Source organism: Convolutriloba macropyga, unplaced genomic scaffold (assembly GCF_964194025.1).
Source record: "Convolutriloba macropyga unplaced genomic scaffold, txConMacr16.3 SCAFFOLD_488, whole genome shotgun sequence".
NCBI lineage: Eukaryota > Metazoa > Xenacoelomorpha > Acoela > Convolutidae > Convolutriloba > Convolutriloba macropyga.
Genome location: NW_027452579.1, coordinates 1 through 57,438, shown reverse-complemented (window position 1 = coordinate 57,438; position 57,438 = coordinate 1). Strand labels below are relative to the sequence as shown.

Sequence of the window (57,438 nt, the reverse complement as noted above, 5' to 3'; positions counted from 1 at the left end):
GATCCCCTTGGGGAGGTCCCTCATTTTAATAAAGCGTAATTGTGCAAAAAGTACTTGTTTGGAACGCTTATTTTTGGTATTTAAGTTTGTTCAAAGCCATACTAGTGTGTGCTCTTCCAACTTGCATTGCTCTTTTGTGGCCACGTATAGCAAATTAGGTTCGAAGTCAGCGATTTTCATAAAACCCATGCAAAGGTTTTTTGTGAAAAATACAATAATCAAGAACACAAATATTGAAATTTTCAAAAACCTCAAGAAACTTTTATGAAAACACATTTCTGAGCTCTAAAGACATCAGCTAAAATATAGACTAAAGCAAAAATTTCGTCTGGAATAAAAAGGAAGTTGATGAACCCTGTCAAAAATGAGACTAAGATATTTGTGGACGACACAGAAAACAAAAACTGGCAAATTCAAAAATATTTTTTTTAATAAGGAAACTAATTGGAGATCATTGAAACTGTTAGCTATCATCTGAGTCATCTATTAGTATCGATTTCTGTCCGATAGTATTATGATATATACATATATACGGAAAACGGGGGATCCATCGAGATTAATTCAATTGAATGATATTCGAGATGCCCTTGGGGAGAACCTTCATTTTAAGAAAGCGTTATTGTGCAAAATGTACTTGTTTGGAATGCTTATTATTGGTATAAAAGCATATTTAAAGCCTTACTAGTGTGTGTTCTTCCAACTTGCCTTGCTTTTTCTTGGCAACACAAAGCAAAGTAGATTAGAATTCAGCGATTTTCATGAAACATTTGTAAAGGGATTTGGTAAAAAAATCCGACAAAAAGAAACACGAATATCGACAAGTTCGGAAACCTCAAGACATTCTCATGAAAACACATTTCTAAAGTCTAAACACATCAGCAAAATGCAGACAAAAGCAAAAATTTTCTTTGGAGCAAAAGAAAGTTGATGTAACCAGTTAATATTGAGGCTAAACTATTTGTGGACGAAAAAGAAAACAAAAACTGGCAAGTTCAAGAAAACTTTTTTATATAAACAAATCATTGGAGACCATTAAAATTGTTAGCTATGAACTGAGTCATCTGATAGTTTCGATTTTTGTCCGAGAGTATTATGATATATATGCGGGAAGACGGGGGATCTATGGAGATCATTTCGGTTGAGTGAGAACCCTGATCCATTTGGGGAGATTCATCATTTTAAGAAAGCGTAATTGTGCAACATGTATTTGTTTGGAACGCTTATTGTTGGTAAATATATAATTATATTTAAAGACATACTAGTGCGTGTTCTTCCAAATTGTCTGGCTTTTTGTGGCATCACATAGCAAAGTAGATTCCAGGACTGCGATTTTCATAAAACACTTGTATATACAACAAATGGAAACACAAATATTGACAAGTTTGAATTCTCAAGATACTCTCATGAAACCCATTTCTAAATTCTAAAGACATCAGCAAAAATATCGACAAAAGCAAAAATTTTGCTTGAATTAAAAGGAAGCTGATTATTCCTGTCAATAATGAGGCTAAATTATTTGTAGACGACAAAGGAAACTAAAACGGGCAAGTTCAAAGGTGTCTTTATTCAAATAAAGAAATTTGAGGGAGATCTTTAAAACTAAGCTATGAACTAAGTCAATATTTAGTTTCAATTTCTGTCAGATAGTATTATGATATATATCGGGGAAGTCGGGGAGATCCCACGAAATCATTTCGGTTGAGTGAGATCCCTGATTACGCTGAGGAGATTCTTCATTTTAAGAAAGCGTAATTTTGCAACATATATTTGTTTGGAACGCTTATTGTTGGTATATATGAACTTGGAAAGCCATTCTAGTTTGTTTTCTTCCAACTTTTCTTGCTTTTTTGTAGCAGCACAGAGCAAAGTAGATTTGAAATAAAGCTGAGCTTTTACGTTACAACATATAGAGTAGAATTGCTAGAGATAGGAAAATTGAACACGTAAAATAGCGTCAAAATGAATAGAAATAAGTGCTTTGTTTTGCTAACTAAGAGTTTTGTTGCTAGCTATCTCATCAAAATCAATTTATGGTTTACATATTGGGCATTCTTCTTGTTTATTATTTCCATCCACAATTCTGTCAGATTAATCGTCAGATTCTCTAATTACTTCGATTGTTAAGAGTTCAGGTCCAGGAACATCATTGTTTATATTGTTCATTACAACTGTGGTTTCCATTTCCCTTGAGTTTTCAATTTTGTACAACTCTCGCGACAACCAGGAACTCACAGTTTAATTATCGAAATTGTCGTCTTTGTTGTCGTCGTCGTTCTTGTCTTTGTTTGCGGACAATTGTTATGTGGCCGAACGGCAGCGTATTGGTCACCTTGTCAATAATGTATCATTTATTGTCAAAGTCCTTCAGTGACACTGATTAATCGTTACTGTATGGAATTCCTGGCTGCTAGAAGCTATTGTATGGTTTGTCCTGTTGAACAGACAAGCAGAGGAGAGTGTTTCGTTGAGTTTGTCTCGCGTCAGTTGTCAATGCTTTACTTATGTGCAAAATTTTGTGCAAAACTGTCTGGCATAAATCTGTTCGAATCTGTTCGGCAATAATTTGAATATGACAGTCGAATTTAAAGAATATATTATTGTGCGCAAAACAAATACTGTAGTACAAATTCTCAAACAAATTTTTTTGAAAGGTTTCTTCGTATAAAACTACAAAATATAGCTACTTTGATTAACTTGAAATCAGCTAGCAGGGGTTATGAAGACACTGTTTGTATTGCAACAAACTACTTAATAATTAAAACATTAGATCTTATCAGAAAAGCTACAGAGAACTTCTATTCAAAGGCCGTCCTATTGAAAAAAAATTGTGACGGCCAAAAAGTGAAGAAAATTAAAAAACCAACAAAAAACGTTTTACAAAATTGTAAAGGTTGAACTTCTTTTGAATAGATTGAAGCCCTTTATAAAAAGCAATTTGGTTTTCAAAAAGACGACAACAATTCAGTTCAAGGTGGGCTCTTATTCTTTGAATCGCTATGAACTCTAACAATTTGGACTGCAGTGAAGCTCGTTTTTGATAAGAAAGTCAGCACGAACTGCAAAAATGAAATCTTTGTTTCTATTGAAGAATGCCAAAAATAACTTAATATGTAGAGTGTCGGCCTAAAATCTCACCTAAACCTCACTCGTATATTCTTAATCGAAGAAAACTAAATCAAAACGAAATCTAATTTTTGCGCCATGGTTTATGATGGTATTCCTAATTCAGACTAAATATGGTTCATCTATTAAAAAATTCCGACATCAGTTCTAATTTCGGAGGCATCCCTACTATAAAAGTGACTAATAGGAGAAGCGGAAATTCGACATTTGATAACTTGCAGCTATTGGAAATTGTCTAAGCCGAACAGCTTTAACAGTGTTTTGATCTTCTCAGATAAATTCTCAATCTCCTTTTCTAACATCACAACTTGGACTTGAGTTGATTGCGTAGAGTCTGCTTTAAGGCAAATGGGTTGGATTGCTGCCACGTTTCTACGTTTCGAACCCTTAATGATTATTTAGGGTTGTCAGCTGCCATCTTGTGAATAGTAACGTTGTGAATTGGAAATGTCTAATCTTTTGTCTTTTCCCAAATGAATTTCAGTTTTATCTCGATATGTTTGCTCAACTCGTACATGGCCAGTTATCATTTATAACTAGATAAAATCATGGCTAACTTTCCCAATTTATATTGAGACCTTCTATTGGAAGACAAATTTTGGTAGAAATTGTTACAGGGATCGTGCTTTTTGAACGGCTGCCACTAGGCCCTGTTCCTATCCTCCTGAAAAAGTTAGAGAGACAACGGCCTGCATCTGAACACACCAGATGAACGCTGCACCAAATCCTTTGAGCTTGAATTAATTGCCCATCTTTGATCGCCAGTCGTTACATCTCTAGACAAATTGACGTCACTTGTCATCACTGATTTATAACTAGCTATTTTAGCAGAGGCGCCAGTCTTGTTGCATTTCTGTGGTTTGTTCTTACATCAGGAAAAAACTGTAATAAGAAACTGATATATGATCTCGTCTGTTTTTCTAGATGAAAATAGATCTCACCAGGATTCTGTGGATTCTCTGCTCCCTTGCTTTGTCCCCGCTTTGTGCTGACTGGAGTGTTAAAATCAAATTGGCTGGAGTTCTTGAGAGTTTGCTTTCATTCATTTGCAACGGGTCAAGCATTGCGTATATATAGCGCTCCTGGTCTGTTTTGTGATTTTTTGCATTCTAGCTATATATATTGAAATTAAGGCTGGTCGTGGGACAGGTATTTGTGAGATAATTTTCTGTCTCTACGTTGGATAATTCCCGCAATCCAAACCTATTGTGGTCACTTTTCAGTATGAGTATTCACAGTACAGTTTTAGCTACATTGCGTAAGTTCTTACTCTGCAAAATCTTAACATAGCCAATTACCAAATTATGATGAGAAGAGCAGTTTTTTGTTGTATTTGAGAATACATCCAAATTTTTCGAACCAAACTGGCTGCAATTTGATATGAAACACCGCGGTTTTTGCTATTTAGGTTATGATAGTTGTCTTTTTTGCCAGACCGAAAAACTACCGGCAATCATTTCAAAAAACAATTGCGCTTTTTTAGTCTCTCCCTGGTGTTTCTCTTATTTTCTCCAAAGTTGCTATCTGTGTTTTTCTATTACACTTGTCGTTTAAAATTGGCCTATTTCCCTAAAATTTAAACGACAGTGGCACTTGATCTTACAGGAAGTTAGGGCGCTTGTGTAAACTTTTTTCAAAGCCTATGTTTTCGAAAATGAGTTCCCGGAGACGATACAAAGTATCTTCCAGGTGTCTTCTAACAAGGTTGTTGACTTTTTAGTAGAGTTCTGCCTCATCCTTGAAAATGACTTCATTGCTAAGTTGATACGATGACACTTGATCTCTTTGTTGATAATTTAATTTCCTTTTCATCAGTCGTTCAAGTGATGCTTTCAACTAAAACGTGATCTTCTGGTTTAATTTTTTTTTGCTCTGGGCGGGTTGGTCTTATGCTTTTTTGTCTTTATATGATGTCATGGGTATAGTTTTTGGAGCTTATGATTTTAGGACACCGTTTTTGGGTAACTGAACTATATCTTAAAAAATTTTAAATGTGACGCCGCAACTTTATTAACTTTTCATTAAATCTAATTTTAGAATATTTGGATCTATCTTGCCCCCCCCCCCACTAAGCGTTGTGGGTATACATCTTCCACGCCCAATCCCCCATTCGCGCGTGCAAATTTTTGACATAAAAACATGCTAAACAACAAAATAAAAATTGTTATTGTGGCTTAAAAACACCGGGGATGGGCCGAAACGGAAAAGATCCGAATATTTAATTTTTTGTTTGCCATGCCAAAATATATTTGCTGTGCTGTGAATTTTGTGAATCTGCACCCTGGTGTTTGACAATTGGAACCCCGATGAGTTGTGACTAGGGAGAACCTCGTCATATCCGGCGAAAGGGGCTCGGAATCTGTACTAATCTCACACTAAATAAAGTTAAGCTAATTTAACCTTAATAACATTCTAACTCACCTTAAATGTTTAAAAAGTGTTCAAAGGGCTCCTATTAGACACATAGTGTTAGCTCCAGCCAATTAAGTAATTCTCTCGATTATTTTTGAGGTTATTTTAAAAGACGGTTCTTGATGCGATTAATTTATGTTTATAATTCATTTTTGTTTAAAATTCAGTTCATATTATGAGGGTTTTCATGAAATTTTTGTCAATTGTATTAAGCGTTTCTGAAAAAAACAGGTAGGTTGTTAAAGATACTCAAACATAAGTGAAAACTAATTGCTGCTATTTTTCACCAGAAATATCCTTAAATTTACCTTTCAATTTCCGAAGATATAATGACAGTGTGCAAAAATATAAAATTTGTAAGAAAGAAAAAGAGTACTCCAAAAAGAATAACCTCAGCCTATTGGTGATAGAAGGTAACTGTGCTTAGGGCACTTTTAAATAGAGGGGGTAAGAGTGCGTGGAGGACACCCCTCTAAAAGCCAATAGACGGTCCCAAGCCCGGATAAAGAGGGAGGGTTGCCCTACTTGGTCTAGCAAGCCACCTTGGCGAGACACCAAAGCTAAAAATGGATCAAAGAAAGATCAGACTGCGAAAAAGAGCTACTCGAGGACCTTAACCAGTTCTCACGGCCATGGTGACTATCGAAAGAGGATAGTAGGGCCTTCATCACTCGACATTATGAAAATAGGTCAGTGGAATTGCTAGTCATTTTGCAATGAGAGAGTCATCTCCGTGCTCACTGAAACTATGAAAAAGCGACGAAATAGACTGTTCGCGCTAAATGAAGAACACCTTTAAGGTTGTGATGAAAGCACATATGGTGACTACACACTGAACAACAGTGGTGTAACATATGATGCAAAAAGAACATCAGCTGGTGTCGGTGTGATCTACGACACAAAACTAGTCAAGATAATTAAATTCATACCAGTTTCTGAAATAAATGCGAAAGCATTCATTGAAACAGCGGGTGCAAGATTGAAGTTGATTGTTACCTATGCCCCGACTGAAAATGCTAATGAAAGTGATTATGCAACATACTTAAAGGAATTGGCGGAATGCACTCGGAGTTCAGACTAGACCTATTATGAAAAGATGCCTTAAAAGAGACCTTAATGCAGCAATTGGCCTAGACCTGAATGACCATTTGTCAAGGCAGATCGGGAAGGCAGCAGCTAGTGATGAGAGTAGCCGGAATGGTTTGCTCCTTGCCGAATTTGTCACTGAACAAAAGTTGAGAGTTGAAAAAACTTTTTCTTGAAGTCTGATGTGCGGAAGTGCACATGGAGACTTCCGAGAACCAAGGAGCTGTCTCTGAAAGATTATGCACTGACGACGTTGTCGGCAGCAAAACATCATAGAGTAAGAGACGGTAGAAGCTCTTGTGAAGATAGTCTGGACTCCGATCATGCAATGCTGATAGTATGCATTGAAAAGTGGCCAAAAATGAATCCAAGGAAATCTGCGAAAGCGCAAAAGCTGCTGAATGATGTGCGTAGAAAATGCTACTCTATCCTTCGAACAATGTAACTGATGTGTTAACAGAAGTAATCAACAATCATGAGCTCGCAGAAGAGCCTCTGTTGATAAAAACTGACTGCTGGGCTGCTTAGCCAACGCTGAGCGAAAAGGAAACACTTCAAAAGAGAAAGGCAGCGCATAAGCTGTACCTTTCTGAGATATCAGAGAGCAGAAAGATCGAACGAGATCAATTGAACAGAGAAGTGAAAAGAATCACCTATGAAAGCAAAAAAAGAGCAGTCGAGACAAACCTTAAAAGGTTCGAAAAACAGCTTGATGATAATGAAACTAGAATGGCCTATAAAATCTTAAAAGAGACGTTACGAACTTACAGGGTAACCTGGTTTGAGCGTAACAAGAAAATGAGCGGCCCCAGCAAAAGTCAGTTTCAGGAACATTATCAGAAGCTGTTCAAGCAACGACTGACCCAAAATGCCACGATGCTAGAAACCCTCTCGAAAGAACCGAATAGTTCTGAAGACTTCTGTAAAGAGCGCAATGAGGTCGAGGTTAGAACATCCTTAAGAACCCTAAAATCTGGGAAAGCACCTGGAAAGAGTGGGATTGTTCCAGAAATGCTGAAAGCGCTTGAGAAGGAGTTGAGTCCTCTTCTCACAGAAGTGTTTCAAAGCATCTGGACAGAAAGAAGGAAATTATCCCAGGAACTTAAGGACGCTTATATTTGATATTGTCTGCAAAAAGAGTCTAGCCCAAAAAGATCATCTTGCGTATGCAGATGACTTAGTGATACCAGCAAAAAGTGAGCAGCAAGCGCAGATTAATTTGAATAAACTCAGCCTGGAGGTGGAGAAAGCCGGCATGGAATTTTCATTTCCAAAGACAGAAGTAATGACAATAAACATGGAAAAAGCATGTAATGTCACCCTTCAGGGCAAACGACTGAAAGAAGTCACTGAGTTTAAGTATCTGGGTTCAATACTAAATGGCCAATCTGATATTGAGGCCGCTGTGAAGAGTAACTGCACTAAAGTTAGAATAGCTATCGTAAAAAATGAGACCTGCGCTAGTCAGCTCTACTCTCACAATGAGAATTAAATGTCGGCTAATTGAAATGTGTGTCAAGCCAGTACTGCTGTATGGGCTTAAAACAGCCATAACGCGAGACAAGGACATCGACAATGGGTGCTGTTCTCAAGAAAGCCCGTCGAATGGTCCTTAAGACATGCAGCAACAAAACTTACACATCTGAAGTCCTTGCACTGAAAGTCCCTCTGAGAGACATCAAGATAGATATCGCAGTAAGAAGAGCAAAACTTTGGCTGAGTATCAAGAAGCTGCAAGATGGTAAGTTCATAACGCGAAGGAGGAAGACGTACTCCAAAGATTGGATGCGTGCACTCAAACTTGATCTAGAGAGATTCTGTGTAAGAGATATTGAAGAATGGATAAGAAATCCATCGAAAGTAGAGTATTCGTCAAACTTAAAAACTCAAGTAAAATCAGTGGGCACGAGAGAACAAACTGTTGCTTCTGAGATTGGAAACTGTGCGAGGCACTTTGCAAAAATAAAAGAGATGCGTAGACAACTGAGAAACGACCACTCTGAAAGTGGCGAACGTTTGGATATGACTCCTTTCCAAGCAAATAAACCCACAAATGCGCCAATGGTATGTCCAGCTACGGGTTGCAAAATGACATACAAGCAAATCAGATGGTGGCTTGGCCACATGGAAAAAGCGCACCCTCAGTGTACAGTAGTTGAAAGTGATAATGCCACTGAGGAATTAACAGCAGAACCACTGAGCACTGAGCTGAGTGCAAACACACTGAGACAACAAGAAGATGAGGCGAAACTGCAGTGCCCGCTATGTCCCAGGACATATACGCTCATCAAAAGTGTTCAGAACCACTGCTCAACCAAACACATAAGGTCGTACACCAAAACTGCCCGATTGGTGAAAAAGGGACTAGAGGCCCTATGGCCCGAAGTACCTCTAACCCGTATGGAGGGGGCCCACACTGCGGCTCCTCCAATGCCCCCTAGCAGGAGTCATCCTTCTTGATCTATGCCAACCTCGAAGGTCTGGAGACTAATGACCGGCGGTTTTGTGTTGCTTGCGCACTTAACCAATGGGAGGGGGCACCCCAAGGAGGTAACTCTTCCTTAGAGTCTGGTTTCTCGTGCTCCTGCCAATTGCAATTATTTGGCCACCGTGGCAGCGCTTTCGGAATGAACAGCGACAGTTGCATCAATTAGATGTCGTAGGGAATCTGGAATTGCATTTCTCCCCATATTAAGGCAGACCCGATATGGGCTCTCTTTATTTCATTAAGGTCTACACAAATGCAGCAACTTGTTTCTTCGCGCGATTTAGATTTATCTATTTCTAGCCGACTAACCGTCTACAGTTGACAATGAAAGAAAACTTCAATTATAACTGCGAATTATACGAATATTCCAGGAATTAAAAAAATGCACATTGTGTTCAAAATCTTTGAGACTAAATAAAAAAATTGAAGTATTTGCTATATAAAAGATTATGATTTCTTTTCTGTCTGTGATTGCTATAGAATTTCCATAATGCATATCTATCTGCTTATTCAATCAGGGTGAAAAGATTTTACTCGAGATGATAAAAGCAGCTGAAATTTGTTGAGTTCATTGTGAATTCTTTTGATTAATTTGAAAAGTTGACTCGTGATGCTAGTAAGCAGCCCAGAGCGGTTCATCATTCAATTTGACAGTAAACATAAAGTGTAACAGTCCGAGCTAGTTGTTTTTCACTGTCAGGTAATAGTGAAAGATTCCGCATCAACTGGAGAGAGCTGTGTCACACATGAGTCGGCTAGTTTCTTAACTGCTAATTTCCTACCTGTATTTTTCAGAAACGCTAAATACAATTGTCCGAAATTTCATAAAAACCCTCATAATATGAACTGCATTATAAACAAAATGAACTAAATTAATTGCTTTAAGAAGCCGCTTTAAAAATAACCTCAAAAACAACCGAGAGAATTACCTAATTGGCTGGAGCTAACAATACGTGTCTAATAGGGGCCTTTTGAACACATTTTAAACCTTTAAGGTGAGTTTTTAAGGTTAAATTACCTTAACTTTATTTAGTGTGAGATTAGTACATCCTCCGTGCCCCTTTCGCCGGATATGATGACGTTCTAACTGGTCACATCTCATCGGGGTTCCAATTATCAACCACCAGGGTGCAGATTCACAAATTCACAACACAACAAACATATTTTGGCATGGCAAACACAACATTAAATATATGGATATATTCTGTTTCGCCCCCTCCCCGGTGTTTTTATTCCCCAACAACAATTTATATTTTATTGTATAGCATGTTACTATGTAAAAACTTAGCACGTGCGACTGGGGTATTGGGCGTGAAAGATGTATACCAACAAAGGTGGGAGCGGGGGGGGGCAGGATAGATCTAAATATTCCAAAATTAAGTCTAATGAAAATTCAAATGAGTTGCAGTTTCACCTTTAAATTTTTTAAAGATACCGTTCAAATACCCAAAATGGTGTCATAACATCGTAAACTCCGAAAACTATACGCATTACATCATATAAAGACAAAAAACCATAACGCGACCCAGCTCACAGCCAGAAAAAATAAACAAGATAGTGCCGTTTTATTTAAAAGCATCACTTGATCGACTGATGATTAGGAAATTAAAATTATCAACAGAAAGATCAAGTGCCATCGTATCAACTTAGCAATAAATCCATTTCCAATGTTGAGGCAGAACTCTATTAAAAAGTCAACAAGGTTATTGGAAGACCTTAGGCAGATATTTTTTATCGTTCCGGGGAACTCAGTTTCGAAGACATAGGCTTTGAAAAAACTTTGCACAATCGCTATAACTTCCTGAAAGATAAAGTGCCACCGTCTTTTCAATTTTAGGGAAATAGACCAACTTCAAACGAAAAGTGTAAGAAACACAGATACTGTTATAGAGCAAAATTGGAGTTTTTGGTACCATGGTCAACTTGGGAGAAAATAAGAGAAACACCAGAGAGAGACTATGAAAGCGCAATAAGTTTTTGAATTAATTGCCGGTAGCGTTTAGGTCTGGCAAAAAAACAACTATCATAACCCTAAAGAAAAAAGAATTGCTGCGTCCCAAATCAATTTGCAGTCAGTTGGGCTCCTACAATCAACTGCACAATTTGTACTTATTCTCAGTACAACAGAACACAGCTCTTCTCATCATAATTAGGCAATTGGCTATGTTAAGTTTTTGCCGAGTAACGACTTACGCAATGTAGCTAAAACTATACCGTGAATACTCAAACTGAAAAGTGACACAATGGGTTTGAGCTTCGAAAATTATTGAACGTACAGACGAAAAAATACATTTCTCACAAATATCTGTCCCACAAGACGAGCCTTAAATTAAATATATATGGTTAGAGGGCAAAAAAGCAAAAAAAAAACAGACCAGGAGCGCTATATATACAGAATGCTTGAGCCGTTTCAAATGAATGAAAGCAAACTCTCAAGAACTCCCGTCGATTTGAATTTAAAACAGCACAAAGTGGAGACAAAGAAGAGGGTCAGATAATCCACAGAAACCTGGTGAGACCTTTTTTTGAGCTGGAAAACAAACGCGATCACATTAATTTCACATAAAAGTTTTTTCAGAAAAAACAAGGCACCCAAAAATCAAAATTGGGGCCTCTGCTAGAGTAGCTGGATAGAAATCAGTGGCGCCAAATGACGTCAACTTGCCTGGAGCTGTATCGACTGGGAAAAACACGATCCCGGAAAAAATTTCAGCGAATTTTGGAGTTTAACTAAGAAGATCAAAACATTACATTGTTACTGCTCTTTGGCTAAGATAATTTCCAATAGCCGTAAGTTAACTAATTTTGAATTTCCGCTTCTCCTTTTAGTTGCTTATGTAGTAAGGATGCCTCCAAAATTAGACATGATGTTCGGATTTTCTAATAGACTAACCATCTTTAGCGGAAATTAGGATTACCACTATAAACCATGGTGCAATAATTAGATCTCGTTTTGATTTAGTTTTCTTTGATTATGGATATATATGTATATATATATATATATATATATATATATATATATATATGTAAAACTGAGGTTTAAGTGAGATTTTAGGCCGGCACTCATATCAAGTTAATTTTGGCGCTCTTCATAATGAACCCGGTTAACTTGCAAAAACGTGCATTTGGATAAAAACCTTTGAGAAAGGTAAACTGATCTTCGTTTTTCAAATAAAATTGTTCAAGACATTGGTAACGTTTTAGAACCTTAATTTATTGCCACGAGTACAATTAGCTTTCTGAATATCAGATTCTCGGTTCCTTTTTTAATACACAGATGTAACCCAAAGATTGTCTGCATTAAGTTATGATGTTTTTTTGGCTGTTTCTTATTTTTCTTCTTTTCCAACGTAAGCACTAGCACTGTCCATTTTGTTATCAGATATAGCAATTCCGTGCTTCAAGAGTAAAAAGTATAGTAGTCCGTGAAATGATTTACATATAGCTTAAAAACACGGGCAGGCATCAAAAACTTGGGATCTCATTGACAGGATTGGCTGAAAAAGAACAAATAGATAGCCGACTCATGATAGTGGAAACAACTTTGCTGGTGTTGTTACCGATTTGCATAGACTAAACGAAGCAATTTTTCTGCTTACAATTGCCCTAGACCAAGCAACCTTTTTTTTGGTTTTCTAAAATCATATTAGTTTACATTGAGCCACATATTAATTAGAAGTTCTATAATTTTAACAAATTTTTGGAAAATTTTATTTTGATTTGACTCAAAAACAGCCGTGTTTGTTCCGTTTAATGGCAGGGAAAAGTACATTACGTAGCAGTAATATTTATTACATTACGGGAGAACCAATTTAATTATTTGTTTTGTGTTTTTGTAACAATATTCAATCGGTAAAAAATAAAATTTAGAAAAAAATGTCAAGTTCACATTCTGATATAATTAAAAGATAGTTAACTGAAAATAGAAGCAAAGATTTCATTTCTGCTGGTCCTGTTGATATTCTTTTCAAATACGAGATTCACTGCTGCCCAAATTGCTATAGCTCATAGTTATTTGGGGCATAACAGCCGATCTTAAACTGAACTGCTGACGTGTTTTTCATTCTTTGAAAACCAAATTGATTTTATAAAGGGCTACTACCTATTCAATAGAAGTTCAACCTCTACATTTTTGTAAGAATTCGCATTTTTATTCAAGTTTTACAAATCACTTTTTTTATTGTGACGACCTATTGAGTAAAAGTTTTGTGTATTTTTACCGATAAGATCTAAGGTTTTATTTATTACGTAGTCTGTTGAAATTCAAACAGTGTCCTCAATTCTCATACAAAGTTTGGCTTAGAAGATAGATTAAAAGCTCATAAGATTTGTATAAATTTCAATGGATGCAAAAATTATTCAGAAAACTCCTGCTAATTGATTTCAAACTTTTTCAGAGTAGCTATATTTTGTAGTTTAATACACAGCAGTTTTTTGACGAAAGCTGTTTCAAAATTTGCACAGCAGTATTTAATTTGAGCAAAATATTTTATCATTTTGCATTCAATTGTCATTTTCAAATTAATGGCGTTGAGTTTGGCCAAATTCACGCCAGACAGTTTTGCACAAAATTCATATACAAATTAAAACAACGACAGCTGACGCAAGATAAACTCAAAGAAACGCTCTCCTCTGGTTGTTTGACAATTCACATAACAATTGTCAACGAACGAAGACGACAACGAAGACTATATCGAAGACGACAATTTCGATAACTTTTCAGTGTGTTTCAGGTTGTCGGGAGAGTTGTACGAAATTCAAAACCCAAGGGAAAGGGAATTCACAGTTGTAATGAATAATGCAAATGCTGATATTCCTGAACCCAGTTTAGTAAGAATTGACGCAATTAGAGGTTCTGACATTTACTATGATAAAAGTGCCGACAAAAATGATATAGAAGAAGAGCGCCCAAAATATAAGCCGTTTAAAGATTATGATGGGATAAAATCACATTTTCCAATGCAAAACAAAGCGTTAATTTCGGTTCAATTTGATGCTTTTGTACGTGTTCAGTTTTCTTATGCGTAACAATTCTACCCCATATATTGTAACGTATAAGTTCAGCTTTATTTCAAATTTACTTTGCTAGGTGTTGCCACAAATAAGCAGGGTGAGATGAAGGAACATAAACTAGAATGTCTTTCCGAGAGCGCGAATATATATATATATATATATATATATATATATATATATATAGGTATATATACATATATATATATATATATATATATATATATATATATATATATATATATATATATACACCAAAAATCAGCATTCCAAACAAATAGATGTAGCACTATTACACCTTCTTAAAATGGAAGAACTCCCCAACGGGATCAGGGATCTCACTCAACCGAAATGATCATGAGGGATCCCCATATAATCCCGCATATTTATCATACTACTATCGAACGGAACTCGAAACTACTAGATGACTCAAATCATAGCCCAAAGTTTTAATGATCTTCAATCAATTTCACTATTTAAAGAAAACTTTTTTGATCTTGCCAATATTTGTTTTCTTGGTCGTTCACAAACAATTTAGCCTCAATATTTCATCAACTTCGTGTTGCTCCAAACAATTTATTTTTGTGTTGTCTATGTTTTCGCTCATGTCTTTAGAGCTTAGAAATGTGTTTCCAAAAGAATTTCTTGAGGTATCCGAACTGGTCAAATTCTTTGTGTTTTTTTTTGTTGTCCTTTTCACACAAACCCTTTACAAAGAAGACCCATCTAAAATTAATGGATAAAAAATATCACCTTTCCGTCCAATTTAGCATTTTTAAAGTCTTTTAGTTTTAATGGCTTCAGCACTGTGGTTTTGATAATTTATTTCAAATGACACTATGTGACACTACTAAATACCCAATTACACTTTGCATCTAGATTATCATCTCAGGGTATGAAAACATTGCGAAAAAAAACATGCTCGATTGATGTTGTTCTCTGACTTAAAACAGAATTAGAATTGGAACAGAAGAGGCAATAGTAAATCTTGTCAGTTTATAAATATATACAAAATTATGACAAAGGAGGATAAAATTTTCTAATAGAAGATATTTGAAAAAAAAACACTCGGGTTAGTACTTTTGTACAGTGATTTATTACAAATTTATGCTGCTCATAAGTCACTCGTCAGGTTGCGCTATAAACAAGTACGATTCAAATTCTCCTGATGTGTTTCTGATTCCAGGTAGCAGTTTCAGTTTGAACCCATTTGGTGCTTCAATATGGGTGAAAAATGATTCCCTGTCCCATTTGTATTTCACAGGGATTGTGAGTTTTCCAGAACTCTCCATACAAATGAAAACAGACTCATCATTACAGAACCAGAATAAATACAATTGTATAAATACAGTCGTACAGCTGATTTCACCACAACTGTTTCCAAATGACACTTTGCACTTAAATCTATTAAGAGCATCTGCAGTAATCGCAGTATCATTAGTTGTTACAAAAATCAACGATTGGCTGCTAAATGAGTCATTTCTTCTTATTTGTGGAAGTGAGTCACACTCAACCGTGAACCAATTGTCGTGAGTGAACTTTATCAGATTCACCTCTTCATCCCAATAACACCAATAAATTTTAAGTTTGCCATCAGCAGAAGGCGCGTAGAAATATGGATACAAAAGATGGTTGTAAGGTGGGAGGGTAATTTCACTCAGTTGAATTTCCTCGCTGTCAAATTTATATGCGATGTTGTTTTCAGTAAACAAAACAACAATTATTTTGCCCCCGGTTCTCAAACCAAAACAACGATCAACCTTTGAATCGAAAGTGACCCTTCTTGTATGAGCAGAAACTATTCCCGAATTCGTGGACACAAATTTTTGAACAAGGAGTTGGCCGTTCTCATTTGTAATTTTTAAGCAGAGTGGACCCCTCCAGTCACAGTTGTGGATGAGAAACTTTTGTGAATGCATGTCTCCAAAATGATAGCGAAACTTCGCTTCAGCTATCTGTAAAGGCCATGAGGCATTGTCTATCGAAATGGTCGATTTAATATCGTTCATCAAGCCTTCCGTAAAACTTTCAAATTTTGTGTTGATTAGATCTCTAGCGCAATTATTGAAAATGAAGCCTTCGTTTTTCATGAGAATTTCTCTCACAGTCTGATTCAACTCAAATTCTTTAACTGTTGACTCAAATTCATTCAACAATTGAGCGTTTGAGGAAGTCAATAGGCTTTGAAGCTTTTGCTGTAAATCGACAGTTCCTGTTGAATTCTCAGAAAAATGATCCAAATATGTGTTTAGCTTTTCACAATGCTCATCAAGAGCTGCCAAACAAACTGATTCTACGCTTTGAATCATATACATTAAATATTGCCGCATCGAAGACTGCCAATTTTTAAGAGCTTGAGACAAAAACTCTTTCTTTTCACGAATTGGTTTTTCACCAAGTTCGAGCACAGTTAGACTCTCGGATGCCTTTCTTCTCTCTTCGAATACCTTTTTCTCAAGCGTATCAAATTGGTGTCCGCTGTGTTTGTTCATACATTTCCAACAAAATGCAATATCACACGTTCTGCAGTATTCTTGCTGCAACATTTTGTGTTCAGGACAGACTAAAGGGTCATGACCTTTCCTGTCCGTTATCGAATGACCTCGTTGCAAATGAGAACCAATGCAAATGTCACACAAAATTTCTTTTTCGGGCTGGTTAGCATCTCGATCACGGCTGCACGTTTCACAGTGGAAGAACTCCGTTATTGAATTGTTGCAGTGCTCGCATTCGTTAATATGGTCACGATCGATCATTCTTGGAAAGAAAGAAAGTAATAAAAAGATTCAATTGTAGCTGTTTTTTAAACACAGAGGTGAGTTTCAGCGCTCAACTGTTTGTAAATTTTGTGAATCTATTGAGCTTCAGGCCTCCAGATTACTGGTTTTATATATATATATATATATATATATATATATATATATATATATATATATATATATTACACCTCCAAATTCACACACTAGTTTTCAGCTAGTGTCGTCCTGTATTGCAGCACGTTTTTTGTACAGGGAGACGGGAGACAGAATAGATGTAATTTTTCTATCGTGAATGTAAAACTGTTTCAGTTTCAATTTAAAAGAACACGTGAGAAAAATTGTAATTTTGCTGTAAAAAAAGTAAGCTGTTTTTTATTTGGTAATCCGCTTGTTGATTTAATTTATAGTTATGTATCGTCAAAGGTATGCAAAAACTGTTCAACTTTTATTGCTTCAACTTAATAATAATAGCACGTGAAAAAATCGAAGACCTCTTTGTAGACTAAAATGGGCTATTATGCAAAACAAAATTTTATGAAATTGATTACGAGCAAAAAAAATATTTGTTTTTGAAATTCGAAATAAAAAGAAAATTGTTCTGATTTGGTTTATAATAGAATGGACGACTTTTAGAAACATTTGTCCAAATTGAATATACAGATCTTTTCCGTTTGTGCCCCACCCCCCCCCCCCCACAGTACGTTATGCGCACCCCAGTTACAGAGCACGTGTCATTACTTAGTAAATTGTCATGTAAAAATATTGCACGTGCGTCTGGGGGGTGCAAATAATATGCAGCCACTAAGATGGGGGGCACAAACGGAAAATATCGAATTTACTTTGCGGAAGTTTTTCAAAAATGCAGCCTTTTAGTCAGAATATTAATGATTATAAGAAGAAGTTTTTTAGTGCTTTAGTCAAAGCGTTAAACTTAGTGATCTTAGTCAACAATCAGAGCACATCACAATAAAAGCAACACAGCACACTTCATGAGACACCACATTTGGGATGCCCAAAAAAGAACAACTTAGTATTAACGCAATCTTATATGTTGCTAAAATGTACTTACGAGTCAACCCTTAAAAAGAGAATTTTTGTCTCACGAAATGAAGGAAACAAACGTGAATGGCGTTGTTCCAAAGTAATAAAGATCAAGTGATAACATTTTGAAGGATTCACTTTTCATAAGCTTTCCGGGATTTTTTAATGCTTTCCAGAGTATTATGCGTAATCATTTTTGGGAAAATAAAAAAAAATAGTTTTTTTTGCCTTTGGCTGATAGACTAATTGCGCAAAAACGTATTTGTCAGAAAAATATCTTTTTTATTGAAAAGATATCTTTGTAGTCACAATTCAAAAAAGAAACTGACTGACAAGCCGACCTTGTGACATTTTCGCAGCTCAATATATAACTTTGGGGGATCTTGGAATTAAATCTTTCTTCTGTCAGGCAAAATGCAAAATGGTAACGGGAAACAAAATAATAAGCTGACCAAAAAAGACAAAAACTGGCCTATGCTTAAATTGACTTATGTGAAATCTTTAAATTAAACCAAATTGCAAAAGTTTTTCAAGTAATGTTGCACCAAATAATAGAGAGGTCTTAAAAGCAAAATCAATAACCAAAAGAATCCATTTCTACAATGTTTCAAAGAACAAATTTGAAAACAAGCTATGAAAAAAATTAAGCCCAACTACAAACCTAACGCAAAAATATGGTACCGGTAGAGGTTTTCAAAATTGCATTTGGTCTTGGATGTTTTCTAAGCAATCTTTAATTACAAAATGACAATACATGCCAGCATTTTTTGCCATTATATTGGAGACAGAGAAATTGCCATTATGCTAAAGGAATTTGAATGCGCTTGAGTTGATATTATGCGTTTAAGATAAGAATTCCAAAATTGCAGGCTATTAGTTAAAAGTAGAAAACACGTTAAAACGAACAAATCTAACATAGAGGACAAAATCTTTTTCTATAGCAGGGAAAACAGTGCATTTCTCAGAAAAAAAATAGCGATCGCATTCAGTCCGCAGACAACGAGAATTCTGAGAAATTTTTTGTTTTTCTTAGAAAAATTTCTTTCAAAATTTTTCTTTAAATTTTGCAATGAAGGCAATAATTTGCAGAAAAAGAACTGTTGCACAATTTATTGTTTGTTTGATAGACACAAAATCCTCCAAAATTTACTCCAAGACTCAATTTCAATCAACACTATTGCAATTTTCGGATTACCGCTAATTTTCATTCACATGCTTAACGTGTCTTTATCTTGAGCTCTTTTCAGAAAAAAGTCCAAATTTTTAGAAAAAAATTTGACAGAAATTTTCAGCCTAACGAGTGCATCAGAATGTTTAGTAAAAGGAGTTTATCTAATTGAACTTCTCTGCTTACCAAATTCTCTGCTTTCTACACATCTTTGTTTTAATTTTGCGGTGACGCCATTATTCCAAAAAATTCTCGGTTGAGATCTAATCCAAGAAGCTCTCAATTTTCTTCATTTTGTTTCGAGTTTCCAGTTCGACAGCTCAATGATATGTTTTCATCGCTCATTGTCAATTTTGCGTCCAATTGTTGTACAATATGGTAACGCTTATTGCAACAAAAGGTCGCAAAAAAATTACGCTGAATAAAAACTTACCAAAACCAACTATTACGATCTTGTTGTAAATAAGGGAAATAATTTTATGTATTTAAATCCAACTAGCTGAAACAATTAGAGTGTTTACACCTATCTTGAAATACAGCTCATCTGTCATCAAGCAGGTGCATCAGCTAAAATAAACAAAAAGGAAAAAATGATAGTTTAATAAATTTATAAACGTAAGTAGTAATCATATAGCGCACTAAGAAAAGTAGTTATCTTGCCATGGGGATAATAGGATAATAGGGTCTAAATCCCATGCATCATAATAGGGAATAGGTTTGTAGGGGATAATATGGAATGATACGTAACCGTGGGATAATAGGGCATACAAGCGGATAATATTGGCCTAAATTTATTTACATGGGATAAAATGGTTTGGATTATTGCAATTTGGCAAAAGTGTGTATATTCACGAGTAGATCCTACGACGATGCTCAGGGGAAGAGCGAGGATATAAAAACAAACAAAGCGTGAAGAAAAAAAATTGGGGAGGCATGTAAATGAGTGAAAAAATTTCATAACAAAAAAATTTGGCGAAGGGAAGGGCATCACTGATTTTGAACGTATGCAAAAAAGTTTTCACAAAAAATGTACTTTTTGAAAGACAATTTTCATGATTTTAGAGAAAGATTTGTGGACTTTTTAGCAACTTGTTTGCAATTGGATCCCAATTTTGATCACGACATTGCTGTTGAACTGCGTCCCTATGGGGGAATAATTGGTATTGAAAGTTCGTCGCTGGACAATTATTTCAATTTTTTCGTAATTTTGATTTTGCATGATCTTCTTCATGAGGCTGCCAGTTTCGTTCATGAGTTTAGGGAAAATAAACCGGGTTACTCCTACATTAAACTTCGTCCTGTCACAAACAAGTATCCTGGTCATGTGACCGAACTTGCATTTTGTCTTCATTGGAAAACTTTAAAAGGACGGTTGTTCGGTTTGTTGGAATGCTGAAACCACGAGCAATTGTTAACGACTTTGAAGGTTTTCTGAATAAACCTAGCTTCATAGTTCAAGAACTCGCTATTGCTACCGAGAACTTTATCGACATAATTTCCTTCCTACCTCCTAAATCATACAGAACGCTCTCTTCAAGTGATCAAAAGACTTACAAGTGGGTTTCTAAGTTCTTACACGGTCTTCTGAGGGAAACAGAAGAATAACTTTACTGCTATTGCTACAAATCATAGACAGCATCACTCCTATGTTTCCATTAGCGGTTTTTTACTCCAAAAGCAGTGAGAAAACAAATACTCTCGAGGAACTACTTCCGAAAAACGTAATAAACTTGGAGACGTTGTCTTGTGCAAAAAATGCACTTTTGATATTATATTGAGAAACTTCTATTTGCAAAATACGTGCAATCAGTTGTCCTAGAAGACAGAGGAGCAGGCATTGCGCGAGGAAGAAATCCCTGCTTTTCTATCACTGGTTGATGAGCAAATCAACGTCCAGAGAAAACAAATCCATCACTGCTTCAAGAGAATTTATCTCCTAGTTTGACAGTCTAGAGTTGCATAGCGCCCGAAACCAATTGATTGTAACTCTAGTCAAGGAGTAAACATTTGATTCTCGTGAACAAACAATTCTGAGAAAACAGCAAGAACTTCGTGGTTACGCCGAATAAAAACTTACCAAAACCAACTATTACGATTTTGTTGTGAATTAGGGAAAAAAACTTTATGTATTTAACTCCAACTAGCTGCATCAATTAGAGTGTTCACACTTGTTTTAAAATATCGCTCATCTGTCCAGCAGGTGCATCAGCTTAGATAAAATAAAAGGAAAAAATGATAGTTTAACAAATATATAAAAGTAATTAGTAATCATATAGAGCACTAAGAAAGGTAGTTAATTTGCCATGGGGATAATAGAATAATAGCGGATAAATCCCATGCATCATAATAGGGTATAGATATGTACGGGGATAATATGGAATGATACGTAACCGTGGGATAATAGGGCATACAAGCGGATAGTAGTGGCTTAAATTTAGTTACATGGGATAAAAGGATTTAGATTATTGCAAGCTGACAAAAGTGTATATATTCACACGTAGATCCTACGGCGATGCTGAGGCGAAGAGCGGGGATATAAAAACAAACAAAGCGTGACGAAGGAAATTGGGGAGGCATGTAAATGAATGAAATATATTTCACAAAAAAAATTTGGCGAAGGGAACGGCATCAACGAGTGTGACGGTATACAAAAAAGTTTTCACAAAAATTATATTTTATGAAAGACAGTCTTCCTGATTACGGAGAAAGTTTTGTGGACTTTTTAGCAACTTGTTTGCATTTGGATTCCAACATTGATATCGACATTGCTCTTGAACTTTGTCCCTATGGGTGAATAATTCGTATTGATAATTCGTCGCTGGACAAATACTTCAAATTTTGCATAATTTTGATGTTGCATGCTCTTTTTCATGAGGCTGCCAGTTTCGTACATGAGTTTAGCGAAAGTTAACCAGGTTTCTTCTACGTTTTACTTCGTCCTGTCAGAAACGAGTATCTTGGTCATGTGACCGGCCTTGCATTTGTCTTTATGTGGAAACTTTAAAAGGACGGTTGTTCAGTTTGTTGGAAGGCTGAAAACACAAGCAATTGTTCACGACTTTGATGGTTTTCTGATTAAACCTAGCTTCATTGTTAAGTAACTTGTTATTGCAACCGAGGACTTTATAATTTTTGAAAATAATTTCCTTCCTAATTCCCAAATCATACAGAACGCTCTCTTCAAGTGATCGAAAGTCTTACAAGTGGGCTTCTAAGGCTTACAGGGTCTTCTGAAGGAAACGGAAGAACATCTTTACCGCTATTTGCAACAAATCATTGACCGCATTACTCTTCTATTTCCATTAGCGGTATATTACGCCAAGAGCAGTGAGAAAACAATTAATCTCGAGGAACTACTTACGAAAAACGTAATAAGCTTTGACACAATGTCTTGTCCGAAAAATGCATATTTGAAGTTATATTGAGAAACTTCTATTCGCAGCATACGTGCACTCAGTTGTCCAAAACAACAGAGGGGCAGGCATTGCGCGAGGAAGAAATCCCTGCTGTTCTATCACTGGTTGATGAGTATATCAGCGTCCAGAAAAAACAAATCCATCACTGCTTCAAGTGAATTTATCTCCAAATTTGACAGCCTAAAGTTGCATAGCGCCCGACATTCAATAGACTGTAACTCTAGTCAAGGAAGAAACAATTGATTCTCTCGTGGCCAAACATTTCTGAGAAAACAGCAGGCTGTGAGTGGTGACGCTGAAATAAAAACTTATTAAAAACTAAAAAATTACTTCCTCTCGTGGAGTACTTCCAAATGTACCATGTTTATACAAGAGAAAGTGCAAAGAATGAAACTAATCCCATTACCTATTCCCAAGCGTGCAATACCAATTCTGATGGCTCTGGACAATGAGAGTCTTCCCAAAGAAGTCAAGCAGCGAGTGAAAGAAAACAAAGTGGAGTTCTTCGCTTTCAGAGATAAAGTAGACTCAAGAAATGCTACAATTACATTCAGAAAAGATGACAAAGACTCTGAATATCTGTCGTTTGTAATATATGTTGCTAAATTTTTTGCAATACAATGAATTCGCAATCCATTTTTTATATAGTAGTTTTTATAATGAGTCAACCCAACCGGAAGATTAATTAGATTCGGGTGGAGGCATAATTGACTTGGTTTTTGATTTCGAGCACCAAGAAAGACAGTTTTGAGGTTCTGTAGTTCAAGATTACATCGATCAGAAGTTGTATATTTTACACAACTTTTTATAATAATGTTTCTCATAACTGTTTCTCTAATCAAATTGGTGTTTTTCAAACTTGTTTGCGAAGAGCCAATATTTTGGTTTTCTCTACTCTCTTGCACAATTGGGTACTTTGTCCCTAATCCCAAGTTATGAACAAAGTCAAGTCAACCTCTGACAGGTTGTTCATGGTTGTTTGCGGGCCATCTTGTAGCGGTAAAATGTTACTGTTTTAAACAATTTCCCCAGATTTACAAAAAAAATTTCCATCAGCATGATCAGCCAAAATTTCAGTCGTTAGAAAAGAAAATGAACATAAAATTTTAACCGTTTTCTGTTTTTGAGCTCGTTTCTGAGTGCGAAAACTGTCTGCTTGTGTTTGACGATTCATTTCAAGAAATTTTCAACGACAATGAGTTTTCTAAATTAGCAACTGCGATGCGACATAGAAACATCATTGAAATATACTTTAAATACAACTTGTTTCAACAGAGCAAATGGTATCAAACAATTGATTTGAATACAACACAAATATTTTTGCTCAAATCACCACGAGACGCCAACAAATTAATTTTATTGATCGACAACTGAATAACAAATAATTTTTGAAGAAAAGTTATGAGCTAGCGATCAGGAAGCTGTTTGGTAAATTGTTAATTGACTTAGATCCAAAAACATCCGACGTCCTGCGTTACTGTTCAACTATTTTTCCTCCAGGTCCATCAATTTTCTATCTTCCTCAGCTAAAGCTTTTATCACAAACTTAACTGATGAGAGAGAAAGAACTATGTATGCTGGGACGGATGCTAGTTACATCGGACTCAAAAGTAAGAATAACAATAGAGACAGCTCGAAACATTAAATACCTTTACAAATGTTTGCTCAATTTTGTCATTGGAAATATTTCAGTTAATAAAACCAAATTAGAAGGTTACGAGAAATAGTTCAAAACACTGCTATCTAATCAAACAATTTTGAATCAAAAACGAAAATTTTTACCCAAAGAAAAATGTTGGTGAGAATTGTTGGGTTTTTCCTGCTAACGATACTTGACAAAAGGTTAATTCATACGGAAGAATTCATTTTAATTCCAAAACGAATGTTTTGGTCACATCAACCCGCAAAAAATAAAACTTTGGAAAACCCTATTTATGAACAGAAGGCAGCGCAACTATCACTCTTTCAAAGAAACCAGCCTGAAAAAACCACACAAAGCAGACAAGCCTGTTAAAAATATGAGCAATTTTTTTTAAAACAATGAGCATACTAAAGAAGAAACATCAGAACCAGTCAGCGGAGACAGTGAGATGTAACCAAAATTGAAGAAATAAAAAACTTTTCGGTATGAGTCTGAAGTTGAACCAATCGAGGAAAACAATATTGAAAGATCTGAAATCTTAACTGAACACTTTAAGAAATCTGACGTCATTTCCATTGAAGGAACCCAAAAAACTTATAATTCATATCAACGAAGAACCACTCGGCGTTAAATTTTCTGGTTTTTTGCATAATTTGCAGCAACCAAAAAAAAACGCATTGAAAAATACTCAAAAGTTTTGACTGCTCTCGTAATTTCACCACCTTTAGTTGCGAACAATTATGCCAAGCAAATCAAGGAAACCTCGTCGGAAAGTGAACAAGAATTTTCAATAACAAAGAGTTTTCTAAATTAGCAACTGCGAGGTAAAATAGAGACATCATTGTAATATAAGTTAAACACAACTTGTTTAGACAGAGCAAATGGTTTCGAACAATTGATTTGAAAACAACACTTATAATTTTGATCAAATCACCACGAGACGTCAGGAAATTAATTTTTTTGATCGCCAACTGAACAACACACAATTTTTGGAAGAAAGTTATGACCTAGCAATCAAGAAGCAGTTTAGTCATTTGCTAATCGACTTAGATCAAAGAAACACCTGACGTCCTACGCTAATGTTCAAATATTGTTCCTCCAGGTCCATCAATTTTTCTATCTCCCATCAGCTCTTGCTGTTATCGCAAACTTAACTGGTGAAAGAGAAAGAACTATGTATGCTGTGGCAAATTCTAGAGCCATCGGACTCAACAGTAAAAATAATAATAATAATAATAATAATAATAATAATAATAATAATAATAATAAAATAATAATAAAAATGATAATACTAATAATAATAATAATAATAAGAACAATAATAATCATTTTAATAATAATAATAACAATAATAATAATAATTAAAATGATAATAATAATACTAATAATAATAATAATAATAATAATAATAATAATAACAATAATAATAATAATAATAATAATAATAATAATAATAATAAAAATAATAATAATCGAGAGAGCTCCGAATATTTTCATTAAATTCTTTGCGAATGTTTGCTCAATGTTGTCGCTGGAAACGTTCCAGTTATTCAAACCAAATTATAAGGTTACGAGAAATTGTTCAAAACACTGCTATCTGAACATAAAAATTTGGAACAAAACAGAAAATTTTTAGGCAAAGAAAATTGTTGGTGAGAATGGTTGGATTTTTTTTTTGCTATCGGTACTAGACAAAACATGAAAATTTCATTTTAATTCCAGATTGAAAGTTTTTGTCACATCAACCCGTAAAAATGAAGTTTTGGAAAACCTTATTTGTGAACACAAGGCAGCGCAACTATCACTCTTTCAAACAACCAGCCTGAAGAACGACACAAAGAAGTCAAGCCTGTTGAAAAATTGAGCAGTAGTTTTGAAAACAAGAAGGCTGAGGAAACATCTCTAGGAGGCAGAAGAGTTGTTGAGACTCCAGCGAGAAAATAGGTAATTGAATAGACCTGTTTTTGTTTCGAGTGTCAAATCTTATATATGTTAACGGAATTGTATGGCTAATTAAATTCGGTTAATCTCATTTGAAGTTCTAAGAAGTATTTCAGGCAACTTGAACTCTGAATTTATTTTGAAAATAGGAATTCATGTATGAATTGAAAATTGAACAACACGTGAAACCAATTTGGTGAATTGCTGGAATGAGTTATTGGATGGGTGAATCAGCTTAGATCACAGTCTATTGGAGTCGTTACCGTATTAGTGGAAGGCTAGTGGAAGAGTAAGGGTTAAGATAATCTAGTACAAATATAAAAGTCGTCATTTGCATCGATTCCATATGAAGATAAATTGAATCTCGTTGCCCGCTAGAATATTTTGCTCAGCCAGAATTGGTTAATTTATCCAAACACACACATGCACGCAGAAACACAGATACACACAAACACACGCACACACACACATATAAATATATATATATATATATATATATATATATATATATATACATATATATATATATATATATATATATATATATATATGTTGGTTTAAATATCCTAAATTGCTAAATTGCTAATTTATAGCTAAAATTGTTTTAAATTTCCAATTACACACATGCAAACACAAAAACACATACACGCACACACACACATGTATATATATATATATATATATATATATATATATATGTATATATATATTTATATATATATATATATATATATATATATATATATATATTAAAATATATATGAGAGTGTGTGTGTGCATGTTGTGTGTGTGTGTGTGTGTGCCTATGTTGCGTGCGTGTGTGTTTGTTTTTGTTTGTTCAGTTCAACCAATTTTATCTAAAATAATCAGTCTAGTGCGGAACGATATTCAAAGTATGTCCATATGAACTCGATGCAATTGATGACTTTTATATTTGTACTAGATTATCTTAACCCTTACTCTTCCCACTAATACGGTAACGACTTCATTAGACTATGATAAAAACTGTTTCACCCACCCAAAAACTCATTCCAGCAACTCACCAAATTGATTTCATGTGTTGTTCAAATTTTCTTCCATACCTGAATTCATAATGAAAAAGTAAATTCAGAAATCAAGTGGCCTGAAACAACTCTCAAAATTTCAAAAGATATTATTATTTTATGTTTATTTTCCTCTCAATAAAATCAAAATAAAATTTTTTATCAAGACAATGGTGATTTTTTTGTCCATTTGCTTTGTTTTATTTGATACTATCGATTTCCTTGCTTTATTGCTTTTGCATAGTTTCCTGACTGAAACATAAAACTTCACTTATACAACTTATGTAAAGAAATCCAAAAATTCAATGGCTAAGAGCAAGAAGTAATAGTTTCCTATTGTTCAATTTTTTTATGGTTGTTCCAATTGATGATGCTGATTCGCACGGAGAGATGAACAATCTAATGACATCAGAAATTGACGCTCCGCAGTGAAGTCCAAAAGAATGTTTTTGGTTTAATGCTCATTTTAAAGAAATCTATATTAGCGAGGCTGTTGATTAGACTATAAGATATATCCGAATGAGCCCGCATATTTTTCTAATTTAATGGCAGCTTGAAAGTTTGTAATTGAAAGCCATATTAAGTTGTTTTTTGTTACTTTTCCAATTTTTCAAAATTGACGTTTCAATTTTTGTTAAGGACTTCATTTGTTTTATAAATGAAAAAACTTTCAACTTTGGAACTATAGCACACCTCAGCCTGGTTACGAAGTATTCATTTAACGGATATTTCAAACTTTAACAAAATCTGTCGGTTTGCAATTCTGTTGGAATCGAAATTGAGTTGCAGTAAGTCTTATTTTCTCATAGTAAATGAGATAAAAGCTGCATTATATAACCTAATAAGCATGCAAATATCATTTTATACCACAACAGTTACTCTGTTAGTATTTCTAGACTCAATCAGATTTCATTGCCAATACGGGTCTATAATATTTTAATTTCATTTTTCTCAATATACCCAAAAGCAGATATTTGATTCAGACCATTGTGCTTTTTTCATTTTCGTCCCTCGTTTTGTTTTATTTGATACTATCGATTTCCTTGCTTTAAGGCTTTTGTATAGTTTCCTGTCTGAAAATTTGTACTTATAAAACTTAAGTACAGGAATCCAAAAATTTTACAGCTAGGAGCAGGGACTAATATTTTTTTCTGCTTCAATTTTTGATGGTTGTTTCAATTGATAATGCTGATTCGTACGGAGCGAAGGAACAATCTTTTGACGTCAGAAAGTAACTCTCTGCAGTGAATTCGAAAAGAATTTTTGTCATTTGCTGCTCGTTTTATGAAATTCTTTATTAGCGACGCTGTTGAATTTTGATACAAGGGAATTTTAAAGAATTGTAGGAAGTATTTTTTTTTTGAATAGACTAACTGATATATCCTATTGAGCCCGCACTTTTCCTTCTAATTTGATTGCAGCTTGAAAACTTCTTATTAAAAGCCATCTTAAACTGGGTTTCGTTTTTTTATCCTTTTTTCAAAATTTAACATGCAAATTTTGTTGAGCCATTCATTCATATTTATCAGAATAAGCTTTGAATTTTGGAACTATAGCACACCTCAGCCTGGGTACGAAGTGTTCTATTATCGAATAATTCACACTTCAAAAAAATGTGTCCGTTTGCAATTCTTTTGGCATTGAAATTGAATTGTAGGAAGTATTACTTTCCGATAGTGCGAGCTGAATTAAATAACCTGAAAAGCATTCAAATATCGTTTTATGCCATAACAGTTTACTCTGTTAGAATTTCTATGTCAAATCACATTTTATTGCCATTGTGGGCCAGTGCCGCTATCGATCAGAGATAAATTTTTGGACCATGTTAGATTTCTTTAATTTCACACAAAGTATCTTGATACATGTGAGAAAGACCTTAAAACGATTTTGATACAAGGGAATTTTAAAGACATTTTAATGAAAACTCAATTACTTTAAAGATTTTTTCATACGGCGAAAAAGGAACGGTTATAGCAATTGATTTATACTCTTAAACAATAAAGTATAGTAAAAAAATAGATTTACATTATAATTCTTAACAAAACCGTAGTCTCGTACTACCACAAATTAGCGCAATGTTAATTAAAGAACTAGTAGGATGCTGGTTCGTAATGAAAAGCAGACCCATATCAATTTTTTTCCCGCTTACTTACTCCATTTGCAACTTACGCGTTAACTTTTTGTCTTCTCAATCAGGTTTATCGAGGGACACAAGGGATTTCTGCAGCCAGAATGGTCAGAAATCTATTCAAAGAAAATTCAGTTTTACCTGAATTTGATATTTCCATCAGCGGATAACAGCGTTTTTGGAAAGTTTCCAGATTAAGAATTTCGCCATAGTCTTCCCAATCAGTCAGTTGGCGTTAATGATGTTCGACCTGAAGTACCTGGTGTGTTAATGATGCGCGTCTTAAATACGCTATCGTTTATGCTGCTCGAAAAACACGAATACTCGACCGTGTATTTTTTGAACGCACCATTTGCAACTTACGCGTTAACTTTTTTTCTTCTCCTTCAGAATTTATTGAGGAAAGCAAGAATTTTTCAGCAGCCAGAATTATCAGAAGTCTATTCAAAGAAAATTCAGTTTCAACTGAACTTGATATTTCGATCAGCGGATAACAGTATTTTGGAAAACTTCGCAGATTAAAAATTTCGCCATTGTCTTCTCATTTAATCAGTTGGCATTATTTATCAATCAGATCTGATAAATCAGTTCACACGGCGACCTTACGATACCTCAAAATAGCCTAGAGTACTAAAAGAATCATATGATACTATAAAATGCATGGTTTATGATTAATATAGTTTGGTTTTTTTGGCAAAAATACATTCAATATATAATCCACAGCTTCAAAGATTTCGAGTAAAACGGTCGGCCTCAAACTATCAGAAAATAGAACTTATATTTTCATAAACTGCTCGATTTGGAGTTTTAAGGCTCGTAGATTAATGTATACTAATATTTGCTTAATTGGCTTCTACATTTGTTTCTTCGCATAAAAGAGTACATTAATTAGCGAAAAGTTTGCGTTTCTTCATTTTTTGTCAACGTTTTATAATCAAATTAATAAATAAGCTTGAGCAAAAACTATGACTGTTTGGGTATATTTAAGCAAGTTTTAAGTGTAAACCAGGACTATTTTACTCAGTTTTGAACAATTACGTGTTCTGATTAAGACTGAACTGAACAGAAAAATGAAAAACCGACAAATTTGAAAACATAATTTCTTGCATTCTTATGGTCACATGACTGTTTGAATAAAAAGGTGCTATGATCATAATTTGATCATTATTTCTACTGTTTTTCTATAAAAAGTTTTTATTGAATAATTTTGTAGCTATTAAAACAAATAAGCCTTAATTTCAGCAGGGTAAGATGTGTGATTGAATTTTTTTTACTGTAAAACCGATCGAACATAATTTAATTTCGTCAAAAACATTATATAAAAAAAATGAAAGGTCGTACGTACCATATAAAAATTTATGTAAAATGGTATGTATAATTGTAAAAATATAGGAAAAATTATGAAAATTAGCTGAAATACGTCAAACATGGAGTGAAACACTAAATTTCAGTTGGTTCAACTTATCAGCCTTTTAAGGCTACTATACTTAAATATAATAAATCTTAGTTTAAAGAACAATTGGGCGTTCCTTATCAAAATACGGGCAGAAAATCAAAGCAGAAAATTAAACAAAGCAATTTTATTTTTCTGCGAAAAAAAATTCCAGCTTGCCACTGTTTTGACCACTCTTTTTCTAACTTCAGATCTATAATTAGTTCCACGTCTTACTTTTTTATTTCTAAGAATCAATGGAGTAGGTTTATAACTTAATTCGTTTGGTTTATCACTGTGAATTGAAAATTCAAATGACCGATTATATTTTGCTGTTAATAGTATGAAAACGCAATGATGTGCAAAAAATTGCTAAAACTTGATTAAATTTCTAGATTATTGGTGTTTTTACCACGATAGCAAAACACGGAAAAAATGAACGTGAGAAATTAGCCTCATCATTTCTTTCTATGTTATTGTAAAATTTCTGACGGAATTCAGGACCAATTGAGTCATAGCTAAAAGTATCAGGATTTGTTTCATTGCTTAATCCAAAGTTAGGTTATCACCACAAAGTCATGTTTGGAAATATGATTTTATTCAATATATTAACACCTGGAAGATTAAAATCGTCGCACAAAAAATTTTCAAAAAATGATGAATTGTGTATACCACTAAGTGCAAATAATCAGCGTAAAACTGTTGCATATAACCTGCAACTCCTTCGGTACTCTACGAGCTCTTTTTCTTAGGCCTGTCTGTAGCTAAAACGACAAAACCAACAGACCTTTCTTTTCTAAGTGGTTTTGAATTCTTATGCAAACTGAAAGATAAACTTATATCCGTGCATAGGCTCAAATATTATTTCGAGAAAAGATTTTAGGCTGGATTTATGCTGAACTATAATTTAAAGCATTATGTTGTACTCATAATTTAACAGGGATCAGATAACAATGGGGTATGAACAAAGTAGTTGCCACCTCAAAAAAAACCTTTTACTTCAAAATTGGAAGTTTGTTTGTTTGTATTGATAATCTGTAAAAATTTCACGGTGTGCAAAAACCAAATTTTTTAAAAATCAACAAAAAAAATCGTAAAAAGGATTGATTATTCTTAATAAGGTTTCTCGGCCATATAAGGTTTAGATTGGATGAAAAAAGACGGTAAATTCAGATGATATTCGCTCGATTTTACTAATTTATTTTGAAACCAATAGCTCATCAAGCAATCTCACATTATGTTCAAAATCCTCATCAAAATTGGAGATCGATTCTTTTGGAGGGTATAGTGAGGGCGGAACACATTCTGACGAGCTGGAATCAAAAATTTTGATCTTTTGCGGTTTCACGATCGCTGTCAGCTGAAAAAAAACTTTGAATCAAGCCTTCTTTTTGCTTACGCTGCGAATCCTAATAGATTTATTTTTTTTGTGTTATTTTTATTTTTGAGTTACTTTTATGCTGACTTTATTAAAGGACACGACTTGGCATGAATTAGTCGTTGAGGAATTATAATATTAATAATTCGGTTCAAACGACAAACTTTCGATACCCCAACATGGCCTAGAGTACTTTTAATTTGGCCCATTGTATCTTTACTTCGTTTGACATTATCATGGCTTATAATTAAAATAATTTGGTTTATTTGATAAAAGTACCTACGGCACATTCAATTTGTAATCAACAGATTCAATGTTCTCGAGTAAAATGGTCGGCATCAAATTATCAAAAACTAAAAATTATATTTTAATAAACTGCTTGATATGGACTTTCGAAGCTCTTCGATATATATGCGTACTAATTTTTTGCTTTATTGGCTTTCAGATTTTGTTTCTTCGCATGAAAAAGTTCAATAAATAGAGAAAATGTTTGCGTTTATTCTGTTTTTGAAAGCGTTTTATAATCAAATTAGTATATTAGCTTAAGCAAAAACTATGACTGTTTGGGTATGTTTAAGCAAGTTTTAAGTTTAAACGAGAACTATTCTACTCAGTTTTGAACACTTACGTGTTCTGATTCAGGTTGAACTGAAAAACAATTCAAAAACCGACAAATATGAAAACATAATTTCTTGCATTCTGATGGTCATGTGACTGTTTGAATAAAAAGTTGTTATGATTACAATTTGATCATTATTGCTACCGCTCTCTTAAAGAAAAACTTAACTGAATAATTTTATAGAGATTAAAAGAAATAAGCATTATTTCCAGCAAGGTACGATGTGTGCTTCATTTTTTTTCTGCAAAATCGATCGACGATAATTTAGTTTCGTCAAAAACATTGTTTTAAAAATAAACAGAAATTTCGTACGCTCAACTCAAAAAATTGAATATAGCTATTGCGTTTTTCTATGAAAAATAATTTCATCACACTAGTTTAAACTTAATGTCTAATTTTGAAATATTTATAAGGAAATTTGCAAATTTAGTAAAATAATGCATAAATTTTAAAAAATATTTGCAAACACGTCTAATTTTTTTGTCCCTAATCGTTAGTAGCTGGCCCTGTAGGGCGCATCGAGTACACATATCGTTTACGAGGCCTACTTTAAACATTTTTCCTTTTATTTAAGCAATCTGAGAGAAATGATTAGGAAAATGACACAGATTGCTAAATTTAGTAGAGCTCGACCGGATCGAACTCGTCCGATCGTTTGCAAATTTTTCCAAACATAAGATTATTTTGCAAAAGTTTGCCAGTTTGATCTTGTGATGAGATAATTTGCTAATTTTTACAAATTTGGCTTTATCGAGCAAATTGTTGCAAATGTTTGCAAATTTGGCATTTGTTTTGAACTAGGGCATGCCACTGTTTTGACCACTCTTTTTCGGACTTCAATTCTATACTGAATTTCACTTCTTACAATTTACATCTCAGAAGCAGTGGAGTTAGTTTATAACATAATTCGTTTGTTTTTACCGTTGTGAAAAAAAATTAAAATGACCAATTAGATTTTGTTGTTGTTGTCAATAATATGGAAACGCCATGATGTGCAGGGAATTGATAAAACTTGATTAAGGTTTAAGAAATTAGGTGTTTTCTACGACGATAGCAAAACTCGAAAAAAATCTAACGTGAGAACTTAGCTTCAAGAATTCTTTCTATGTTATTGTAATTATCTCACTAAATTCAGGACTAACCAAGAAATGGCAAAAAGTATCAAGACATTGCATATTAGAGATTCAAAACAAAGTCAGGTTTGGCATAAGGCTGAAATTCCTAGCATGAAATTACTATGTTTGAGATTACAGTTGCTTTGAAACTTAGACTGAGACAATAAATTTAGGAAATATGTTCTTTGTGTTAAAAAATTAGTAAGAGGTTATAAATTTGTTTCAGAAATTCATCTGCCAAAATGTTGACAAAACTTTTCATTGTAGCAGCTGCCGCTACTCTTATTCAGGCTGACTTTGTGTCCAGACGAGGATATTCACTCAATAATCAGAGGAGGTACTACCCAAAAGTTCAGGACGTACGAAGAATCTTCCATACGCTCGATCAACGTCAAAACCCAGGTGACATAGAGTTCGAGGGAGGAGTCTATGGTCCGAATGACAAACGACAGAACCCAGGTGACATAGGGTTCGAAGGAGGAGTATATGGTCCGAATGACAAACGACAGAACCCAGGTGACATAGGGTTTGAAGGGGGAGTCTATGGTCCGAATGACAAACGACAGAACCCAGGTGACATAGAGATTGAAGGGGGAGTCTATGGTCCGAATGACAAACGGCAGAACCCAGGTGACATAGGGTTCGAAGGAGGAGTATATGGTCCGAATGACAAACGACAGAACCCAGGTGACATAGGGTTTGAAGGGGGAGTCTATGGTCCGAATGACAAACGACAGAACCCAGGTGACATAGAGTTTGAAGGGGGAGTCTATGGTCCGAATGACAAACGACAGAACCCAGGTGAAATAGGGTTTGAAGGGGGAGTCTATGGTCCGAATGACAAACGACAGAACCCAGGTGACATAGAGTTTGAAGGGGGAGTCTATGGTCCGAATGACAAACGACAGAACCCAGGTGACATAGGGTTCGAAGGAGGAATATATGGTCCGAATGACAAACGACAGAACCCAGGTGACATAGGGTTTGAAGGGGGAGTCTATGGTCCGAATGACAAACGACAGAACCCAGGTGACATAGAGTTTGAAGGGGGAGTCTATGGTCCGAATGACAAACGGCAGAACCCAGGTGACATAGGATTTGAAGGGGGAGTCTATGGTCCGAATGACAGACGACATGCAGTTTGAAAACGCAAAACAGAGTGAATTTTTCAATTGGTTTTGTTTGCTGCCTATTTGAACACGTTTATGTGGATTTCAACACGCTTAGATAATTCAAAAAGTTCTTCATCTCACAATTAGTGAAAAAATTACTTTGCATCATAAAAATAATTTTGGGCAACTCGTTTTAGTGTTCTCATTTAAATTAAACAGATGTAAAATTTGTTCTTTGCTTTTCTTTTAGATTGCTATACTCTTCTGCTACAACAATTTACAATGTAGAAAAAAGGTTTTCTAATTTCTTCACTGAAATTTTTTATAACTGTTTTTGAACAGAACAAGAATAGCTCGTAAATTTGCCAAAATCAGAGACAAGTTCGAACGATATTATGCTATATCAAAAACGACTTTGATCTCAATGGAGTCTGTCAAGAAACCATTTCAAAAAACCTTAACATTTGAGGTTTGATGGCTCTGATCAGAACCAGGGGTTCTATTGGGAAGCAATTGCTTGTACCCTATAGAAGTAAATAAAAACAACTGCCTATTTAGTTATGGAAAACTGACCAATTTCAGCCATTGAGTCAGTTAAGTGCACCAATGGCATACAAAACAAAACAAATTTTTGTGTTTTTTTTCATTAACACTAGATTCGTTTCAATTGTTCATTATTTTAAAAAGAAATTTAAAAGTTTTTACTCTGAGTGCCGCTAGTATTTTATAAGATTATTTTGATCGTTTCTGTGTCTGATCAAGTGTTTTTCCCTGTCCAACAGGGCTTGATCAGACACAATTTTGAGAGCTCATTAGTGTGATCAGAGAAAACTTTGAAAAGACTATTTCAGGCGTTAGTAGCTTTGATCAGAGACCATTTGGCACTCTTTAGTATAATCAGAGAAATCTTCCAGTGTATTTGAGTCTGGTGAGAAACTTATTGTAATCAGAAATGGTTTCGAAAAGAACTCGAGCAGAAATAATTTTCGAGCGACGTTAAGTTCTGTCAGATATGAATAGTCAGAAAAAGTCTGATCCGTGATGAGTTTGAACAGTCGGTCTCGAACAGTTTAGTCCTGTATCAGAATAATATTCGAATCTATCCTGTTTTGCCCCCCCCCAGCTTAGTGGGCTCTTATTTTTACGCCCCACAGGAGCGCGTGCTTTTTTTACATTGTAACATGCTATATAACAACATATAATTGGTAACGGGGGGGGGGGGGCGTAAAAAACACTGGGGCCAAAACGGAGCAGATCCGAATATTTTTTCTCAAATGAGGTCTCAAATTTTGAAACGCATTCTGATTGCTCCAATACAACAAACCTCGAATTCAATAGCAGAGTTGAAATTACCCGGAAAAAATTAACCTTTTCTAATTGAGAAACAGAGAAAAGAGTCAAAACAAAATCTATGTGTGAACTTAATTTGTTATCAGTCTGGACACCTCTCCGAGATAGCCTACCTCAGTAATTTTGTGAATGATACAGTAATCAAATTATTTAACAATAATATGCAGATAAAAATTTCCATTCGATCGTTCTATTAATTAGATTAAAACCTATTTGATCATTTTATCAATAAATTGGGTTTCAACAAAAAAATAGAAATAGTATTTTGCGATTATCACACGATTGTTCAAATAGTTCTTGCAATGGTTATTTTTGAGCTCAAAAAGCAAGCACAAAAATAGGCCTCTTCAATGCTTCAGTTTTGATTAAGAGGTACCAACCACTTTTTAAGTCTCCTAAAATAACCTTTTTCCAGAAACAGAGGGATTTTTAGCTTCTGTTTTCAGCAAGACCTTTTTCTTGATTAAATATTTATTGATGATAAACAAAAACTTGCCCGCATATAACGTTTGGAAAAAGTGACTTAAAATTGTCATAATTTTATTTCAATTTTTAGCAAACATCAGCTCAGTTTTTTGAAGAGTTTTTAAATTCGCAGCTCTTCTTGCGAACTTTTGCTACTTTAAACGATTGTTCTGTCAAAACCATTAATCAATTTCGCTTCCATAAAATCATTTATCGTCTTTGCAGTTTTGACTTCAGACTTCAAAAAAAGAATTTGTCACAAAAAGAAATCAAAACATTGCATTGGTTTTTGCGCAGTTATGTTTTCACTAGTTTTAATCATGATTAATTGAATCATTCACATCATGCTCGATGAAAGAGGCAAAGAAGGTGAATTATTCTGCTCTTGGAGACTGTGTTGGAAACTGTACTTTTTCCGTTTGTGCCCCCCCCCCCCCGGGCCGGATTAGTGGATGCACATTAATTGCATCCCCGGACGCACGTGTCATATTCTTACATAATGAATTACTACATGATTGCACGTGCTCTGTAACTGACGGCGCTTAACATACTGGTTGGGGCGGCACAAATGGCAAAAGTCCTGGGAAGTTAGTATTAAGTTCCAGAAATTAACGACGTCAATTGGTTGTTCTTGAGTTCTATTAAGTTGATGAAGCAACTTGAAGCAACTACTGGGGTTTATTGTGTGGGTTCATAATTTGAGTTATATCAAGTGAAATTTCTTCACATTTGAAATATCAATTTTCAACGTTTCTACAAATCCAACTCAATTAGAAATTTAGCACGTGCAATACACTGTCCTCATTTGTACCAGACGGATACCTGCAAAACGTCGAAAACTCTAATCCTTCTCTGGAGTTTTTGAGGGCGGTATTTGAATTTCCCTGCTGTCCACAGTTACTGGCGAAGGGATTGCCTTTCACTAATTTTTTTTATAGCATTTATGTATTCTTTTTGGCTAATTGAACTTTCAATTTTGCTGTTATTTTTGCCGCAATGTCCCGAGGAATACCATTTAGGGTTTGTCTCATGGGACGGGATCTGGCTTCCTGATTGTTTTTGCTAGCAACATACAATTAAAGATAGGAAAAAACCCCTTATTAAAAAAATCGCGCGTATTTGAACACCGGGAAATAAAACCGCTTTTAATTTTGATTTTTGGTTGTGATGCTTTGTTCGGTTGTGTTGGATTAACATTAAGTACCAAGAGCGGCTAAGGATGGCTATGGCCCAAAAGACATAACCAAACGGGCTAAAAGCGCAGCTTTTTTATTTCTGTGGGTGGTCAATTCCGTGGGGTTTTCTTTCTATGAGGGTTTTTTTCGTATGTAGATATAATTGCGAGGTTTATCCGTGGATTTTTTCCCGAAACTGGCTGGTTAGAATTTGCTCAGTTGATTCTTGCAGCGCGAAGGGGTACAGCATTAAAAACTTATAAGTAATAAATGCCAGAGTTTTAGCTCAATTTTGTGAACAATAGTATGGTGTTTTGCTGATTTTGTGCAACCTGCGCTTCTTTGTGCAATTTTTATACTTCAAACAATTGTTCAGTCAAAACCGTTTTCAATTTGGCGCCCTCAATTCTGTTTCTCATCCTTGCAGTTATTTGTATTTAAAGCAAAGTTATCCTGTTTTCAAATTTTTGAGTTTTCCAAGAAATACGTGTTGATGTTTCTTTTTAATGTGTAGCAATGAATGCTTTCGTTTCTGCTCTCGTGCAATTTGTCTGCTTTTTTGGTTAAAGTTTGCAATTTTTGAAGTCCCCTGGATTTTCTTTTAAACACTTTAGCCGTTGTTATGGCTTTTCTTGAAATTATGTTGCTTAGACGTTCTGCAACGCTTACCCGGTCGGCTTTGCAAAATTTTGATTAAAGTTTTTTCGGCTGCGGTTTTTATATTGAGATTAGATGCAACTGGAGGAATCACTGGTAGGTACGGCCGAGCAAATGGCACCTTTTATTATTGTTGTACTTAAGTTTTTGTTATCAAAGTCTGCGGAGCTTTCACAAAAGTCCAATGATTATTTGATGGCTTTTTTGGGTCGTACAATGAAAATGCAGTCTTTTTTGTAGTAATTTTTACTCTCAAATCCTCCGCCAGCTTCGAGTGTCGCAGAGCTCTATGTTAGTTAAAATTTCTAACAACACTTACAAAGTCACTTCTCTTAATCATTTTTATAAGTGTTTTCTAAAGGTGTTTATCATAAGTTAGAAATTGAACATCGCGCAAAAAAATTGTAAAACGACGACACCTCTTCGCCTTTGACTCTGTCCTTCAGCTTGCTTACTTGTATTACAATGTAGATCAAGTGATGAGCTGTTACTCTCGGATTGCTTATTATGTTTGGTCTCGTGCGCAGCAGCTATGTGAAATTTTTTCGTCTGTTTTTCTTGTGAACCCGGATCATATTAACATAGTAACTCAGCGCTGAATCATAGTATTCTCAGTCTGTGTTTTTACTATGAACAGATTATGATCATGCCACTTTGTACTAGGAAAAATCTAATTTCAGACAAAAAACAAAGTCTGTTCAGTGTAAAAGCAGCATTGAAATCTTAAATGATTTTCGTCTGCTCTTCCAGTCTTGAATGTTATCAGATTTTAATTTGGGAAGTTACAAGATACTAAAGGGGGTTTTCATTTCTGTATGAAAAATTCAGTCTGTGATTGGTTGCTCCAAAATTCTTGCGTCGGATGCAGCGCGTGAAATTAAGTCGGTTGTTCCGTCAATCTTCCGAGTCTCCTCTTTTCTAACAGCACACAATTTCCTGAAAAATTTCATTACGTGGCCAATGTGCGAAAAGGCTAAATTTTGCGTTTTGTGAAACTTCGCCCCCCCCCCCCCCAAAAAAAATCAATGTGAGCATGTAATTAGCCTAAAACTTACTTAATTATATCAGTAGTTTCAGTAATTTTACGAATTATATCAGTAATTTTACTAAGAAGCAACTCAAAGATTCTATTGTTCGTGTGAACAGTACTATGAGTAGTATTAAAAAGATTGGTATGGAGATGTTACTGTATTCGTTGAAAGCGCATTTTAAGCAATATTGAACTAAACTGGACTTTTGTCACTCGTTTCCGCACACGCTCACAACTCTAAACCTAAAACACGGATCGCCGTTTTGTATTGTTGCAATTTAGTCGCTTACAATTTTCAAGCGCTTTTAAATTGAAGTTTCCTGCTTTAGTTGTTCTATCCGTAATCCAATGGCTAATTGTGAATGTTAAGCGGAAATCTGCATTCGATGAGCTGCTAATGTAGGTTCTATTGAAATTATTCTGTACCTTCACTTGATATCTAACGGCTTTAATTACTTTAAAATAATTTTTTCAGAAATATTAGTTTAATTCTGAACTTTGCCTTTTTTCTGCTTCGTTTTGTCATCTTGTAACTTAAATTAAAATGATGGCAGATCGTGTCCATTTTCCTATGAAGCAAAACTTGATCTTTATCAATTCTGCGTTTTGAGCGATGTATTTATTGATTTGACATTATGAGTTACGCATAATAAACGTGCGAGTTTTTGGTACTCGCCAAATTTATGGTTATTTTTGTTCCTTTAACAGGTAACCTAGTTAAAGCAGACCCTAATGGTTTTTACAAGAGTCCGAAATAACACTAAAAACTAAACTAAGTAGCGTTGTTGTTTTTCAGCAAGAACAAAAAACTCACTACAGCAATTAAGAACAACAACAATTCTATATGCATCTTTTGCTGTATAGTTTGTTTTGTTCAATTTTAGGGACGTCTTATAAAAAATGGAAATCGTCACGTTTTAATTAAATGTCTATTTGTCTATTTAAAATATTTTTTTTTCTCGTTAGAATTCAGTTAATTGTTAAGTCTGTGTCAAAGTAATTTCTGCCGTTCGACATAGACAGCCTTTTTAAGTATAGAGCGCAACGCCACCTCTGTTAATTACAAATTTCTTTGATAGCAATTTATCCCAAAAAAACAAGGCCCAATTGTTAACGAGCCAGGATTCAGTGAAATATATTACTTTACCCGTACTGAGCCTCCAGAGACCATCAGGCCTGATTCAGAAAAAAATCAGACAAGGTCCCAGGCCTGATTCAGAGTCTGATCATGTCAACTACAAGGCTGCTAAGAGAACACTCCAGAGTCGATCTCTGAGGTTTCTATTGACAGAGAAAAATCAAGACTTGGGGGTCTCTGCCCAGAGAAATCCCAAGTCTTGGGTCTCTCTGCCAAGAGAAGGTCCAAGTCTTGGGTCACTCTGTGCAGAGTACAACCAAGACTTGGTGACCTCTTGGCAGGCAAGACACAAGACTTGGGATTTCTCTTGGCAGAAAGGATCCAAGACTTGATTTTTTCTGGACAGAGGGTTAGAATGGTGCATTTTCTAGGTTCATGGGCACTTTTAACATAAGTTTGAGTACCTTATGTACAAATAAAGCACCAAATATGATTATGAATGCTATTTAAACTATGTTCGTGGCTCTTGGTAAGGTATGGTCACCTTTTCAAGGCCAAAGAGGTCCTTAAAAATACAAATTCAATACTCACTGTTGAAGAGAAATGAAGAGCTATAGCTAAAAAAAACCAATACAATACCGAAAATTACATATATATATATAAAACAACAAGCTAAAGCAAAAAAAAATGAGTTGGATTTTATGGATATAGGGGAACTTCGATTTGTAGTAACGCTCGATATGAACAACTCCTTGACTAACTTGAAGAAAAATATGTTTTAAAAATACATTTTGCAAAACAACGAAAAAACCGTTTGAAAATCTAACTTTTTTCCTAAGCAAGCTAGGTCAAAATTTTTTTTTGACTTGGATCCCAGTGATATAGGGGAACTTTGATTCGTAGTAACAAAAGATTTGAACAACTCCTTGACTAGCTTGAAAAAAATATATTTTAAGTTTTAGGATCTATTTATCAGCTGTGTAAGTTTTAAGGACTGTTTATTGTTTAAAAATGTAATTTGATCCAGTTAAACCGCAAACGTTTTTTTTTGAACTTCAGATTGCAGCTAATCTTTTTTGAGACCTAATACAAAAGCATGGGTCCTATTTTGAAACAAATACTCAGTTGTTACCTTTATCATGGGGATATTTCGTATATCAGTGAACGTGAAGAGAAGAAACCGATTCTAAGACTTGGCAGAGAAACCCAAGACTTGGATTTTCTCTGCCCAGAGAGGCCCCAAGTCTTGGGGTGAAGTTCACGAATTTCACCTGCAAATGGTTTTTTTTTGACAGAAAACGTATAATTGGGCACCAAATTTATAAAAAAAAGTTGCCCTCATTAAATAAAAACTCCGTATCCTCATGATGTCAACCTTAACTCTGCTCAGAGAAACCCAAGACTTGGGGTCTGCGCTGCCCAGAAAAACCCAAGTCTTGGCCTCTCTCTGCCCAGAGATGTCTCAAGTCTTGGCTTTGCTACCCAAGTCTTGGCATCTCTCCTCCAAGACTTGGCCTCTGGAAAATCTCTGAATCAGGCCTGATGGGCTCTGGGGGTTCGGTACGGGTATGCTTTAGAACCTATGCTGACAGAACTACATTGAACTAATCATAATTTTTGCCTTTTGAAGAATAAATGCTTTCTGGTGCTCATTATGATGTTATCTTGACAACAAGACATTACTTCAGTTGTTATGCCTTTACCCTGTTTCACTTGATTGATGAGTATTGAAAAAACTCAGATTCTATAAATAAATGCGAAGTGAAATAATTTTTGACAGAAGAGAAATAAGTAATATTTGTTTAAGCGTGTTCCCTAATTGTTTCAACAATTTTGTTCATAAGAAGAGTAGAAATGCTGCTTTCAGAGCAACGGAAAATGCGCGCATTGAAAGCATTATTTTTTTTACTCCTTTGGTAAAAAAAATTAATCATTTTGATGAAATTCGTATTGCTTTAGCCCAGTGATTACGCAAGATATTGATTAATCAGTTTTCAGAAATTTTATCAACTTTCGGTTATATGTTTTATACCAATTGTGCTACTCGCATTCTTGTACACGCTGTAAGAGATATTTCTTACCTTATTTGACTTAACTTGTGTTTTTTATAACCGAGATTGTTTAGTTTTTCTAGCTCATTCCGTAAGTAAACACAATATGTTATGATTTAAAGTCGAACATACTGCAGATCATCTTTTTTTAAACTAAACATTTCATATCAAACACTTTTTTATTGCTTAGCATAATGAATCCTTGTCAAATCGAACAAAACGTAGTTTTCTTTAGTTCCAGAACAAGCATGCCAAACTTTTTTCACCTTAAAGACAAACATAACAAAAATTTAAAGCATTTAATATCGACAATAGCAATTTAACCAAGTATGCCGATCTTTTTCAAGTTAAACACCGAACATATTGAACGATCTCATCTGTGAAAAAAAAAGCTACTCTCTTAAAAAAAAGTTATACAAAGAGAGCTTAATATGCTTTTGTCTGATATTTATGGAAGATATCAAGTAATGACTAATCATATTTCAGGGTTGCATGTAACATATAAATAAAATTTTTGGTTCCATGTTTCATACCAATTTTGTGATTCCCATATTTGTACAGGTCGTAAGAGTTTTCCTAAACCATTTCACAAGTAACTACGATATGTTTAAAATTTAAAGTCGAGCATACCGAAGATTATCTATGTTTTTAAACAAAATATACCCGACATTTTTTTTACGTTATTTAGCATAACAAATCCTTGCGGAACAGAACAAATCGAGTCTTATTAAGTTCAATAACCAATATGCCAACCTTTCCTACGATCCGGAACAAACATACCTTCAATTTGGAACTTTTAGATCCGAACAAAGCAATTGAACCAAGCATGCCGATGATCTTAAACTACACTAAACATCAAACAAACTGAACGTTTCTTACTTAGTTTTTGCTCGCTTCTCTGAGTTTACTAGGTCCTAAATTTACCATTATGTGCCGCATTTTCAATCTAACGGAACTAACGGAATCTCAACTAGAATTAAACTTGCAATCACAAAAAAATAGCTCTTTCAAAATTTTACAAGCTTTTACAAAATTTGCAAAAACCATGTAATTTTTTGGGGAAGCTGTTAAGAAAACATTTTCAAGCTCTCTTTTAAGCTGTTTTCCCGGTAATAATATGGAGCAACTCTGAAGGAAGCAATCAAGTGACTCCTTTGACGGAAAGGTTTCATGAGAGCTGTACTTTCTTCTGGGTATCGTACCTTTTTTCAGCTATGAGAACGAACAGCCACATGTTAAGATATTGTGATGAATTTACTTATTATTCGCAAGCACGCGGATATTTAATCTGCGAGTTGCAATCAGAATTTTAGCATGTCTTCTCCGAAACAAAATCGGGCGTTTGCTTCAATTTGTATCTACTACTCTTCATTCAGTTTTTTTGGCCGTAAAATTTCTCCTTCTTGATACCATCATTGACGCAATTAATGTTCTCAATTATTTGTTGTTTTGCTACTCTTGAGTGGCATAAGGCCAACAATGAGAGAGTCCCTAAGTGAAGTTTCAGACTTTTTCTTTATTAAAAACATTTATTCGGCTAAAAGCAATGTAGATATAGCCAGTTGATTTAAATTGTGTTTTGATCCTGTGCGAGCGGAAAAAGATAGACACACGAGTAACCGCTAAACTTATACTTAAGCGCCATGTGTAAAAAATTAACAAACCTTATCTTCAATTTTGAACGTTTAGACTGACATTAGTACCTTTCACAACCTGCAAACAAAGTGAAAATTAAGCGTTGGGAAAAATTGGGTTTTCTGAGTTGTTGCTTATCGAACAGTTGATTAAACAGCTGTCATAAAATGAGATGTTATCGTTAAAAGCTCTTGGCACCTGTTGCCTCTATTTTTTCTGTTTATGTACGTATGCATTACAATGTAATGGAAAATCTGTGGCCCTATAACTGCTTGGAAGCTTGCTTATAGTTTGAATGGCCTATGAACTTCCGCAGGCGGAATAAAGGCGTTTTGAACTCAGTCAGAAAAATGAGTAATTCAAGAATGAGTGAAAAACCAAATGATTTTAACAGTAGAAGGTATAGATTTACACGAGAGACCTGATTAATAAAACCAAGATGATAATCTGGACTTGTGAATTGACTAGGGATCAAAAACATGGCATATATATGCATTTTATCAGAGGGACACTCAAGTTTAATATCTGATTAATGTACAATGATTGATAGCCGCAGTCCGAAGTCTGAACTTTTAAAAACTTGCTCGATTTTAAAAACTTGCTGAAAATGATTCAAAAGCGATACCATAAAAAGATGCTTTTGCACTTTTCTAAAAAATTTTACTATTCCCGAGGTATCATTATACTTCAAAATTTCTGAAGAAGATTTTAATCCAAGAATTCTCTCTCTCTCTCTCTCTCTCTCTCTCTCTCTCTCTCTCTCTCTGATAACAGCTGTCTAGATTCATCAGTTTTAACCAAGTAATGATATAAATATCATTTGGTGAATATTCATTTAAACCAATTTTGCGACTTGGATCAATTACACTTGTCTGCAAAATTAGGCAACTTAAACATTCTAAATTTAATAGCTAAGTTTGAAGCTCTAGGTTGAATCGAAAATCTGATTCCCATAATAGACTTAAGCTGATTGGGTAGTGTCTGTCCCCATTGTGACCGCCCTGTTTCATTTTTGTAAGTAGGAACGCAAGTAATTGAAGTTGTCTCATCTTCTTCTGTCAAAAATGAAACAAATTTATTTCGTCTCGATTTCCTTGCTTTTCTGCATGACTTGTTTTTGTCACACTTTGATACAAATCTGGTTGTTTATATCAACTGCTACTCAATAGTTCCGTTGGATGTCAAAATCCTCCAGAAATTATTTTGCGTGCAGTGCTGCAATTGTTGATTTACGGGTGCGTTCAAGTGTTCGACAAAAAAAATAATTGCAAACTTAAATTTGGCCCCACCTGCAGATAAAGATGGCCAGATAACGAACTTATAATCCCCGAACTCTGTTGACTCACGTATCCATTTATTCGTCTACTCTAAGCTGAGTTTTAAATTATGATCAGCCGAGTTCTTGGGTGTTTCCAAAGATTCATTTGGAAACGCATTTTCTCTCTATAGCTTTCCTGCTCGATTCTCCTTTTCGTACCTACTGCTATCGTTTCAGGGCCCAGAAACCATAAGTTCCTGTCTTTAATATGAAAAATTGCTTTATAACATCAGGGATTAGTGTCATGCTTCTGGATGCTAATGTGATGTAGATTAGCCTGAATAGTATGAACATGTGAGCACATGTTTTCAATCCTGCGAAGAATGAATGATTGTTTCTGCTTCTGATGAATCGCAGATTCAGTCTGAGTGTCGCCAACTACTTATAGTAGTCGTTAGCAGCCTGTATCAAACCACCAATTTACTTAATTTAGTCGGCATTATAATTTCCCTCTCTATGAGTCAACTTTACCAAAAAATCCATGTGGTTATCGTAAATACATCTCTCCCTCTTCTGAGGAATGATGGAAACTCTATTTCTCGATTGGATAACAACAGGGTGCATAAAATGGCCCTTCTTCATTGATATTTGAAGCAGAGTTCTGAATGTCTCTGGCTCACAGATAGGCGCAAAAGCCTCAATGTTGGCCATTCCTCCCTTTTGTAAGGCCTCCCGCCAGATAACGTGATTTGCAATTGCACATTTTACCACTATGTTCTGTTTTTGGTTTCTAGAGCATTAAACCGTATTATATCTCTGTCGCTTTCTGGTCTGACTATGTTCTTGCCTTGACCTCGTTTTTCTTTGCCGCGTGCCGGTGGGTGGTTCCAATCATCACCTTGCCTGTTTTGAGTTCAAAATAGTCACCTTCAACCACAGCAAGATGGGTCCTTTCAGTTTTTCTCTCAGAAATATTACAAGATTCTTCGGTGCAGTGAACTTCTTATGTCCCTTTTTAGTTGTGCCCGGCCGTTTCTTTAGTTGAAAATTCTCATGTTTCATAGCTTGCTACGAACACTGATTCAATTTCAAGTTCTTCATTCAATGCTCTCCAGTTCACGCTCTGTGCATCAAGCCATCCCTTTTCATTGCAGAAGAATTGTCAAGTCTCTCTGTTTTGTCCTTCTTCTGATAACCAATGTCTGGGTGCTAAATTGCCAGTGGTTCTGCCCCTCGTCGAGCCTGCTTGTTCACAGCATTTGCGACCACTTCAGATTCTTTGATGATCACATCACTGATTGCCATGATCTTGCGTGGGCTGGAAAAGAACAGGAGGTATGAGTTGATGACCTCGGTTTAACGCTCAAGTTGCCTTACAGCGTTTTGAGTTTTTGTTTGAAGACCTCTGTGTCCCTCATCGTCATGACGATCGTATTTTCAAAAAAAGCCAATATGCCAATCAAAATTTTATACATTGCGTTAGCCCGCTAGTAGGTGAGGCGTCTCTCTGTTGTCGGGATTTGACCCTGCTTCAGATTCCTCGTGGAGTAAGTCTCGAATTGCCATCACCTTGCCTTGAATTCGTATGTACACAAGGAATGCGCTGTCAAACTTGATGTAACGCTCAAACTTTCTTCCTAGGACCTTGCGTTCATGCTTGCAAACCTCTATATCCCCATAATGATGAAGACTGTGCAATTAAAAAACAATTTATACTTGTGAGGTGAAATAAGTTCAAAAAGTGCCATATATAGGCACATTATTAGTGAGACAAACAGATTCAAAACCTAATTACTGTACAATGATTGATATCCGGAATCTAAAGTCTGGCGAAGTTTTGCTCGCTTTTACTAGCATCCTAGAAACCATTCTCAACGTATACCAGAAATATTTTCATTTGCAATTTTCTATAAGCTATTTTGTTCACTATTCCAGAGGTATCATTATACTTCAAAATATTCTGAGAAAATTATACATCAATTTTTTTTCTAATACTAATTGTCTAGATTCATCAGTTTGTCCGATTATTAATATAAACATCCTTTCTTGAAGCTTCATTTATACTAATTTAGTGTCTTTTCCCTTGTCTGCAAAATTGGTTAAACAAACCCTCTGATGTTTCTAACTTATTTGAAAACTCAGGTTTGAATCAAACATCTGACTCCCCAATCAGCCTTCAACTGATTGTTAAGTTCTGTTTTCATCGAGACTGCAGTGATTCGTTCCACCTTCAATACAGAGAAAGATTTGCGAAAACTTTTGCTTTCATTGGGACTGATTGAAGTTGTCTGAAGAATGAAATGAGTTTTTTGCCTCGGAGTGCTTGCATTCTTCGCATTTCCGGGTTTTGTCGCAATTTGATACGAATCTGGTAGTCTTCATTAAAAGCTATAAAATCTTTCCGTTGAATCTCAACATCCTCCAGAAATCCTGCCGCACGTGCTGCAATTCCTGCACATATCGTAATAGTCGTATTTCACACTGCCACTGACTATTGATATTTGGGTGCGTTCTTGTGTTTGACAAAATATTGATGGTAAACAAACAATCTGGTTTTGTCTGCAGATAAAGTTGACTAGATAAAGATTTGATAAACCTAGAAAACTGTTAAGTCTCGTATCCACTTATTCGTCTGTTCTCTGAGCCGAACGAAGTTTTAGATCATAGTCAGCAGGGGTTCCTGGAGGTTTGAAAAGATTAAATTGAAACGTTTGAGCATTCTTTTACTGATTTTTTCCTGGTCCATTCTGTTTTCGTTCCCTACTGTTTTTTGCCCAAAGCGGTTGGTTCCAGTCACTCACTTGCTTGGCATCCTGTCTTGTTTTAAATTGAAAATAGACAACTCCAATCAAGGAAAGATGGGTCTTTAAACCATATCTACGCAAAATTGGGGACAATTTTTTGCGCCTGTCCCTCCTACCCACTGTACTTTCGGCGTGCTCCTGTTGCTGTTGACTAAAACCTGTCGTCTCGGAAGTTGAAAATTTTCAACTCTCACTGCTCGCTAGGAATATTGAGGCTCTTTGATTCCCTTTTGTTGCGACAGATCCTTCCTTTAATGCTCTCTAGTTCACATTCTGTGCATCATTCCATCCATATTCTGTTGGAGGAGATGTGCCTTGCCTCTCTGTTTTTTTGTCTCCCTCTGGATAACCAATATCTGAGTGCGAATTGCCAATTTCTGACCCATCATTGTGCCTACCACAGCATTTGAGCCTACTTCAGAACCTTTGATGATCACATCACGGATTGTCACCATCTTGCGTGCGCTGGAAAGGTACATGAGGTATGCGCTGTTAACCTCGCTATAACGAACAAACTTTCCTTCCAGAACGTTGGGTTCATGTTTGACGACCTCTGTGTCCCTCGTCTTTCTAAAAAAACGGCAATCAGAAGACAATGTGATAATTAAAAGTTTGAGTATTGTACATCGCGTAGCCTTTTAGTAGCTGAAGCGTCTCTGTGATGTCACGCTTTGAGCCCGATTCAGATTACTCGGGGATCAAATTTCAAACTGTCATCACCTTGGTAGAGCTCAGAATGTACACGAAGTATGAAGTTTTAGCCTCAGTAAAACGCACAAAGTTTCCCTCCAGGACCATGGGTTCATGCTAGAAGTCCTCTATGTCTCTCATCCACGAGAAGACTGAGCATTCAGAATGAGACATAAAGCCAACTGAATGTTTCATATATCGCGTTAGCCCATTAGTAACTGAAGCGTCTCTGTTCTGTCAAGATTTTAGCATTTTTCAGATTACTTGACCATCAAATCAAAGCAGAATTGCTGCCAAAGAACTCCCCCCCTCTTCTTAAGATGTTCTTAAAAATTGAGCGAACAACTTGCTATCTCCATCAATAAACTGCTGCACCTCTCGGTTGACCCGTTCTGTCGTGTAGTATCTTGTGGTATCTTGCGTGGCGTTCTCTATTAGAATACTTTTGTCCGAACAGTACTAGTTGCACTGCTCTGAAAGAATCTCTTGGTCTTGTCTCAGTTTGTTGGACTTCCCTGTAGTGAGAACAAACCTCTTCAGGCTGACCAGTGCTTCACTTTTCAACTTCTTCATAATCGTAGATACAAACTTCGTTTCCTCGTCTGCAAATATCGAGCCGAATTTGACAGTGATTCTTATTTGAAGGCTCTTTTCTATTAAAATCCTCTATATTTCTGAAGGCTTGAGGTTAATTTATATCACCCAATGGTGCATGCAACTTCTTCGCCTTGTTATTTTTCAAGCTTTGTTAACTCATCTTAAACTCTAATGTATGTGATGTAGTGTAAAATTTTTTTGCTTGAATTACTTTCACCCGAGCCCGCATCTGGAGTTAGTACCATCATTTTTTTTCGCAGAAGCAAAGCTATCTCCTTATTCCGTGCATCTCCAAGTTGATAGGAGCTTCGGTGAGTATGAGGGCACGCGCGAACCGTTATTGAGGTTGCATTATTCTTCTCCAATTTTTGAAGTGTTTAGCTGAACTTTTAGGTTTGTGACTATGTGGTCTGAACAACCAGTGTCTCCTATCATGCCTTCTATATTCTTCTGGGCAAGAAATGTGCTGCACTCGTCTTGTGGTAAAACCATTATCCGAATTATTGCCATTAAGTCATGCTTGCCTCCATCTCTTTTTCTCCTACCTGACCTGACCTACTTGTGACTTTCTCAACGTATTTGCTGCATTGCGCTGTTGCTTTTTTCTGTCGTTTTTGGCAACCTGTCCAGGGATCCTACAAACAATGCCGTTTCGTTTCCTAGGTCCAATCAACTGCGCCCAAATTGGCAGCTCCACACTCTGAAGTCTCTTTCGTAAAAACTCTCGAGCTTTCGCTCTATCACCGATGCCGTCATCTCCCACACAGTCCTGTCTCAGCAGCGTAATTTTTGTTAGATCTACAGCAAGTGCCAGGTGTCACCACAAACTCGCTCTTTTCTTCTTGATATGAGCTAGTTCCTTATAAAATGCATCTTTCTCCAGCTTGCACTGTTTCTTCTCGTCATGGTTTGCCACTTTAGCTAGAGTTGATGTGTCTTGGGGTTCCTTTTCTGTCTACCTTAGTGATTTGTAGGGCCCCTTCGTTTGCCCCAATTAAAATAATCGTACGCTCAAGTGCGGAAAGTCCTGTGCTTTTTCTGTGTAGGTCATCATTAATCTGTAACAAATGTTCGCAGATTTTGATTTTACTTTAAGCGAGAAAAAACATTATATGTTAAAATTAGGCTGAAAACTTTCTTTTATCAAAAATCAAACTGAGTCTGTTATATAATTTAGTAATGCCGTTTTTAAAACTGCCGGTCAATAATTTGTTGGTTTTTGAATTTCGCAGACGGAATGAAATTGTCAACCTATTCAAATTACTCAAGTCTGACCAAGTTTTAAAACTGAAGTAAAACAAAATGCGTTTTACGGTAGAATGTAAAGATTTACAGGAACATATCAACTTAATTTATATTATTGGGTGTCCTTAGTCTTACCGAATATGGTTTGCCTACGCAAATCATTTGCAGGGGATATCATAAAACGTCTGCATTTGTTCTTTTCTTAAAAAAACTTCGATCACACTTCCATGGGTATAGTGAAAATTCAGTAAATGTCGAGAACTTTTTTAATCAAATTATCCCACTCCCAAAATAGCTATCTTCATCAACTATTTTGAACCGAGTATTGATTCATTAGTTTGAACAGAGTTTGTTTTATAACCTATTTTGGGACACATAAAATTGCTTGACGCATAACTTGTCGGCATATGAACGCTCTGTGGCAGAAAAATAATCGTTTTCAATTGAGTTCTGAGTTAGCTGAAAAAAATAAATTCGAGAATGAGGGAATAACAAATTGATTTTGACAGTAAAAATTAGAAAGTTCCAGGAGATACATCAAGACTATGAGTTCAAAAATGATGAAAAGACTGAGAAATCAACCTTTGAATCCAGTCATAGCGCCATGATTTTGAGTGAGAGTCTTGAGTCTGGCCAAACATGGTTCGGTTTTAAAAACTTTTCAGAAATTATTCAAAATGGGTACCAGGAATGGAATGCATTTGCTCGTTTCTCGAAATTTGTTTGCACTTTCGGAAGTATCAGGACAATTCAAAGTTTTTGAGGGCATTTCATGTCAAATATTCTCACTTTATTGATATCTATCTAGCTTTATCAGTTTAAAGTGAGCCTTGAGTTAAAGAGACTTTTCTCGAAAATCCTTTTATAACAATTACCTAATTGAATCTATTTGCCCTTGCCTGATTTTACAGGTAAGTTGAAATTTCCGATATTTGTAAATCAGTTACAAGCCTTAATTTCAATCGAAGTTCTATCATAGTTTCTGTAACCCTTCAGATCAGTCAATCTTTTGAGAAGCTTCTGGTGGAGCAAATTGTTTTACTTTTTTTGTCCACAGCTAGAGTGTCATTTTTTCTGCTCCTGTTTTTACTGCGGTCATTGGATATATTTGCCCCCTTTTTCGTATCCTCAATTACAACTTTTAATTTGGGGACCAAAATAGAGTGGCTCCGAAATTTTTAACTATCAGGTTGTGCATCATTTTTCTCGCAGAAGCAAAGCTATCTTTTTATTCCGTGCATCTCCAGGTTGATAGGATCTTCGGCGAGTATGAAGGCACACGCAAACCGTTATTTAGGTTGCATTATTCTTCTCCAGTTTTTGAAGTGTTTAGCCGAACTTCTATGTTTGACTATGTGGTCTGATCAACCAGTGTCTCCTATCATGCCTTCTATATTCTTCTGGCAAGAAATGTGCTGCACTCGTCTTGTGGTAAAACCATTATCTGAATTATTGCCATTACGTCATGCTTGCCTCCATCTCTTTTTCTCCTGCCTGACCTGACCTACCTGTGGCTTTTCCCAACGTATTTGTTGCATTGCGCTGTTGCTTTTGTCTGTCGTTTTTGGCAACCTGTCCAGGGATCCTACAAACAATGCCGTTTCTTTTCCTTGGTCCAATCAACTGCACCCAAATCGGCGTCTCCACACTCTGAAGTCTCTTTCCTAAAAACTCTTGAGCTTTCGCTCTGTCACCGATGCCGTCATCTCCCACACAGTCTTGTCTCATCAGCATAATTTTTGTTAGATCTAGAGTAAGTGCCAGGTGTCACCACAAACTCGCTCTTTTCTTCTTGATATCTGCTAGTTCCTTATAAAATGCATCTTTCTCAAGCTTGCACTGTTTCTTCTCGTCATGGTTTGCCACTTTAGCTAGAGTTGATGTGTCTTGGGGATCCTTCTCTGTCCCCCTTAGTAATTTGTAGAGCCCCTTCGTTTGCACCAATTACACTAATCGTAAGCTCAAGTGCGGAAAGTCGTGTGCTTTTTCTGTGTAGGTCATCATTTATCTGTAACAAATGTTCGCAGATTTTTATTTTAATTTAAACGAGAAAAAGCATTATAAGTTAAAATTAAGCAGAAAACTGTTTTGTCAAAAAAATAAACTGAGTCTGTTATATAATTTAATAATGGCGTTCTTAAAACTGCCGGTCAATAATTTGTTGGTTTTTCGCAGACGGAATTTCGAAGATGGAATAAAACTGTCAACCTATAAAAGTTACTCAAGTCTGACCAGGTTTTAAAACTGAAGTTTTCAAGAACGAGAATAAAACAAAATGCGTTTTACGGTAGAATTTAAAGATTTACAGGAACATATCATCTTAATTTATATTAGCAGGAGTCCTTAGTCTTACCGAATATGATTTGCCTACGCAAATCATTTGCAAGGGATACCATAAAAAATCTGCATTTGTTCTTTTCTTAAAAAAACTTCGATGACACTTCCATAGGTATCGTAAAAATTCAGTAATTGTTGAGAACTTTTTTAATCAATTAATCCCACTCTCAAAATAGCTATCTTCATAAACTATTTTGAACCGAGTATTGATTCATTAGTTTGAACAGAGTTTGTTTTATAACCTATTTTGGGACTCATAAATTTGCTGGACGCGGCATATGAACGTTCAGTGGCAGAAAAATAATCGTTTTCAATTGAGTTCTGAGTTAGCAGAAAAAGGTAAAATCGAGAATGAGGGAATAAAAAATTGATTTTGACCGTAAAAATTAGAAATTTACAGGAGAGAACTGGTCAATAGATCAAGACCATGATTTCAAAATTAAGGAAAAAGACTATGAAATCAACCTATGAATCCAGTCATAGCGCCATGATTTTGAGTGAGTGTCTTGAGTCTGGCCAAACATGGTTTGGTTTTAAAAACTTTTCAGAAATTATCCAAAATGGGTACCAGGAATGGAATGCATTTGCTCGTTTCTCAGAATTTGTTTGCACTTCCTAAAGTATCAGAACTTTTCAATGTTTTTGAGGACATTTCACGTTAAATAATCTAACTTTACTGATAGTTGTCTAGCTTTATCAGTTTGAACTGAGCCTTGATTTAAAGAGACTTTTCTTGACGATTCATTCATAAGAATTACTTAATTGAATCTATTTGCCCTTGCCTGTTTTTACAGGCAAGTTGAAATTTCTGATATTTGTAAATCAGCTAAAAACCTTTATTTCAATGAAGTGCTGTCATTGTTTCTGTAACCCCTCAGTTCAGTTAATATTTTGAGAAACTTCCGGTGCAGTGAATTGCTTTAATATTTTTTGTCTACACAAAGAGTATCAATTTTTATGCTCCTGTTTTTACTGCGGTTATTGGATATATCTGCCCCTTTTTATACCCTCAAATACAACATTTGATTTGGGGACCAAAACAGAATGGTTTCCAATTTTTATCTAGCAGGTTGTGCATTTGTCATATGAGTTGGGAATTTGTTACAATTCTGTTTGCTGAGGCGCTCGTACCTTACTTTAACAAACTGGATCTTTTCCATTTGTGCCCCCCCAAAGCCTAGTGAGTGCATATTATTTGCACCCCCTCCCAGACGCACGTGACATATTTTACTATGGTACTTTAATATGTAACGGCACGTGCACTCTAACTTGGGGGTACAAACGAAAAAGATCCAACCATCTTTATCATAGAAAAATTTTTGCTGCCTCTTCTACAAACTTGATAACGTAGCCGATGTTGCCGACGCAAAAAGCGTACATTTTCACAGCTTGAGCAAAAATGCTGTTGAGTTTCACCCCTCCAAAACATATCAGAGTTTTCAAGGCTCTTTAACAAGAGTAACAAATTTGTAATGAAAAATTTTGTATATCGTATTGAAGATAGAAAAGTTGTTGGGTCTTTCTCATTGTAGCCCCCATGAAATTATAGCCCCCATTATGGTATATTCATGATTTTGTGGCTATAAGTTATCAGACCACTAAGCAGGGGGCAATAATGGAAAAGACCCAAATTTTATTTAGCGCATGGGGTTTAATTTGTGGTTTTAATTTATAATCAATTGTGGATTTTTCCCATGTCTTTTCGGCACCCCGTCTCTCCCACTCCCTTTTCCAATGTTTCTTCCACACCCTGCGTATCAGTTTTTTTCTTTCTTATATTGATTCATTTTTGGAACCAAATATTTGAAACCCAAGTTGACGTGTCAGACCGAAAGTTCATATGTCCAGACCGTCCCAGACGGAAATTGTCTATGTCCAGACTCTCCCAGACGGATAGTGTCTATGTCTAGACCTTCCCAGACAGAAAATTCCTATGTCCAGACTTTCAAGCGTTCTAAATTTTTACGTGCGTTCAACGAGCGTTCAAGAATTCCCATGTCCTGACTTTCGTGGTTTCCAAACGAAAATTTGTGCGCACCAAAATTGATAATTAGTGTGTTCATGTCCAGACTATCGTGCGTTCAAAAGAAGACCCTATGTCCAGACTTTTGTGCGTTCCAAACCAAAAATTGTGCGAACCAAAATTGATAATCTGTGCGTTCATGTCCAGACTATTGTGCGTTGAAAATACCTTATGTCCAGACTGTCGTGCGTTCGATACTGCCTATGTCCAGACTTCCAAACCAAAATTCGTGCTCTGTAAAATTTATGGTTGTTACAAAAAAATTAACTAATTTTTTACTCTTCTCCTTTTTTATCCTTTTCGTTGTCTTTTTAGTTAAGTTATATACCAAATGGTATGAATCAAATAGAAAAAAGCACTTACTTTCCGAGTGTGAAACTAAACTTGCGTCGATTTAAATTTTTCTTTCAGATTTTAAGAGTTTGATTTCTACTCTTTTTCTCGTATGTAAACTTTGAGTCGCGAACGTGATTTTAGTTCACAAAAGTGATCAAATAGAAACGCCTGTATCGACATAAGTTGCTATCATATTACCTAGCACTGTTTTCTATACCCTTTCTATACCCTAGTGAAATAAGAAAAAACCCGGCTGAGCATAGACCAAACAATTTTTGTATCTATTCTGCCCCCCCCCCCCCCCCCAATGTTTTTATGACACCCAGTTATAGCACGTTACTATTTAAAAATACTGCACGTGCGCATGGGGTCACAAAACATATATTCCCACTAAGGCAGGGTGGACAGAATAGAGCCCAATTTTTAGTTCTTGACTGATTTCTCCTTTCCATAGCGTACCAACTTCTTCTAGAAAGCTTGCTATCACAATATCTTCTAGAAAGTTTGCAATCAAAATGTCAACACAACCCAATTAAAGACAAACCTGGTTCTGTAGCGAAAACTGATACTCAGTTTACACAAATGAAATTTAATACTCATTTATTTAGTTTTCGATCGAAAAGCTCGTGGCTTTAAATTAGTTCAAATATTAATTGTTTTAGACTCCTTAAGAGCTGATTTTTTACTTAGTTTATTGAATAACGCCATTAAATGTAAAACCCAATGTGTGTGTGTGTGTGTGCGTGTGTGTGTGTGTGTGTGTGTGTGTGTGTGTGGGTGTGTGTGTGAAAGAGTAAAAGGAAAAAAACGTTAATTTCCAACATTTCAATTATTATAAATTCACGTAACACGAGCAACTGCTGCTCTATAAATTATTATAATTATTATTATTATTATTATTATAAATTCCGAGCAACTGTAAATGAAAGAAAGGAGAATCTGTTCTAAAATCACCATAATAGAATCTCAACTTATATCGGGGTTCTGTTCCCCAACCAAGCCACAACCATTATAAATACTATTTTTTTTTTTCATTTTTAAAGACATATTCAGTTGAGCATAGTAACTTTATTAGATAACTATTTAGACCGCAAAATCTATCATATTTTGTTTTTTTCTTGTCAAAAAAAGTCTATGCAAACGATGGTAGGGGAAAAATGCCAGGAAAGAAAACGGGACAGATCTGAAAAAAAATTTTTTTCTTCAGAGATTGGTAGACCATCTCCTTGACCACTTCTCTTTTGTCACTCTTCTCGGCAAGTACCAGTGATCCCGTTAGAGTTGGCAACGCATTCGAGTCCAGAACAACATGTAGGGTTCATAGGAAGGCATTGTCGGCCTTTGTCGGAACAGGAGCTCTGAGAAAAATAGAGGCAACTTGATAAAGAATGATTTAAAGAAGTTTCGGATCTTTCTCGTTTTAACACACAACAAAACCATTGTCCCAATTATGGTTTATACGCGTCAAAGGTATGGGGGTATACGTTACATGCCCACTAAGCTGGGGAGCTAAATTGTGAAAGACTCCTGGCTTCCTTCAGATATATTTTTTGATGGAATTACAAATTTACCAGAACAAAACGAGAAAACAAATCTTTGGATTTTTTTCCATAGTTCATTTATTTGTTGAGCTTTAGATTTGAGTTTTTGGGATTGTAATTTGAACCACTTCCAAAAATCTTGTCAAGATCACAATATTTTTCTCAAGTAGTCTACAAATCACCCGAATTTTGTACAATAGTTGCAAAGCAATTGTTAAAACATGAGAAAAAAAAATATCCGTTAGATTCTGTT

At 35.4% G+C, this 57,438-nt stretch overlaps 1 protein-coding gene across 2 annotated transcripts; it reads left to right on the top strand.

Moving 5' to 3' along the window:
• The first annotated feature begins 30,447 nt into the window (after positions 1-30,447).
• Positions 30,448-35,241, top strand: LOC142357632 (uncharacterized). Of its 2 annotated transcripts, none has more exons than XM_075409182.1 (2): positions 30,448-30,503; positions 34,028-35,241. In XM_075409182.1, the coding sequence occupies exon 2, from the start codon at positions 34,044-34,046 to the stop codon at positions 34,944-34,946; it is 903 nt and encodes a 300-aa protein (XP_075265297.1). In that variant the 5' UTR covers positions 30,448-30,503; positions 34,028-34,043; the 3' UTR covers positions 34,947-35,241. The 2 variants fall into 2 exon arrangements, with proteins under 2 accessions (XP_075265297.1, XP_075265296.1); XM_075409181.1 differs by lacking the exon at positions 30,448-30,503 and adding an exon at positions 32,727-32,902.
• The last annotated feature ends 22,197 nt before the right edge of the window (positions 35,242-57,438 follow it).

Coding starts and splice junctions, on each gene's coding strand:
- LOC142357632 (XM_075409182.1), top strand. CDS start 34,044: ATGTTGACAAAACTTTTCATTGTAGCAGCTGCCGCTACTCTTATTCAG.